The sequence below is a fragment of the Jatropha curcas genome, chromosome 4, assembly GCF_041381405.1.
Source record: "Jatropha curcas cultivar XTBG-Jc1 chromosome 4, XTBG_Jcur_1.0, whole genome shotgun sequence".
NCBI classification, from domain to species: Eukaryota; Viridiplantae; Streptophyta; class Magnoliopsida; order Malpighiales; family Euphorbiaceae; genus Jatropha; species Jatropha curcas.
The window spans coordinates 23,793,710-23,864,391 of NC_143154.1; the positions used below are offsets into that span (position 1 = coordinate 23,793,710).

General features: G+C 32.3%; 3 protein-coding genes across 6 annotated transcripts; 2 read left to right on the forward strand and 1 right to left on the reverse strand.

Moving 5' to 3' along the window:
• The first annotated feature begins 26,308 nt into the window (after positions 1-26,308).
• Positions 26,309-29,837, forward strand: EXPA13 (expansin A13). Its single transcript, XM_012219341.4, has 2 exons — positions 26,309-26,928; positions 29,271-29,837. Exons 1-2 carry the CDS (start codon positions 26,393-26,395, stop codon positions 29,578-29,580), a joined length of 846 nt encoding a protein of 281 aa, XP_012074731.1. The 5' UTR covers positions 26,309-26,392; the 3' UTR covers positions 29,581-29,837.
• A 2,717-nt stretch (positions 29,838-32,554) lies between these two features.
• On the reverse strand, positions 32,555-34,357 carry LOC105636152 (Pmr5/Cas1p GDSL/SGNH-like acyl-esterase family protein). The gene has a single exon (XM_012219342.4). The coding sequence runs from the start codon at positions 34,035-34,037 to the stop codon at positions 32,898-32,900; it is 1,140 nt and encodes a 379-aa protein (XP_012074732.1). The 5' UTR covers positions 34,038-34,357; the 3' UTR covers positions 32,555-32,897.
• A 12,151-nt stretch (positions 34,358-46,508) lies between these two features.
• Positions 46,509-57,964, forward strand: APG5 (autophagy protein Apg5 family). Of its 4 annotated transcripts, none has more exons than XM_012219343.4 (8): positions 46,509-46,853; positions 46,922-47,310; positions 47,405-47,471; positions 52,098-52,187; positions 52,575-52,662; positions 55,565-55,708; positions 56,926-57,057; positions 57,426-57,964. In XM_012219343.4, exons 2-8 carry the CDS (start codon positions 47,081-47,083, stop codon positions 57,758-57,760), a joined length of 1,086 nt encoding a protein of 361 aa, XP_012074733.1. In that variant the 5' UTR covers positions 46,509-46,853; positions 46,922-47,080; the 3' UTR covers positions 57,761-57,964. The 4 variants fall into 4 exon arrangements, with proteins under 4 accessions (XP_012074733.1, XP_020535782.1, XP_020535783.1 ...); XM_020680123.3 differs by having other exon boundaries at positions 46,941-47,310; XM_020680124.3 differs by having other exon boundaries at positions 46,947-47,310.
• The last annotated feature ends 12,718 nt before the right edge of the window (positions 57,965-70,682 follow it).

Sequence of the window (70,682 nt, forward strand, 5' to 3'; positions counted from 1 at the left end):
TGAATCCAATAGTTGGTATCTAAAGTTATTGAAATTTAATGATAAAAGAATGTTTCTTTACAGGTACAGAAATTTCTTATTCTCTGCTGTTAAGTTTATGCTATTCACTTGGGCCAAGTAAATCGGATTGAGTTTGGTTTTTATGATATGATAATAACAATAATAGTGCCTACTTTCAACTTTCTATTCTCTATTTGGCTTCATCTTCTTTTGCTTAATCTTTCTTTTTATTTTTGTTATTATTGATTTGTCTCCACTTTTAGAGTTTTCCTTTTTTGTTAGGGTTTATTTCTAAATAAAACTCTGGTATTTAATTTTCTTTGGGTGGAGATCTTGGATTTTGATTTGCAGGTGTAAATCTTCGATTAATAGAGAATATTAGTGTGACTCGTTCTTCCATGGATGCTATTGACGTATAGTGGTAGAAACTCATCTATATTCATATTTATTGTAAATTCTTGAAAAAAACAATCCAGTTACAGAAGAGTTACTATTTTGATATCCAAATCAATTAACAGATTAGTTGCTGCTATGAAAATTTATAGCTTTTGTCGAGATCAACTTCAAACGGAAAGATCTAATATTATATTTTTTAATTTTAGTTTCATTATTCGAAAATATATGAATTCTTCTATTTCGTTAAAGATTAGCGAACTTTATTCGCTACTAGTAATAAAGTTCTATGTTTACTCCATATGCTTATTTGTAATTCTTGATATTATTATTAATGAATTATATTTAAAAAAAGAAAAAGGTTGTAATTATAAATTCTAAAATATTGTTTGTCATGACCAATTAAAATACAAGATTAATCAATTTGATGATTTATGACTTAAGTTAGACATAAAAAGTTTCAAGTGTTTCGAGGGTCTCTCTCCTCCTTTTTTTCTCTCTAATCTATCTAACCCTATTTTTTATTTGGGCTGTGCTGTTAATCAGCAGTAGCCCCTACTTTTCATTTTTTCTTGTCGCACCTAATCTTTTATTTGTTTAATAAACTCAGATTTGCTTTCTTCTAACATATTTACCTTGTCTCCATATTTGGAGTTCTTTTCTCCCTTCTCCCATGAGGATTTAGTTCTTTCTTTATGAAGGTTTGTCACTAAAAGGTGTGATATGTAATTTATTTGGTTGGAGAATTTAGATCTTGATTTACCGATATATATCTTCGATTAATAGAGCCTGATAGTGTGGTCTATTCCTCTATTCAGTAATGGAGCCAAGATTTAAAGTTAGAGAACTAAAAGAAATTTCAAGCGTTAAGAGGAGCGAAATTGAAAAAATTTACTATTTGGCTGTGTAAAATAAAAAAAAATTTAATACTTTCTTGGTGTTTGTTTTTTTTAAATTTTGTTAGGGCGTAGGGGCCATCCTAGACCCCCTTAGCTCCCTTAATGCCTCCATTGATGCTATTAACGCATAGTGGCATGAATTATCCGTGTACGTCATATGCAACAAGTTTTTGAAAAAGCAATCCAAGTATAAAAGATCCGGAGGAATTATTTTATCGTCCAAATTAACTAAAGGGCCAATTACTATTATAAAAACTTATATCGGTCAAGGTCATCTTCAAGCAGAAAAATTCAATATTATTTCTTTTAATTTTAGTTTTATTATTCAAAATTCAAAAGAATATTGATAATTCTTTTGATTTGTTAAAGGATCAACGAACTCTCTATCAATTATGATAGTAAGTTCTATGTCTAATCTAACTGAGTATTGTAATATTTGATTTTATTATAAATGAATGGAAAATTTGTTATTACGTCCATGTATAAGTAGAAACACAACCAGTTTTTTTTTTTTTTTTTGACATTAAAATATTGCTCATATATTATTAAGAGAAGAAACGAGCAATACAAGCGGGAACAATATCCCAAGTTCGAAAACAAGCCCCACTAGGAACTGATTTAGCCAAAACATGAGCTATATCATTAGCTTGTCTTCTAATCCAAGCCAAAGTGACATTAGGCAATTGGACTAAGAGTAACTTACATTCAGAGATGACAACTCCAAACTCAGACAAGTCTTGGACAGAACTCCTCATAGCATAGTAAACTTGCAAGCAATTGGTCTCAACCTGAAACTGCAAACTAGAGTAGTCCGACAACAACCATGACAAAACATTTCTGAGCGCTTGAGCATCTGCTAATGCTGGAGAAGAAGAACCCTGTAATGATGACGCTGATGCTGATACAAATTCGCCATGACAGTTTGAAATTACGACACCAAAAGCTCCATGGCCAATAGAGGGGAGGAGAGCTGCATCAAAATTGATATTGAAGGTGCTAGTAGGTGGTGGGAGCCATTGATTACCCTGCTAAAACATCTATACCTGAATCAGACGACTTCAGTTGGGCTTTCTTCCAAGAGGCTAGCATGCTTCTAGCTCGAGTAATCACATGGTAAGGTCCTTCTGCTACTTGGTTCCATTTCAACTCATTACGGCTCAACCAAATACTCCAAAGTCCCATAATAAAACTCTCAAAGAACTCAATCTCCCACACCTTGTGTAAATGTTCCAACATCTGTAAGAAATTTGGAAAAATTCCAATATTCAGCTGAATACCAAAAAACTGTCAACAAAAACTTGCTCTTGGACACTCAACAAGAGCATGGACTAATGTTTCAGCAGCACCACAATAATCACATCCTGTATCAAGCTCCAATCCCCTTCTTTCCAAAGTTGCTTTAGCTGGCAGAATGTCTCTATAACACCTCCAAAGGAAATGCCTCACTTTCGGCGGAACTTTCAGTGACCAAAGGGTTTTCCAAAAACCCGACTGCCAAGCTTCTTCAATTTCCACATAATGAGATGCTATTATTTTATATCCAGATTTCACAGAATATATCCCCGAGTCTATCCAATGCAATATAAGGATGTCGTCCTGAACGGTTGTAGCTAAAGGAATAGAGGCAATAGCTTCAGCAAGTGAAGGGTTGAAAAGACCATTTATCAATGGCAAGTTCCAAGCACGATCTCCTTGTGCCAAAATAAGATCTGAAACCCTGATATGCTCAAAACCAGGAAGGATAGGCAAGTCAACCCGAAACTGATTATCCCTCAGTAGCCACGGTTCGTTCCAGACATTAATTGATTGGCCATCTCCAATGCGCCACCGAAAACCTGAACAAATAGCATCCTTAGCTGCACAAATTCCTCTCCATACAAAACTTAGATTGCTGCCAGTGCCTGCACCAAGAAAATCCCCACTTGGGAAATATTTGGATTTGAAAGAACTATAAAAGAGAGAATTTGTATTGTGTAACAGTCTCCAGCGGTGCTTTCCTAGCATGGCTAGATTGAAGCTTCGCAGATGTCTAAAACTCAAACCGCCTTCTTCCCTCGCTACGCACAACCTTTTCCAACTCAACCATCTCATCTTCCCTCCCCACCAATAAGAATTCATTAACCTCTGTAACTCCTCTAAAATAGATGTCGGTATAAGGAAATCACTCATATAGAATGAAGGAATGGCTTGTGCCACAGCCTTGATTAACACCTCTTTACCCGCTTTGGATAAAAGTTTCTGGTTCCAACCACTAACCAACTTCCTCACACGATCCTTCAAAAAAGAAAAAATACGCCTCTTGTCCCAACCAACTAATGAAGGTAGGCCAAGATGTTTTCCATGGTTCAAAGGAGCAATCACATCAAAAACCCCTTTAACAGCATCCTTATCCACTTTAGAAGTATTAGCGCTGAAAAAAATACCTGATTTTTGCCAATTAACTGCTTGACCCGAGGCTGCTTCATAAGTAACTAGAATATGTTTAATCTCCAGAGCTTGAATCTGTGATGCCTCAAAAAAGAACAAACTATCATCTGCAAACAACAAGTGAGATAACCGAGGAGCAGTTCTCGATACTCTACAGCCTTGGATACGACCTTCATTTTCAGATCTACTAAACAGCTTGGACAGGCCTTCAGCACAGAGTATAAATAAATAGGGAGATAATGGACATCCTTGTCTCAACCCCCTTTTTGGGATAATTGGGCCAACCTCATCACCATTCACTCCCACCTAGTATTTAACAGAGGAAACACACAACATGATCAAGTCAACCCAGCGCTGGCTAAAACCCAATCCTTGCATAACAGCCTGTAGATAGCACCAATTAACTCTATCATAGGCTTTAGAAATATCTACTTTCAGTGCGCAAGCTCCTTGTCGACCTTTCATTCTTGTTTGCATAGAGTGAATTAACTTGAAAGCAACTAACACATTATCTGAAAGAAATCGGCCCGAGACAAAAGCTGACTGAGATAAGGAAATAAGACGAGGTAGAATGATCTTCAGCCTGTTCGCCAATACCTTAGCAAAGACTTTGTAAACTACATTACAGAGTGAAATAGGTCGGAGGTCCTTCACTGCCTTTGGTTCCTCTACTTTCGGAATTAACACAATTAAGGTATCATTTAGATTATCCGGAAAAGCACCTGCATTGAACCAGTCTCGACAACCTTGAACAACATCATGACCCACAATATCCCAAAACCTCTGATAGAATCTAGGATTTAGTCCATCCATCCCTGGGCTTTTATCCACATGCATTTGTTGCACTGCCAATTTAACCTCATCCACTGAAATATCTCCAAGTAGCATAGTATTATCATTATCAGAAACCAAAGGAGAAAATAAGTCCACAACAGGACTTAAGTCGACATCTCCTACCTCGAAAAGATTAACAAAGTAATCCCTGACCATACCTATCAACAAATTACTGTCGTTTATCCACTCACCAGTAGCATCCTTCAGCCGAAAAATCTGTTGAGATTTCTTCCGTTTTTTAGCAGTTGCATGGAAGTACCTAGAGTTCATATCCCCAGATTGCAACCAAAGGGATTTCGCTTGTTGAGACCAGAAGACCTCTTCACGGTGCAGAACATCATCAAGCTTACGCTGTACAGTTTCAAACTGTTCAATATTCCCACTGAGCCGAAGGTTCTCGAGCTGCACAGTCAACTGCTTTGCATCCTGTCTAAATCGAAGCTTGAGTCTCCTACCCCAGCTTTGTAAACGGTCGCCACAAACCTTTATCTTCCCCGTTATATCAACACCATCATAACTAGTCCAACTCTCTCTAACCACAACATCCACATCAGATTCCTCTAGCCAGATATTTTCAAACTGAAAACGTTGATACCGTCGATTGTTGATTCTTGGAGAAGTACAAATTAAAAGAGGAGAGTGATCGGACTTACTTGAGACTAAATTCTCAACCCGATAATTAGGAAAGTGATTCTGCCAAAAGACATTTCCCAAAACTCTGTCCAATCTTTCCTCCACCCGATGTTGACCACAACCGTGAGCCCAAGTAAAAGGGTACCCCGACATGCCCAAATCAACCAGATCACAGTCAGCCACGGTGTCCGAGAAACCCTGTAATAAATATGGAGGATGAGGAAGACGCCCTTTCTTTTCTTCAGCGTACATTAGATCATTAAAATCTCCACAAATTAGCCAGGGGAGATTTTCCAACCGAGCTAAGGAGCGAAGAACATTCCATGAAGCTTGTCTACGGTGTCTTTCCGGCATACCATAAAATCCGGTGAGGCGCCAAATAAAACCTTCAGTTTCAACAATTTTCATATCAATAAAATTTGGAGAGTAACGTAGAACTTCTAAGTTAACAGGAGAATTCCACAAAATGGCTAAACCACCACTGCATCCCATGGCATCCACAGTAAAACAATAATCATAATGAAGTTTGCAGTGGAGCTGTTCTATTTTATTCAAAACAACTAAAGTTTCAGATAAAAAAAGAACAGTTGGCTTATGACATCGAATAAGTTCATTAAGTGCATTTACTGCCCGAGGGTTGCCAAGTCCTCAACAGTTCCAACAAAGAATATTCATGATGTTCGGTGGGCCTGGGTTTCAGGTCCCACCGGAATAAGGATAGCATCTGAATGAACTCCAAGAACATTTTCATCAAGAGAGTCATCCGCAACCTCCATATTCGTTGCTGCAGAGTCATGTAAAATAATCACATGGTCAACCCTGGCCCTTTTTTTTCCTTCTGCCACAAGCATCATTTCATGAAATGCATTTAGTAGTCCCTAACATTTATTTTCGTCGTATGGTTGAGTTTTTTCGTTCCAAATTATCCATTTTTGCCATTAGTTTAAAGCAAAAAGACTTAAATAACCTTATAATAAAAACGACAAAGACAAAGCTTAGGACAAAAAAAAAAAACTCAACCGTTCTCCCTCACTTCCCTCTCTCTCTCTCGCTTTCAACTGTCCTAGATGGAAGCAAAGGGATACCATGGGATAGCCCTGAGACACGAAAAAGCTTAACAAAACCACTTCGCTGCACTAGTTAGGTTGAATCAGTGGGCAAAGCATTGACGAAAAGCTATTTTGAAGGAAGGAAGCCCAAGTTTAAAGTAGAAAAGGCATGTTTCTAACAATAGGTGAACAACATATAAAGTAGGTGAATTTATTGAGCTTTTTCCATGATCTTGGCATGTTTGGTTCACAAATGGTTGATATTTTTCTCTTCAGTAGGCTGTAGTTGAAATGAAATAGAGTTAAGGTTTGTATAGTGGGAATGGAACCGAGTTTTTTCCATGTCTATTTTTTGTGTTTTTTTTTTTTGTTCAGAATGGATGTCCCTCCATACTATTATCTTCTTATCCATCTTGATGGTGCTATTAATATTGTTGTGAATGTTGACACTAACGAGTATTATTATTTGGACTTGGTGAATGATATCTATGAAATGTTTGACATTGATTCAACATTCATAGACATAAGTTTTGGAGAGGAGCTTTTAATAGAATTTGATAGGGGGTTGATGCACATGTTTGAGATGTTTAAGGAAACTAGTCAAGCTGAACTTTATGTTACAATAAATAATATGCAACCTATAGTAGTTGAAGCTCATGTTCCTCTTGATTCAAGTGAAGTGACTATAATTGAGTGTCCTAATAAAAGGGCCAGAGGTGTGAGTAATGAAGTCAATGAGAATGAAATTCAATCTAAATTTGTTGAGCCTAATGTAGTTGAATCTACTAATGAGCCTACTAATGAAGTTGGGGGAGCTATTTTTAGTGCTAATGGAGTTAGGGGTACTGATTTTGGTAGTAATGGAGTTGGGGATACTGAATTTGCAGCGCATGAGGTTAGGGGTAGTGAAATTGAAGGTAATGATGGTGGGGCTACTGAAATAGGGGGTTGTGATGTTAGGGGTACTGAAATAGGGGGTAATGAGGCTGGGGTACTGATTTTGGATTTTTTGGAATATTTTTTGGTAAATGGCACATGTAACTTCTTTTGTTCTTTTTTTTATATATTTTCTTATACTTCAATGAGGATGTCAATGTCATACAAATAGTGGTATTTAATAGTTGCTCGTACCTACCTATAAATCTCGCCATTATTGATTTACAGGTACTCTTAACAGTTTGATATAGATTACCAATATTAATGCAAAATATAAGTTCTTTTGGCAATTCTTTATTTCAACTAATTGTAACAGTTCATATTAGGCAACCTTGAATATTTGTCATTTCATTGCTCATCCAAAAAGTTACTTCACAATAGTTGCAAAGGCCAACACAACTAAAACTGCAAATCTAACAAAATGCCACAGTCATTCATTACATACCTAACTATCCATTAATATTCATTACAACATCACCCATCCACTGCGTTTACACCCCCATCAGCTACAACTTTTACTTAAATAGCAAACACAACAAAAAAAAAGCACAAAAATACTAAACATGTATATCACATTCAGCTGCTTCATATGCCTTACAACCCCATCCATCCCGTTCAATTTTCCCATAAGTCGCCTATTCTCATCCTTCATGGTGTAGACCTCCCTTTTAACTTCCAAAACATCTCTAACAAGGTTTCTATGAAGCAGAGCTTCAAAATCATTTACCCCTCTTGCTCTCAGATGGGAATCCACAACAATACCCCTAACGCGTACCTCAGAAGCTGCTTCAGTTAGCTTGCACTATCTCAAAAACGAACCGCACTCATTATTCACACAATCGTAATATAACATATTCTTATTCTTGCTAGTCTCTGAGATCCGAATGCTAGCCTTCCTCCCATATTTGCAAATTGTATTGACGAACCTGCCTTCCCAACCACTGTCTCCACCGCTCAAAGAAGTCATCTTCTTCCTTCAAACCCTAGCGTCTCTCTTCTTTACAAGATAGAGTGTAAATTTCAATTATAGGTAAAGCAAGTATATATAGCACGTGCATTTATATTGTTACAAAGTATGTGGAAGATACTTTGGTATTTTTTTTTTATTATCACTCCTCTGACTGGTCTTTTTGCTTTGAACTAATGGCAAAATGGGTAATTTAGGACAGAAGGACTCAACCATATGATGGAAATAAAAGTTAGGGACTACTAAATGCATTTCATGAAACAGAGGGATGGACTGGTTGTATTTCCAATTATACAAAGACGTAATAGTAATTTTACCTAAATGAATTATATTTCTCAAAAAAAATAAAAGATTTTTAATTAAAAATCTTAAAACATCCTTATCTATTACTAATTAAAATATTTTAATTAAAAATTATATATAATTTTTATTGAAAAATAAATAAATCATAATTATTTTATAACTCCCCTCACCTGGACTACAAATAAATCACCGGATTCATGGATATTCTATACAAGATACTACATATTGTGCTAAAAGTATTAAGTCCATAATTTTTTTTTGAAGAAATTAAGTCTATAATTAATAATAAAAAACTTTAATCATATCATTATTATTCTAGAAATGCACAATTTTAAACTTAATATCTTATAGAAGCTGTAAGAGTTTCCTCAAAATATCATTATTTCTAAACTAAATCACTACAAAAAAAAAAAAAGCGTTTTTGCGACCGATGTAAATCGGTCACAATCTTGCGATGATTGTGAGAGTGAATATCTTCCGACCGATTTGCGACCAAATGGCGACAGAATTTGCGACGGATACTAAATCCGTCGCTAATTGTGGTGCTAATAATTTCCGCCAGTTTGGTTTCCATTTTGCGACATGTTTAAGACGAATTTGTGACATATTTTGCTACGGATTTGCGACAATCTAATTGTCCATCGTAAAATTGCGCGCTGCAAATTCAGAGCCAAATTTACTTTTCTGTCTGCGAAGGATTAGAGACTGATTTGCGACTGACCATTTGCGACCGACTGATATGGTCGCAAATCGATTGCAATTTGCGCCACATTAAAATGACATCGCAGAATTAAAAATTGTGACCGATTTTTTAAATAATTTGCGACCGATTGGTCGGTTGCAAAAGTTAGGGCTTTATTACAAGAGCAGCCTCCTTCTTCTTTCTTCTCCTCCCCTGTTTGCAGCACCGTCCTAGCCATTTGCCGCCTCATTATCCGCTCTATTGCAGCACCGGTTGCCGGAGAAGCCCTTCTCCTCTTTGTTCGCAGTCGTCAGATCAGGTACAAGTTGTTCTTTTTTTTTTGGTTTTTTTTTTTTGGAATTTCATTTTTTTGGTTGTTCTTGTAGTTTCATACAAAAAATCAGTTGTTATTTAGTTGTTTTAGTTATTTTAGTTATTATTTTGTTGTAGTTGCATTGTGTGTTATTAAAATAAATGGCAAAAGGAAAAAAGAAAATCTGATATTGTGTAACTAAATAAACATAATTGTGTAACTAAAATAAATGACAAATAAACATAATTGTGTAACGAAAGCAAACCATAATATCAAATGTGAATGGTTTGATCCTACACCAAACGTTGGCATGAAGGTTCATCCTAAGTATAATCTTGTAGATATTAATCAAAGAAGAAAATATACAAAGTATGAACCTTTTGTGTTGGCAATGCAAGTTGCACAGGTGTACTATGTCCCATATCCATCGTTTGAACGAGATCGTTGTGATTGGATGGCAGTGTGTAAAATCTGATGGGAGCGGGTATAAAGCGGAAACAACCCTTATCGAAACCATATGAGGCAAACTAAAAACATTATCGAACAAATCAATAAACTGACCTCTTGAAGCGCAGAATCGCTCACCGGTCTTCTTTTCAGAGATCTTGGAGTCACCCACGATCTTCTGCAGTAATCCCTAACTATCTCTCTTTTGGAACTCTCTGAGTGGCAGAGAATAGAATAACGTGCGTCTCTTTATTCTTAGGGTTTTCCAATCTTATATTAAAAAAAAACATCTCTTCGATAGGAAGATATATTTTTTTTAATATAAAATAAATTAAATAAAAAATTATTTAATTAAAATAAAATCAATTATTTTAAAACTAAATAATTTATCTATTATTTAATACACCCTTAACTTTCCAAATAATTAGGGCACTACAGGGACCGCAGGAATAAAATAAATCAGGCTACTAATTATAATAAGAACCTATGTAGACCAACATATTCTCATTATAATTAATCATGAATTATTCCACTAAAAACTCATGACTGAACTCCTTATTTATTTTACAATTCCACAACATAATAAAATAATGTTCCCCACGTTAAGATTACAGATGCTGTCATTTAAATAACTTACTGACAATTTATTTAAATCACAATATAACTTTAAGATTGTCGCTCAACTTATTTCATGTGTCGGATTCAATATCCACCTGCAGGGTTTACACCATGAAACCTTATAAGCTTACTTAAAGTGCATCATCAATCTCTAAACCGAGACATGGATTCTATCATTAATTAATATTTCACAAACACAAAATATCTTTGCCCAATTCACCGAGAATATTATTCCAATAATGAAACTCACCCTTTAATGAATCAAAGCACAAGACAATCAATGTTTGCTCATATTAAAATAAATCAAGATTAAGAACAATAAACATTATTTCTAATGTTCTAGAGAATATGTTTAACAGTCAGTACTAAACATCCATTCTCTACTTGGTCCAATTAAATACATACAAAATGTACTAATCACAATTATTGTTCATATGCTAATAACATTTATTTAATGCAAATTTCCAATTAAATACAAAGAAATAATTGTCAATAGAAAATCATTCATAGCTATACTATTACATATGCATGGTTAATAGTATATCTCTATCAATCTCCCACTTAGACTCATAACCATGCATCTATAACTTTAACTCCCATTCCTTCTACATGACTGTCAAAAGTCTTTGCTGGTAAGCTTTTTGTAAAAGGATCTGCCAGGTTGTTTTCCGATGCAATCTTTGTCACTATCACATCTCCCCTTTGAACTATGTCTCGTATCAAATGATACTTCCTCTCAATGTGTTTTGCCCTTTTATGGCTTCGTGGCTCCTTCGAGTTTGCAACTGCCCCACTATTATCACAATAAAGTGTAATAGGCAATTGCACTGAAGAAACTACGCCTAGATCCATAAGGAAGTTCCTAAGCCATACAGCTTCCTTTGTAGCTTCAGAAGCTGCCACATATTCAGCTTCCATGGTGGAGTCAGCAACACAAGTTTGCTTAATACTCCTCCAACTTATGGCTCCACCTCCCAAGACAAAAACATTACCAGAGGTTGACTTCCGAGAGTCCTTATCAGTCTGAAAATCCAAATCTGTATACCCAATGGGTACAAGATCGTCCGATTGATAAACTAACATATAATCCCTAGTCCTTTTCAAGTACTTGATTATATGCTTGACTGCAGTCCAGTGTTCTCGCCCAGGATTAGATTGAAATCTGCTAACCATGCCAACAGCAAAACAGATATCAGGTCTGGTACACAACATTGCATACATAAGGCTTCCAACTGCAGAAGCATATGGAACTGCCTTCATGTTCTCTATCTCCTCAGGTGTCTTAGGACATTGGTCCTTAGATAGAGTGATTCCATGTCTAAAGGGAAGAAAACCCTTCTTGGAATCCTGCATGCTGAAACGAGCAAGAATGGTATCAATATAAAGTGCTTGAGATAAGCCAATCATCCTTTTCTTGCGATCTCGCATAAGCTTAATCCCAAGAATATGAGCAGCCTCTCCCAAATCCTTCATATCAAAACGTTGGGATAGCCAATCTTTGACAGAATTCAACATACCTACACAATTCCCTATAAGCAGAATATCATCCACATATAGTACCAGAAAAACAACCTTACTACCATTCCATTTCTTATACACACAAGACTCATCATGACACTGATCAAAGCCAAAACTTTTGATCGCCTGGTCAAAACAAGTATTCCATGACCTAGATGCTTGTTTAAGCCCATAAATGGACCTATTCAATTTGCAAAGCAAATTTTCTTGTCCATTGTTTATGAAACCTTCTGGTTGCTTCATATAGATGCATTCATCAAGACTTCCATTTAGGAAAGCTGTCTTGACATCCATTTGCCAAATCTCATAATCATAATGAGCTGCAATGGATAGAAGAGTTCTAATAGACTTTAGCATGACTACCGGCGAAAAAGTTTCCTCATAATCGATCCCTTCTTTCTGAGTAAACCCTTTCGCAACAAGCCTTGCCTTATAAGTTTGCACTTTACCGTCTATACCCCTCTTTTTCTTATAGATCCACTTACATCCGATGGGTTTAACCCCTTCAGGTGGTTCTACAAGTTCCCAGACTTGATTAGAGTACATGGACTCCATCTCAGATTTCATAGCTACAAGCCACTTATCAGCATCTTTATCTTGTAGTGCTTCATCGTAACAGACAGGTTCAATATTCACTTCTTCAGGGATTCTATCAAAAGCTTCTCCCAAAAGTGTATATCGAACCGGTGGTCGTCTAATTCTCCCACTACGACGAAGTACTACAGGTTCTGCAATCACACCTTCATTTTGCTGTGGCTGTAAAGCCGGCAAGTCCATGACTGGTGGGACTACATCTTGATCATGTTCTGGAACTTCAACATGTCTGTCATCACCAGGAGGCAATGAAATGTTAGAAGCCCCAACATTGTGCTCCTGTATATTTGGATCAACAGCTGCCACTTCAGTTTCTACATAACTCCCACTACTTTCAGGTGGTAGTGAAATGTTAGGTACTGAATATTCAGGCTGATGTTGATTTACTGATCGACTAACATTTCTTCCACTACGACTAGGCAATGGAATGTCAGCTCCAACCATTGATGGTTTAGGTTGTTGTTCTAATGGAAAGGTTCTAGTTGGTATATTTTCTCCTCTCAATTCATACAAGGCTAATTGACTTTTGGGAATATGGTTTTTAATATAGTCTTCCTCAAGATAATGTGCATTGGTGCTAACAATGACCGTTTTATCTTGAGAACTATAAAATAAACCACCTTTCGTTCCTCTAGGATATCCAATAAAGAAGCATAAGTCTGTTTTTGATTCCAACTTATCTGCTTTCCCTTTCAGCACATGGGCTGGACAACCCCACATCCGAACATGTCTTAGACTTGGCTTTCGCCCAGTCCACAGTTCTGTAGGAGTTTTAGGTACTGACTTAGATGGAACCAAATTCAGAATATATGCTGCCGTTTCTATGGCATACCCCCAAAACGAAATGGGCAAATCTGAATAACTCATCATTGATCTAACCATTTCCATAAGCATCCTATTTCTTCTTTCTGCTACACCATTCTGTTGTGGCATACCAGGTGCAGACAACTGTGAAGTAATTCCTTGTTCTGATAAATAAGTAATGAATTCCCTAGAGAGGTATTTGCCACCACGGTCAGACCGTAACGACTTGATATATTTTCCATGTCGTTTCTCCGTTTCTGCCTTGAACTCTTTGAATTTCTCAAAGCATTCAGACTTACAGCGCAACAGGTAAATGTATCCATATCTTGAGTAATCATCTGTGAAAATCACAAAATACTCAAAACCACCCCTAGCTTGGACACTCATTGGACCACACAAATCAGAATGAATTAATTCAAGTACATCATTAGTTCTATTACCCTTTATAGGAAAAGGCCTCTTAGTCATTTTACCTTCTAAACAAGATTCACAGGTTGGTAGTGCCTCCACTTTCAATGAACTCAATGGTCCATCCTTGACCAACCTAGAAATCCTATCTAAATTAATATGACCAAGCCTTAAATGCCACAAATAAGTATGACTAAATTCAATAGGACGTTTTCTTTTCAATGGAACAATGACATCAAAGTTATTAACTTCAGAATTAGGAATTTGCAATTCAGGTGAAACTTTGAGAATAAAAAGATCATCAATCATTGAGCCAGAACATATCATTTGTTTTCTAAATTTAATAACGACAGAATCATCATAAAATTCATTAAAACAAACCGAATATCCATTCTTGCTCAAACTAGAAACTGAAATTAAATTCCTTCTAATTGAAGGTACATATAAAACATCCTTCAAAAACAAAGTTCTATTATTCTCAAAATTCAAAGAAACATTTCCTATAGCTAGAACTGCAACTTCTGTGCCATCTCCCAGAAAAATGCTTACATCTCCTTTATTTAGCTGACGAGTTACCTGAAACCCCTGCAATGAATTGCAGACATGATTAGTGGCTCCAGAATCTACACACCATTGGAGTGTAGTCAACACCGCTAAACAAGTTTCAACTATCAGCATATAAAACAGAGACATACCTTGCTTTTTCTTGGCTAACCAGGTTGGACATTGTGACTTCCAGTGCCCAGGTTGCTTGCAGTGAAAACACTTACCCTTAGGCTTTTTCACAGCAACACTTGCACTAGTAGATGCACCACTTGTTTTAGGCTTAGTCTTGTGAGCATTTTTCTTCTTCTTACCCTTGTTCTGGGCAGAAGAAGAACCTCGCTCAACATTAAGCACAACAGGTGTAGCTCCTTGCTTAATGATAGTCTCAGCAGCCACCAGCTCATTCAACAACTTAGACAGAGTGAAATCCATCTTATTCATGTTATAGTTCAAACGAAACTGCTGAAAACTGGCTGGCAAAGTGTTCAAGATCATTTCTATCTGTGTAGCATTGTCAACCTCAGCACCAAGAACCTCCATGTCATTCAGAAGACTCATCATCTTCAAGACATGAGTTCTAACTGGAGTTCCCTCCTCCATTTTGGAAGTAAGAATCTCCCTCAGTGCATTTTGCCTTGCTGCACTAGTTTGATCTCCAAACATCTCCTTGAGATTTTCGAGCATGTCAAAAGTTGTGTCCATCTTCTGATGCTGATGTTGCAAAACATTTGACACAGAAGCCAAAATGTAACATCGCGCCATCTCATCAGCTTTAACCCATTTCTGGTAAGCTCTGGTGACCTCCTCAGAGGCACCCTCACCGGGTTTTTCAGGACAAACTTCAGTAAGCACAAACTTATACTCCTCAGCAGTAAGCAAAATGTCCAAATTCCTCTTCCAGTCAACATAGTTTGGACCCTCAAGTTTGTTTTGGGTTAAGATGTTTGCAAGGGGACTGAATGATGCCATTTCTATTTCATGCATTAAACAAAATAGCATATCAATAATAAACATTGAATAAATCAAATTGCAAATATACAACTTTGATATCACAATTCAAAAAAAATACACATTCACAACATTCATGAATAGCAACCTCGATGGGAGAATTCAACCAATCACATGTTTTGCATATTATAATTAGATAAGACCGGCACATACTACTCGATGGGAGATAACATGCCTCTTAAATTAACATTAATATGTGAGAAAATATTACATCTAATTCATGTCACTAATTAATTTACTCAGATGGAGAGTTAAATCAATACAGACAAATTAGACTAGCTCAGTAATTATATTAAAACATGACATCTTCCGATGGGGAAGAAATGCAAATAATTACAACTAGAAAGTAATAAAAAACCACTCACAAATTAATTCATATAATTAAAATAAATTAATTATAATCAAAATTGCAAAATAATATATTTTTAAGACAATTTTGCAAATAAAATTAACATTTTTGGTTGAAAATGTTAAAATTTAGTGTTCTGGTCTATTTATGCAAATAAATTAAAACATTCTGGGTTTATCTTGCAAAAACAGAAACATTCTGGGCCATTTCGCAAATTTCAGAACTTGTTTGGACTATTTTGCATAAAACAGAAACTATTGGGCCAAAATTGCAAAAATCGGAAACAGTCTAGGCAATTTTAATAATACCAGAAACAATCAGGGTCACTTTATAATTTAAAAAACTCCAGAGGGCCAAAACGGAATAACTAATACTTTCTGGGTCAAAATATAAAACAATTAAAGTTCAGGGGTTAAAATATAATAAACAGAAGATCCAGGGTCAAAAAATAAAAACTTAAAGATCAGGGGTCAAAATATAAAATTTAACAAATTGAGGGACCAGAAGGGAAATTTGGCAAGCAGCAGCTTCTTCTTCACGAAGAAGCCCTAACCGCCGCCCCTTTTTCCCTTCAACCTGTATTAACGCTGCTGGCCTTTTTTTTTTTCTTGCCCCTCTACTGATCTTCAAAACAAAAATAAAATTTTGTCTTTTCTTGCCCCTCTCCTGTTCATCGAAACAACACCCAAAATATATATATATATATATATATATATATATATATATATATATATATATATGCTTTTTTTTATATATATATTAATTGCCCATTAAAAACTACAGTTTCAAAAAAAATGTGTATCAGGTACTGCACTTTTGTGCTGCTGTCCTTCAAAAACTCTTGAAGCTCTCTTAACCATGTACCAATCAAACAATCAAAACAGATAATAGATACACGATTGAAACATGACAAAATAGCCACCATCATACAGTTTTGTATGGCTCTGATACCAATTGATGGGAGCGGGTATAAAGCGGAAACAACCCTTATCGAAACCATATGAGGCAAACTAAAAACATTATCGAACAAATCAATAAACTGACCTCTTGAAGCGCAGAATCGCTCACCGGTCTTCTTTTCAGAGATCTTGGAGTCACCCACGATCTTCTGCAGTAATCCCTAACTATCTCTCTTTTGGAACTCTCTGAGTGGCAGAGAATAGAATAACGTGCGTCTCTTTATTCTTAGGGTTTTCCAATCTTATATTAAAAAAAAACCTCTCTTCGATAGGAAGATATATATTTTTTAATATAAAATAAATTAAATAAAAAATTATTTAATTAAAATAAAATCAATTATTTTAAAACTAAATAATTTATCTATTATTTAATACACCCTTAACTTTCCAAATAATTAGGGCACTACAGGGACCGCAGGAATAAAATAAATCAGGCTACTAATTATAATAAGAACCTATGTAGACCAACATATTCTCATTATAATTAATCATGAATTATTTCACTAAAAACTCATGACTGAACTCCTTATTTATTTTACAATTCCACAACATAATAAAATAATGTTCCCCACGTTAAGATTACAGATGCTGTCATTTAAATAACTTACTAACAATTTATTTAAATCACAATATAACTTTAAGATTGTCGCTCAACTTATTTCATGTGTCGGATTCAATATCCACCTGCAGGGTTTACACCATGAAACCTTATAAGCTTACTTAAAGTGCATCATCAATCTCTAAACCGAGACATGGATTCTATCATTAATTAATATTTCACAAACACAAAATATCTTTGCCCAATTCACCGAGAATATTATTCCAATAATGAAACTCACCCTTTAATGAATCAAAGCACAAGACAATCAATGTTTGCTCATATTAAAATAAATCAAGATTAAGAACAATAAACATTATTTCTAATGTTCTAGAGAATATGTTTAACAGTCAGTACTAAACATCCATTCTCTACTTGGTCCAATTAAATACATACAAAATGTACTAATCACAATTATTGTTCATATGCTAATAACATTTATTTAATGCAAATTTCCAATTAAATACAAAGAAATAATTGTCAATAGAAAATCATTCATAGCTATACTATTACATATGCATGGTTAATAGTATATCTCTATCAAAATCAAGCCTAGATCAGTTGTTCATGCAGTTGAAACCAAACAATCTGCTTCACTCACAGTATCGGAGCCATTTCAAGAAGTTAAGGTTGATACGCAACCGATGCAAGTTGTTGAAGATTTAATGAATATATTGGATGATGAAAGCGAAACTTATGTTGAAATAGGAGCATCGAATGATGAAGAGGAAGAAGATCAAATCATCATGGGTACCTCAGAAGACGAACATCAAAAAGAGGAAGAAGAAGAAGAGGAGGAGGAAGCAGATGATGATGAAGACACTTAATACTTAGAACAATTTTAATGTTATAAATTGATAGATGTATATCTAATATTATTAATGAAGAATTTTAATGTTATTCACTTTCTTTATACATATTTACCACATGTTCTATAATTCATATAATTGTATGCATACATATGTAGGTTCTATTATCTGTAGTACAGATGGTTAGAGGCAGGGCGTTCGATTCAGACGCGTCCGGCAGTGGTTCGCGTGGAGGTCGTGGCCGAGGACGCATTACACGTGGACGAGGAGGGATTATCTCTCCTTCTTCTTAAGGTACATCTGGGGCTTCATCCTCTACTCAGCCTCCCGTGCCGCCATCACTTCCTTCTATTCCTTCCTCTTCTACCCCACTTCCTAGACCAGTAGAGTCTTCACCAGCTTCACAGTCACCTACTGCACCAGGTAATCATAAATGTCATTATTGTCATTTCAGTTATATATTAATTATTTATCTGTATTTATAGCATTTGCCACTTCTTTTGCAGCTTCATCAGAGCCACGTAACAGGCTCAGTTTGGTAGCGGGATAGTAAGTACTTAATTACTTTTTCCTCTGTACTTAGTTTTCGTCAGATTTTGATGCTTTCGTCTACTTATATTTCACTTGTGTTTTTTTTTCTCAGCATATATCCATCCTCTCAAGCATCAAAGCAAATTATGAGGATAATCAAGCTACACCTCGATAAAGATGGATACACATGAGATGCTGTACCATAAGAGGCGAGAGACTTTTATTGGGAAGAGTTTCAGGTACAATTTGGTTTAAGTTATATCTTCATTTAATGTTTACAATTAATCAAGCTACCTCTTCTTATTGAAATTTTATTTTTCATTTTTGCGGAAGCATTTCGTATGGGAAGAGGCAATTACGGCTATGCTAAAAGTGGCCTGGGAGAAATTATATGCTCTACGATATGCTGACTTCACCTATAGGATGTGAAAAAGCGGTAAGAAGCAGCAGTGCATGTCTCAAGAGATATGAGAGAGCTAGCAAAAGGCTTGGGAGGATCCTGCATTCAAGAGAAAGTGTGAGACATTTGCACAAAACAGGCGCAGTGAGACTGGCGGTGATGGAGCAGGACCTTCTCGACACACAGGCGGATCAATATCTGCTATAGAGACTTCTCGATTATTAGTGAGTTAACTAGTCACAGTTACAAAACTGATGTTTAATGAAATGACACTATATTAATATATCATGCATAAAAATTCATTACAGGCTGAAAAATATGGTCATGAGCCCACACCGATGGAGGTGTTTACATACACTCACACGAAGGGCCACAATGGAAATACGTTTGTCGACAGACGTGCGGTGGGCGTCAATATAAGTAACAATGAAGAATATTTACATTTACCTTCTAGTCGTTGCTTACGTGTACAAAGTTCAACATAATAAAGCGTGCAACTGCATTGATTAATTAATTTATTATTTTCAGGAGAACTATAGTACAGCTCGCGAGCATCTTGTTTCTTCTCAGGCTGAATCCGAATTTGAGTCAAGAATTGATGAGCTAGCACTTTATCTAGAGGTCGTAGGGGGCGAAAAGAAGAGGAAAGTATATGGCATCGGGTCTCAGGCATAACAGTTTTACTGCGGCTCAGCATCTAACGCTTCTGTAGCCAGGTCAGGACCACAGCCCGAGCACAGTGCCGAGGAGTTTACTACATTACGGGCTCGTGTTGATCAGCAGGAGAGACAACTTGCAGAGTTTAAACCGCATGTCATGCAGCTGTCCGGTCAACACGGTGCTGGTACTTCTTCCTCTGATCCTGCGCCTACTATAGATCGAAATGTTTTGACATTTCAGCAGCAGCCACTACCGTCGGATGATCCAAATACTGCAAACGATACCTTGGTCACTCCTGTCGACACTACAACACATCCAGCAGGTACTCCTCCCGGCGATTCGACATTGGATCGTGCAGATGACCAACCTCGTAGATTTGATTTTGGACCTTTTTAGCTTTTGTGGTTTTTTCAAATTTTGTACAGTACATTACATTAACAATTACATTTTTATATTGTTATTGAATTGCGTTGCTGATTTTCATAGGTGCAAAAAATTATGGTTTTATAATAGTATTAAATTTTTTTTTTTTGTAATTGTATATTTGCGACGGATTTGCAACCAAACTGCAATGAAATATATAACCGTTAAATTTAAAATTGTGACAGATCACCAACCAACATTTGCGACCACCTTTCATAATTGCGACAGACAATGTCTGCGACCAATTTGCGACAGCATTTCAAAAGGAAAACATGATCAACTTTTGCGACCGATCGGTATAATTTTGCTACCGAAATATCGGTTGCTAATTTGCGACCGATTCACTAAATCGGTCACAAAATATTTTGCGAGGAGCACTTTTGCAACAGATGGTTATCGATCGCTGATTGTGTTTAACGACCGATTTCTTACATTTTGCGAACGATTTGTCGATCACAAATTGGCGAATTTTTTATAGTGAATACTTCTATAAAGTTTTTAATCTTTAACCCCATATAACTGCATTCAAACAAACAACTCATATTTATCAAAAATAATTCAAAGTCTAATCAAATCCATATCTCATATATGAAATAAATTGCGTCCATATAAGATCTATTAAATATTTTCTAATAATTAAATTTGTGCAGCCCATAAATCTCTATTACGTATTCTATAGTACTAATACATGCCATATAAATACATTATATATATATTCTACGATTTCGATGCAAATCACAATCATTTTCTAGCTTAACTACTCTCTAAAACTTGTGTGTGAGAAAACTCAACACACTAAACTATAAGCTTAGCGGGTATACAAATTTCAAATAAAATTTATAGAAAGCCTAATAGCATGCACAATTTTTATCAAATATAAATCAACAGAGATCCGATTTATTGATAAAGTAAATCAATAAAAGTATGGTACTTAAATTTCCATATTTATTTACCAAGTCCATACATATAGTATCAATTACATTTAAGATCAAATCACCAAAAATCATGTATGTAAGTATAACTTCTTTAACATTCATGTACATAATCATCAATATATATTCCAACATTCTTGTGCAAGCCTTTTCATATGTTTATAAACTCGTGCTAATATTCACTTATATATTTCTGTAATTCACTACGTTAGTAACATCTAGGTAGAAGCAGAAATTCCCCTTATATTATTATGTATCTCGTCATAAAAAAAAGTAAGAACAAGTGTAGCAGATGCACGTAGGCATGGCCACGGTTCCGGAACCGAACCGAAAAGGTCCGGTTCCGGTTCCGGTTTGGAACCGTCCGGTTCCGGTTCCAATCCGGTTACAAAACCGACGGTTCCGATCGGTTTTTCGGCGAATCGCATAATTTTAAATTTTAAATTTTGAAGACCGGTTTAAAAAAAAATTATTTGAACATAAAAAATTAAAAAATGCACCTAAAAAATTAAAAAATACTTCAATTAAATTTATTTTTTTAAAGACTTGAACATAATTATTTTTAAAAAAAAAAATTCAACTGAATTTTTTTTTTTTTAAAGTTTGAACATAATTTAAAAAAAAATGGGCTTGAACTTTTTTTTTTTTAAAAAAAAATTAAGTTGCCTACGTATCCTCTTGGGTTTAGAGGAATCAAAGCCCATGTAGTTCTTACTTACCTTATACCAATTTCACCCTTTTTACCTTAATCGCTATTTGCACCACCGGTTGATGCTCCCGTTGAGGATCCATCGTATAAATCATATAAATCTTCATTTTCTTTTAGATTTTCTTGGGCTCTTAGTTCGGCCTTGGTCCAATCATCCAAGCATGATTGTGCTTCTAATGAATCGGGTGTCATACGAGATCTTGTTTCATCAAGTATGTTTCCTCCTTGACTAAAAGCTTGTTCAACCGCAACAGTGGAGACCAGAGCTGCTAAAAATTGTTTTGCAAGTAAAGAAAGAATTGGAAAAGTGTTTGCGTGACGACTCTACCAATCTAAAATTGGAAAATCAGTATCTGCATAATCATCACCAAACTCAAAAGAAGTTGTTAGATAATTATCAAATTCAGAAATAGAATTGGATTCCCTTGTTCTTTTTTGTCTTTGTAGTAAAACTTGTTGAGCAACACCAACACCACTTACCCTTTGTGTTGGAAATTGTTGAATATTAGATTGAGAAGAAGTAGAAGTAGAAGTAGATGAACTAGAAACTTGAACAAATTCATTATATAATTGCATAATATTTTGTTTAACTTCATGCATTACTACATTTATATTAATATTATCTTCTACATCAAGATTTAATACTTCATAATAAATAGTCAAATAATCACATAAAACATCCATTCTACATCTAGGATCAAATACAATAGCAACAAGATAAAGGGGTGGTATATTTTTAAAATAAGATAACCATTTTTTTTCATTGAAAAAATACAATCTTTTAATAAATCATCATTTTGAAATTCTTGGAGTGCAGTAACAATATTAATACACATAGGTAAAAATAAATGAGATGTGAGATAATAAACCCCACTAAATTTATAGGTAGCATCATTAAAAATTTTTAAAATATCTAAAATTTTTGCACAAATCTCCCAATTTTGTGGATATAAATTAATATCCTCAATATTATTAGTAACAAAAAAGCATAATAATTCTTTATAAGAAAAAGACTCGTTTAGTAATTCATATGTTGAATTCCAACGAGTTGGGACATCCCTTGGAAAACGTTTTGGTCTTTTATTATTTTCTTTACAAAATTTAGCCCAACTTTTCATCACTTGGGGATGTGTCCATAAATATGAAATAGCTTTTTTAATTGGAGAAATAAAAGATTCAAGAATTTTTAAACCATCTTGTACACATAAATTTAAAACATGGCATGCACATCTTATATGAAAAAATTTTCCACCAATATTTGGTTCACAAATTTTTTTAAGTTCAATAATTGATCTAGTATTTGCAGAAGCATTATCAAATGAAATTGAAAAATTTTTTTTTGTCAACTTATATTCATCTAAAATTGAAACAATTACTCTATAAATATTATTTGTAGTATGTTTATCATCAAAAACACGAAAACCAATAATTCTTTTTTGAATTTTCCAATCATCATCAATCCAATGATATGTAATACCAATATAAGAATGCATTTGCCAATGATCACTCCAAACATCACAACAAATTGAAACACGAATTTTCATTTGAGAAAATAAAAGCTCTAACTCTTTTTTTCCTTTATTATATAAAGAAAGAATAGTTCGTTTTATAGTATTTCTTGGTACTCTTTTAGCAGAAGGATTTAAAGCTTTTTGACAATAATTATTAAAACCTACTTTTTCACCAAAACTAAAAGATAAATGTTCCATAGAAATCATTTTTGCTAATTCTTCTTTTTGTATTTTTTCAGAATATTTAAATAAAGAAAGGTTAGAAGCGTACCCGAAAATTTGTGTTTGAGACCGATCAACTCTATTTTTGTTGGATGTTTTGTCTCCAAATGCTTCCAAAATGATCCATAGTCGCCCGCTTGTTTAAATTTATAAGATTTTCCACAATAATTGCAAATTACATCGTACATTTTCTCACCTTTGAATTTTTTCGTGAAATGAATGGCAAATATGTCGGAACTTTGTCTTGCTCTTGCAACAATTTGTGCTCGTTGCTCTTGCTCTTACTCTTCATCTTCTTGTAATTGCTCATTAAATTCAGATTCTTGAGTTGGAATATCCAAATTTTCATTTTGATAACCCTCAAAATTAAATTGGTCAGGAATCATATCATAGATGTCGTTTGTAGGGATAGATGATTCTCCAATCTTTCCCTTGCCCTTACCCGAATTTGAGTTTCCTCCACTTGCCATTATATGATAATAAGATATAATTTGGAAAATTGAGTAAAAAAAATTAGAGAGAATAATAACTTAACAAGAGAGATTGTAGAGTAGAGAAGAATAAATGAATAATATAGAGTAGAGTGTAGTATATTGTAGAGAGAGTAAGTAGAGAGAGTTGAGATTTTTTTGTAATGAATTTGTAAATAAAATGAGGTATTTATAATAAATTCAAAAATTCATTTTTCCAAAAATACCCTTAAAACTAGCCGTTATGTAACCATTTATGGCTGTTGGGAGGGGTAATTAAGAGATTTAACAACAAAATTTAAAAAAAAAAAAAAAAAACCAGGTCTGACAGTTTACAACGGCTCGAACCGCGAACCAACGGTTCTAACCGGCTGGAGAACCGGCGGTTCCAGTCCGGTTCCGACTGGTTCTCTGGAACTGCCGGTTCTGGTTCCTAATTTTCTGGAACCGGAATCGAACCGAAATTTTTCGGTTCTGATTCCGGTTCCGCCCGGTTTCGGTTCTCACCGGTTCCGGTTCCGGGCCGGTTCGAACCGACGGTTCCGGCTCCCGGAACCGTAATATGGCCATGTCTAGGTGCACGATCCTAAATAGAAGAACATAGTTGTGTAAAATTGAAATATTATTCCGGGAGCAGATGTCGCTAAATAGCCTTAAGAGATTATATATATATATATAGTACATTTTATTTAATTTAAGCACATGATAATATTATTTATCTTTACTACATGTTCAACCCAAATAAAATCTAGTAGGACCAAAAGCTGTATAAGGGGACTGTATAATAAGGCACCAAGTACCGAAAACTGGCTCAAAAGCCATATTGAACTCGAAAGCTATACTGGGCTTGAAACCCATATTGGTAGTGCGTCAAACACTAAGATATCTCAATATATCCCAAAATCTCATATGATCATAGTACTGTTAAACAGTATACTAGACATGCTATACTCTTATTCTATCCCGACTTCTATTAATCTTATAAAGGCCACATAATACTTTTAATAATTCATAGCGTCTTTTACATGTAGCATATACATGTAATCATATAGAATATACAAAACCATTTATACATGCTCTTTTATCACCATGAATTCCATTAACTATTATCGCAAACCAACAATGATGTAATTAACTTAATTTCACTTAAAGTATCAATTACCTTTCCATAATTATAGTAATTCACGTTAAATCATAATATATGCATTCATTATACTTGGCATATAAGGATTAATGAAGTGCCTTAAATTACTAAAATTTCATATTCTCATGGAAATCAATTTCTACTCATAATCATAATAAATCCTAATGAGCCACATTTCATATAATTCCTCAAGTTTGACATATAAAGATTTAAAGCAATTTATTATTTATTAAGAATAGACATGTAACTCTCTAAGGTCATAGCAATTTCATCAAGCTAAAACATATGAAACTTATAAAAGTACATATTTTCAATTTAACACATTTAAATTAACAAAACTCATTTATTCCTTTTTGAGTCATTTATTTTTCTTATTCATAACTTTAGCATATTTGTTATATTATGACTCACATATATGTACTTACATACACATGTTTTTAAGTTATATACATTCTCATAAAAGCATAGTCATGCATAATCCAATTTCACCTACTTTGTCACATTACCTTCAACTCATTATTGTGCATAATTATCCTCACAAAATACCAAGAAATGTCAAATTGACTTAGGTAATTTGTAAATAACCAAATTTGTCTTTTTAAGAAAAGACCCAATAAAAATCATGCTTTTCCAAACCATATTCTTTAATTAAAAAAAATATTAACTTTTTTCATAAACTATGACTTCCAAATTATTATAAATTTAATTTCAACTTTTAAAGCAAAAACTGGTTAATTACCAAAATTTCACATCTTACTACACTTTAAATTCCTTAATCATTGAAACAAAATTAAGTAAAAGACACAAAATCTCCATGTTTGGAAAATCCAAACATTGTTAGGCCAACTTAAGGCGTTTGCGCTCAATTTCCCATTTTTCTCATAATCAACATTCTATCAACTCCATTACTTGTATTAGTCTCCGTTCAATTAGGGTTAGGCCAACTTAGGTTAATTAGGGTTTTTAATTAATCAAAATTAAAACCCTAGTTAACAATTCCGTGAGTAGGATGCTTCTACACAAAATCTCATTATTAACTCTAGCCACAATAATCATTCTCCAAGGAGAGTAGAAGGAAAAAAAAGTCAAAACTAATCATCTTCTTTTCAATTTGCGTTCATCTTATTCACATCAACTAACGGTAAAAAAAAAAAAAAAAAAAAAAAATTTAAGAAAAAAACATAAATTTTTAAAAAGAAAGTCAGAAAAAGAAAACGCTTAAAACGTCACCGCTCAGAAACATCAGTATCCCCGCTCTCCTCATAGTCCCTAACAATCAAGTTATCGACAAAAGAAATGTCACCATCGCTACCGCCACCCGCACCGCCACCTCTAAACCGTATTCAGACTCTAGCACTACCTCTCTTCTCCTTTCTTTTCTTCACATTTTCACTACCAGTCACTTCTCACACCTCTTCCTCCACCTCCCCTCCTCGGCCGCACTCCACTTCTCTCTCCGAGTGGCGATCTGCACATGCAACCTATTACGCAGCCTCCGACCCGCGCGACTCTGTCGGCGGTGCGTGCGGTTACGGAGACTTGGGAAAATCAGGTTATGGATTGGCGACAGTGGGTCTGAGTGAGGCTATGTTCGAGCGCGGCCAGATCTGCGGCGCGTGTTTCGAGTTGCGGTGCGTGGAGGACTTACGGTGGTGCATCCCTGGTACTTCTGTCATTGTTACAGTTACTAATTTCTGTGCTCCAAATTATGGATTCACCGCTGATGGCGGAGGACACTGTAACCCTCCGAACAAACACTTCGTGCTTCCGATTGAGTCGTACGAGAAGATCGCTATCTGGAAAGCTGGTAACATGCCTGTACAGTACCGGAGGTAAATTCCTATTAAGCTTTTTAAATTTAAATTATCTTACTAATTAGTAATTAGTAATTACCATAACTAAGCTAAGAATTTAAAATGAACCGTGGGATCAGACGAAAGATTTGGATCCCACGGTTGAAAAATCTCTGACTGTGGACTGACTAAATACTTTGTTCTCTTTGTACGCCTGCTAACTTACGCCTGTGGCACGTGCGTGCCTCTGTTGTTTAACATGTTTTTCTTTGAATTTCTGTCTTAATGCAAAGCTTATTTTCATCTTTTGGTAAGTTAAAAAAAAAAAGTGGGAGACAGCCTTAAAGGGCTGTCCCAATCCTGCATCAAAAGAATGGGAAAAGAATATAATTTTGATTGTAATGGACTATGCAAGATAAGGACAAGGTCTTGCTTATAAAGAATATAATTACATCGCATTAGCTGTTCAGCTTTCGATTAGTTAAAATATTGTTATGTTATTTTCACTCCTAATAATTATTTATTTAGATTTTAAACCCTGAACACCATTTCTTAATTGGTAAGCTAGGCGGAGGCGCCTCTTCATGTCCAGAAGAGACCTGGGTCAAGTTAAAAGAATTTTCAAATGTTTTTCTTTCTTTTTTTTTTTTTTTAATTTAGAATATTTTTAGTTCAATTTAAATAATAAGTATTAAAGTAATCCAAAAGGATTTTGAAGTGTTTATAGAATATATATTTTCAGGAAGTTTTGAAAATATTTAATTTGTAAGGAAATAACCTTAATTTAGCATCCATAGGTGGTAGAAGTTATTTTCTGTCCATATAGTAAAAGGCTTGCCAAATCATCTGAACTTTTCGGTTAGTTGCAATTAATCCAATACAGTTTTGAGTTCATATTATAATACTTTAAAGTTAACCCTAACCCTATTTTACTTTAGGTGTGCAATTAGTTTTAATACTAAAGTTGCAAACCGTGGTTCCTATGTTACTAGGTCTGAGTTAGGATGAAATTGAAGAAGATTAGCATAATAAAAATGTTTAGGCCTATATTAAAATGTTTCTTTTGTTTTACGATCCTGTAGCTCTCAATTATTAGCATCTAATAATTTTTGGGTGGTCCAACACAAATCATTTTCAACATCATACTTCTTGAGTTGCTTTTATTGACGTAACTTGTAGAAGTAACCAAGGAGTCTAAAACCTAATTGCTAAGTTCACCTGTGAATAAACTTAGGGACCAAAAAAAGATAATGGATTCAATAAGATTGTAGCTCTTCTCCTATTTTTGGGATCACTGACTTGTGAACCATAATCATGTCTTTTTTATTACCCAAATAATGAAATTTGTTTTCGTTTTTTTCCCCTCAAATTCCCTTTTACCTTGAGCATATTGATTTTTTCAACTGGTTCAATTATATAGTCTCTGTTAAGCGTTACATGTGAATCTTGATTATTCTCCTGTAATTTTTTTTCTTGTCCTTGCTTATGACATAGTATAAAGCATTTTATGGACACTAGACTTCCACATATTTAGGGCCTTGATTGCTTTTCCATAGTATATTACTGTTTTTTGCAACTTGGGACATTCTATTTTAAGATTTCACGCAATAAGAAAAAAGAGAAGAAACCAATCCTTACGTTACATTTGCTAACTACTCTAGTTTGAGGAACACGTCATTTGCTAGGTCAAGACTTATACTTAACGTTTGTAGGTCTGGCACTTTCCACATACATCAATTGGTCTAAATCTAATGATTAGGAGAACTATTTATAGATAGATTTTTTATGTGTAACACGTGTGTACTCTTACATACGTGTCTGTGTGTGTTTTTGAGAGTATTCTGGCAGTTTCTTTCGTTCTGAGGTGATGTTTCATCAACCTTACTGCCTTTATGCTTTAAGGTCTCATTTGATATATTATTCCTGTTCTTAAATACTTGTCATAATTGAAAAAAAATTATGTCCAAAAAATTTATCACATTTGTAATTTCGAGACATAGTATTTTTTTCATGTTTACTCTTTGTATATAACTAACAATTATTGCTTCAATTTCTTGAAATTTGGTGTTTGGATATATTAAATTAAGGATAATATAGTCAATGTACTCAATAATTTGTTATAACTTAGATAAATTTAGTGATATTTCTAAGAAATGTGAAATTTCAAATTTGACAAGGACTCATAAGCGGAGGCAATAAATCTTGTTTAGAGTTTTTGTATTTATGTTTGGTGTGATGATTAATTCTGGTGAACCTTTGCTCAGATCAAAGGAAAAACAAAATCCAGTGAACGTAATTTTATAGAATTCAACAGAACTAAATCAAACTCTACAAATTCATTTACATCAAATAAGGGATATATATTTCATTTATTTGTACAGGATAAAATGCAGAAAGGAAGGAGGAATGCGATTTACTGTATCAGGATCTGGTAACTTCATTTCAGTGTTGATCAGCAATGTGGCAGGCGCTGGTGATGTAACTGCGGTGAAGATTAAAGGTTCAAGAACAGGTTGGCTTCAAATGGGTAGGAATTGGGGCCAGAATTGGCATATTAATGCTGATTTAAAGAATCAACCTCTCTCATTTGAGGTCACAAGTAGTGATGGCCTCACAATTACCTCTTACAATGTTGCTCCTAAAGATTGGAACTTTGGGCAAACTTTTGAAGGCAAGCAATTTGAGACTTAAGTGGGGTAGCTAGAAGATAAATATATAGACAAGAGAGCATTCTTTTTTCCTCTTTTTGGCCTCCTTAATTTTTATTGGCTTTTCAATTTACCATGGGACTTAAAAGGATTGTAGCTAGGATTGCAGAAGGAAAAAGATAAAAAGAAAAAAAAATGTATAAAGCAATGTTGTTGCAAGGTAAAACCAAATATGTAAAATGATCAAACCTTCTACTTGTTTGGGTATGAAGATGTGGAATGTCTCAACCTTTTATTGCATTTTTTCTTTTTGATTTTTTTAATTCATTGGGAAGTTGAATATGCTGGAAAAACATTGTGAGTTATCCAACAGAAAGAAACTTTTTTCTTAGCTCATCGAGAAAATTTTGTGGTTGAAAAAACTTCACAAACTTTGTTTACTCCCAACCTTAGTGGATCAATTTATACCATGCTTGTTTATGTCTAAACCTCTTTTTGACAATGGTTATATCACGTCAACTTGATTTTTGCAAGATTACCCCACTTACCAATTGATCTTCTTTTGTTGCAAAATTGAATCATATCATTAAAAACATTTCCAAACATGGAAATTGATCAAATTAAGTTACAATTTCTAAATACATTGGTAGTAATATTGGGAAACTAATATCAGAAACAAATGCTCATGAACATGTTAGAGTACAGACCGAGCCCCACAACAAAGAGGATTGTACCGTAGTACAAGCCAAGTCACGTAAAACCAGTTGGGAACTGAGAAGCTCCGATCATTGTCACAAATAATATACAACTATTGAAAACAAAAGCACTACTACTCCCAAGCTATGTTGGGAACGAGCAACAAACAATAATTTTTCCAGAGTTTCAACCACATGCAATAACCATTCACCAAAGGTTGCCAAGGTTCCAATACAGACCGGGAACCAAAACAAGAACCATAGTTTTCCAACTAGGAAATCAAAACTGAGTCAACCGGTGACTAGTTCTGGTTCTGACTGGTTCAGACTGATTTTGAAGGGCAAAAGTTCTTGTTATTTTTTAACTGTTTCCCAGCATCAACGGTTCCACTTTGATTCTGATACAGACCAATTTCAGTTCCAGTTCCAGGCTGAACTTTAGCCATATGTATTTACCCCAGTTTGGGAAATACTTGCCTATTTCTGTGTGTATATGGCTCAATTCTTTCAAATCTAACAATATTTGTTAGATTAGGTTTGTTATATTTTCAAATGAAAAAATGACTATAGAATTCATTATCAAACACTTGATCCAAGAGGTCAAGACTTGATACAAGAAACTACCCACTTGAAAATATAACAAAACATCTAGTAGCACATAATTTTGAGCGCATTAGTAAGAAGATTCTCAGACAAAATACTTTCAGATTCTCACAAATATCTTCACATGTTCAAAATAGTAATACACTTGCCTTGGAAATACTTAATACTACCTTCAATCACGTTGGTTGAACATTCAGGCATCCGGCATCCACAAACCTATACGTACCTTGCTATCTTCCAAACATGGAAGTAAATGCACACTGCCCTGCAAACTGAAACAATGCTATTGCATGCAACTTTGTTCTACTTCTAGAAAAAACCTACGGCGTGCAGTAAAGAGAATAATTAAAGAAACTGGAAACCCCAAACACAGATGCACTGAGAACTTTCTACTCCTTCAAAAAACCAATGGAGTTAGATCCACAGATCTTTCTCCCTCCCATTCATCTATTGATACCTTCTTATATCTGGTTAGGGCAAATTCACACTTATTTGAGGGCTTGAGGGTGATAGTCATTGATAGAGGATAAAGTAAGAACCTCTTTCATCAGGTCTCATATGTTTATCTAATTCCAACCCTAAATAGATGTTTTGCATTGCAGTTGACATTGTTTTTTCAACAAGCACCCTGTAAAGATTGCTACAAAAAGCAGTTTGTAGTTGCATTCTGGTTTATTTGGGTTATAACCAAATCAAGTCAAATCTATCTAGAAAAAAAAAAAATCCAAAAGGTATTTAATTATTTCTAAAATAAAATATTCAAGATGGTGTTTTTGTCAACAGCAGCTATAATTATCATGCAAAACAGACCCTTAGTGATATTATTATTACAAAGCCTCCTTCATTATTTGCAATCATGGAAGTTTTTGCTTCATCAAAACACAAGAAAACAACAAATATTAATGCTATTACCAAAAAATGTGTATAACTGCATATATTTTATAGTTGCAAAACAACCTCGAGATACTTGGAAAACTAGCACACATCACTAGGAAACCTATCCTTTTAAGCTTTAACAATAAAGCCAAATAGAACATCCCCCAAATTGGAAAATTTTAACGCATGAATTGTTGATTTAGCAAAGCAACAAGAAAAGGTACATTGAACAAGTATTTGGCCTTTCAATAACATATATAATCAACCGGAAAAGCTAGAATTATCACTAAATATAAATGCACCTCATGTGTTTCATGTGAAATATTTAGCAATTTAGTTGGTGAAGTGGTTCAAGTCAGCTCCTATACTGGAAAGTTCAAGGAGATGCATTCATAAACAATTATGGAAAGGTCCACTGTCACTATGACAAGTGACTAATGTGCAAAAATAAATGGCTCAATCAAATGTTGCAGCTAGAATTAGAGAAGACAATTGAACAAACGAGCATGCATAACAAGGACAATCATTCATTGTCTTTTAATGCTAGTGTAAAACATAAAAACATTAGTTACATATGAGAGTTGGAATACATCCTTGCAAACAGAAAGTAACTAATTTCTCCTTGTTCCAATTTTGAAATGATATTAACTTCACACCAGAATTGCAATATAATAGCATTTATGAATTAGCAGAAAGATTGTCCCCAAAACACATAAGTAAATAAACATAAGCAGGATAGCATAATAGTTAAAAAGGAACATATTTACAAGCATAGTTTTTAAATTTCGAAAAAAAATCTGCAAACCAATATCTATGAGAAACAACCAGAAAGCAAAAGAGAACTTCCATGAAAAGAATTTCATTGGATGCTTAGACTGCCAAAAGTACATCTATTTACTATTGGTACAAATCTTTGTTATTGATTTTTATCATTTAATACAAGTATTGTGAGTATTCAACATTCATTCATATGAAAATAAACAAGAAACAATGAATTTCAATATGTAGATACTGATACAAAAATTTACTCCTCAGTTAATGTGATGGCAAAAGGGAAAAACCTGGAAATATCAAAGTTGCAACATGACAAAACTTCGCATGTTGTGTGAGTCAAAAGCTCTAAGATGGTTTGATGTAACTTTCTTGTCTTCAAAATGATAGTCATGCAATCTAATAGAAGTCCAAACTACGTAGCTCCAAGTTTTTGATGAGATTCAATAAGCAAAGCATTTAGCAAAATATGAACAGCAGCTTCATAAACAGCTGCATCATAATGCATCCCATCAGCAGTGCACCGAGGGCCACAATTCCAACTCATTGATTGTATGTCCAGTAATAAAAGTGGCCCACCATAACTACGCAAGAGCCTACTATTCCGCAGCTCTCTGTCGTAAGCATGCCACATTTCATCACTCATCTTCTCCCTCTTTTCCTCTGAATTTAACATGCCATTAATCAACATTGGCATGCCAAGCCAAAACAAATGTGGCGATCTAACAGATACAGAACCAGTAACAGGGCCATCTGTGCCCAACTCCGGCGAAAATGGTAACAGAGACACCACAGAACTCCTCAGCAATTCCAAATCAATGCCATAATCAGAAGCATTATTAACATGCAGCATATGCCATAATCCTGCTCCCATTACCAAAACATCAGGATAACTTCTATTCTGCTTAAGACTGGTCATAAAATCTGTTAAATTAACCACATAAGGAGCCCAAATAAAATCCAACTTCATACCAATTTCTTCTATAACAATCTCATAATCACTATGCCTTTTAAACAAATCACCTTCAATGGATTCCATTCGTTTTGAATCTAAAATCAAATTCAACAAAGATTGAACAATTAACCTAGCTTGTGAATCCCCAGCTACCACAACCCAAGACCCATTAAGCAAATCTGAAGTATCAAACCTGTCCAGTCTTTGAAACTCACAAGCCTTGACTTTTCCTGTTTTAGCCCAATCCCAAATCTTATCATAACTCATAGAATCATTTTCACTATCATTATTACTATATTGAACAAGACTATTGCTTTTAGTATCAGCATGGCTACGTTTAACATCCCAAACAACTTCATTAACCAAATTAATACAAGAATCCTCACGATTATCAAATACAACAACAGATTGAACGGAAGTAACAAAATCAGAAATGGAAGGGAAATAAGGAGTTAAATGAACGCCTACCGCAAGAGTAATAAAAAGGGCACCACTAAAAAAAAGCATCTTGTTCCTGCTCAAATGCCAGCCAGCCATACCCATAGGTACAAAAAGAACAACACAAGCAGCCAATACACCCAATTGAACACCTCCTAACATTATATTATTCCTCTTTTCGCTTTCCTGAATAAAAATTCCAGATAAACAATACCACAATCTCACATCATGGCAAGATCTTGTCTTGTGGGTTATTGAATTGAATTGAATTGAATTGAAGTTGGGGTTAAAGGGTCAAGAAATGAAGGGTTGGTTTGGTAAGGAGATTGTGAATTAAGGGACTATTATTTCGTACAGGATTGATGGGAATGGAACAACAAACGAATTCACAATCTCTATCAATCTCGACTTCTCTTTTTTTGGGTATTTTTGTTTTGACGTTTTTCAACATGGGTTTTTTATTTGTTTTTGTTTTTGATATTTATATAATTTTTTAAAAAATTTTGGATTCAAGGAAGGTGGTGTAGCGATCTTTTTATCCGGTTCGGTTGGGACGGTGATTAGATTTATTGCTCTTTATTTGTTACATTCCACTCCACACGTGCGGACAGTTTCGAACTCACGGGATAAGACGGGATAGGATAGGGAAGAAATTTATTTTATTTTATCTTTAATAATTTAACCGTACCTCTATCTCATAATCTATTTAACACATTTGAAATTTCACATTTTTTTTTAAAATTATTAAATTTATTTAAAGTATAATAAATTATTGAATAAATTGACTATATTACCATCAATTTAATTTTAATTTTCTAAAAAAATCATTAAATTGAAGTAATAATTATCGGTCATATATAAAAAACAACTATGAAAAAAAATATTTATTATTCCTTGAAAGATATGTATTTTGAAACAAACTATTTTCTGAAACGCGACAAGTATTATAGAACGGATAGTGATATTTACTTGCTTGATGGATACTTAAAATTTCAATATATATTGCTGGGAAATTACATAATTTGCTTCGAAGCATGACAATTTTTGAGTTTAATTTAATAAGATATTGTTTGTATTTAATGAAAAAAAATTTCATTTTTTGAAGAAACAAATTATTGGTAACAGTTGTTGATTGAGCACCTTGAAAATTTCATTAATATTATTAAATTATATTTTAATTTAATTTATATATTTTTAAAATTTGTAATATTATAAATATATGTTATTTTCATTACTTTTTAAATTTAAAATTGATCGATGTACATGTTCAAGCATTCACCCGATATACTCTATCTATCTCATTAATTTAACTTGCTTGGATATCATTTTTTTTTTTAACCTTTAGATTCTAATTTAGCTTGAACCATAGTTATTGATTTTATAGGACAAACTTAAATGCATCTTTTAAAGTTCAAACTCGGTCAATCTGTCGCTAACACAATATATAGGGAAAAAACCACTTTCCATAATGAAATTAACACATACCTACTTCGATGTAGGGCTGGCCACGGTTTCAGAACTGGAGCCAAACCGACTGATGGTTCTAGTTATGGTTTTAAAATCGACGGTTTCAGCCAGTTCTCCAATCGATTTTCTGGCAAATCGTATAATTATAAAATAAAAAATTAGAAAATATTTTTCATTGAAAATTTAAAATTTACATATTTATGAAATAATTTTAAAAAAAAAACTTCAAGAAAAAAAATTTAAAAAAAGCTTGAACTTTTTTTTTAAAAAAAAAAAGGGCTTGAACTTTGAAGATATTATTTGACAATAATTTAGACAATAATAAATGAGAGAGGATAGAGAGATTGAAGAGTAGAAAGTAGCAGAGAGAAATAATTTTGTGTATGAATAAATGAAAATAATGGAAATTTATAGCAAATGTAAAAAATCAACTTTCTTCAAATACCCTTAAAATTAACCGTTATATAACTGTTATAATGGTTAATTTGGAGATTTCACAAATAAATTTTGAAAAAGTAAAAAACATTCTGTTGGAATTCCCGGTTTGAATCGGTGGAACCGCCAGGTCTAACCGGTTAGAAAAATCACTGGTTTTGTCCGGTTCCGGCCGGTTTTTAGAATCGATGGTTCACGGTTCTGGTTTCCACCAGTTCTGAACCGACAGTTCCGGTTCTGAAAATTGGAAAATGGTCATGCCTACTTCTATGTTCAAAAACTAATCCACACCCCCTTAAATTTTCATTTTGTCACATAATGGCCTCCCTTCATCCAAAATTACCATAATTTTTTGTCACTGGCAAAGGAGATGACCATATTGACCATTGATGATAAAATCCTTCTTCACAATTAATAACTTCGCCTTCATCTCTCTTTCTTCTGAAATCCAAACCCTATTTTTTTCCTTTTCTTTCTCATGAAAGATATTAAAAACCACAAATTTTTTGTATCACTCACTTTTCCGATCCATTATTTTCCTTTTTTTTTTCCAAGTATCAATGGCTTAACTCTTTTGTGAAGAGTGAAAAATACTATCAAGTAATTAGTTTTTTCGTAGTATCATATTTTCCGGTCACTGTTTCTGAAATGTTCTCATATTGTCTAGTTAGTTTTTATCTCTTTGTAAAGAATCTTCGAATCTACTCAAAATGCTTAAGTAAAAATCTTTACTACCATGGTGTTGTTTAAGTGATTTTAACGATCTTCTTCATTCATCTATGAAAATCGATCGAGTTCTCCAACTACAATAGTTAACAGAGAATCTTTGGGATACTGTTGAGGAATTCAATTTATTGACTTGAGAATGATGACACCCTTTTATATGGAAGAGGAGCATAGGAACTAGTGACTGGATGGTGGAGAGATTGAATTGTGTATTAGTTAATAGCTACAACTAACTGGATGGATTTTTTACTGGGCTCATGTTGTGAATATATTAGTTTTCATCTTTAATTATGTTGTATTTCTAATGCTACTGTGATGGAGAGGATATTAGTTTGTGTGGAAGCTCTCATGGCTTGGGACAGTGATTTTGTTAGGTCTACGAAGACAGATATAGTAAGATATAAAAACCAACTTCAATACTTTTATTATGAACATGATAATCTTTTTAAATCACATTTAAGGAGGTTAGAAAACAGCATAAGGCATCTCTGGAGGAACTAGAACTTACTAAAAATAAAGGACAAAGCAGTTTTGGCTGAGAGACGAAGACTCTAACTCTAAATACTTTTATGCATAAGTGCCGATTCAACGAAAAAGGAAATCACTTTACGTGACTTAAAGATGAAAATGGTTTAGGATTATTGGAGACCATTATTTCATACATTCATAACGTTTTTTGCTCTTATGGAAGTGACACTGATAATATTCTATGCTATGTGGATGAGTTGTAATCGAGGAATAGAATCAAAGTCTTATGACAAGTTCACTTCTACAAAGATTAAATGTGCAGTATTCTTAATGAAATCTGATAAGTCGCTTGGTCTAGAAGGGACAAATTTCACATTTTTTCAGAATTTCTGGAATGAGATCAGCCAGAATATTACGAATGCTTGCTTAAATTATCTTAATAATGGTAGTACCCTCTTGCACTAAGCAACGCCCATATAGTCTTGATTCCAAAAAATGACCTAAAGAACATGATTGAGTTTTGATCTATTTTTCTTTATATTGTATTATACAAGATGATTTCCAAAGTTCTCGCAAATCATCTGATAGGGGTATTGTCTTCAATTATTTCTCCAATGGTTTTTTTTTCTCAGGATGCTTGATTTTTGATACTATTATGATGGTGCATGAGGTTGTACATCTGTGCATCAAAGATTAGGCATTTGTTGTAAGGTGGCTCTTTAAATTGACATGTCTAAGGCTTATGATTGGATTGAATGATTGCATCTCAAAGGGATTCTGGGGTGGAGCATATAAATTTTCATAATTGATGGATTAATTTAATTCTGATGTGTCTCCATTCGATTAAATATTATATTCTTCAAGGAGGAATGGAGCTTGGTTCAATTGTGTTAACTAGGGATTTAAGGTAAGGTTGTCCTCTTTCCTTATATTTATTCATAATTTATTCTAAAGGCTTATCAAAATAGCCTCCTTGTAACACCCGCCGCCCGATCCCGAAAGACCCGACGGTGGATGCCACATTCGGTGCCAGAGGCACCATCCTAACCTACATATAAATCATGCAATCATATTATGAATTAGAAGTGACTTAGTATTCATAAGTTTAGCAAGTAATAATATTTTGTTTTGAAAATGATTTGGGAGAGTCCTACAAAAAAACTACAAGAGTTTCCCCTAAAAATAGAAGTTGCCAAACATATGAATACAAAGCACTCCCAATTCCAAACTCCAAACCCCATCAAACTCCAATAACAACACAATAGCACTTCTATCATTTCATATCCTCAATAACATTTTAATATTCACCAATTAAATAGATGCATTTAAACATATCAACTTCTAATATTCTAACCATTAAATAAGTTCCAAGTTTATCTCCCAATATATACACCAAAATAATTTACAACAATATGCTTAAGTTATAAATTAACTAATACAGTCTCCAAAATGTAATACTTATACATGCCATAATTCTTAGTTACAAAAAAAAAAAAAAAAAAATACTAAGTAGCTACCAAAATATCTCTTCAGCTCTGATGCTACTCTTCAGGTCTTTAAGCAGCAAGCACAATCTCCAACCTGCACGTGATAAACTCATCGCGCTGAGTATAAAACTCAGTGGTGCTCATAAAACACAACAAACCAATGTTGTGATGACAACATACTTAAAAAAAATCATTTATAGACATAAAATCATTAAATTTGAACATGTATTACATATGTACACCAACACATCATGCTTTAAAAATTCATTTGATATCATAAATACGTTATGGTAAACTAAGAGTTATTAACATAATGTGATCTCATTTATTTCACTTCCTTAAAAATATTGTGTAAGGGCTCACATACACTTAGGAGAAAAAGAAACAGATAAGTTTTCATAGCTTATTCATAATGGCCTTAGGTCGCTAACCTTTTCATAACATATAGAGCGCGTCCGCCCTAACATAAGACACCCACGTGCCTAGCATATGATCATAACTTCTTATCATAATGACATCAAATGCCGAGCATGCTCATCATACATAATAAAATCAAATCATGCATCAAATCCACACCAAGTATATTAGAGCCCAAAAACATTTCTCATAAAATTCATTTTCTTTAGTCTTCTCATAATAAAAACTTAATTTAAACTTAAGTAATTCATAAAAATTCTCATACTTAAACAAAATGACTTAACATAGAAAATTTCCAGCATAAAAATAACATTGACCTTTGCTGTGTTTTTAAAACATAACTTGAGTTATGGGTCTCCAACTCCACAAAACTCTCTAATTTTCCTCCATAAAAAATAATTGCTCAAATTTCCTTACTTAATATAACACCATAATTCACTATTCACTAATTATCTAAATTCTCCAAAAATATTCCTTACTTACTTTCTACCCATAAAAACCATGCATACATGCTCCAAAAATGTTAAATAAAATATAAAACATAAATAGTAATTTTTCCGGACCAAAAATAATACCAACTTCCGGACCGTTGGTACTATTCACAGACCGGTAAACTACTATTGAAACATAGGAAAAATGGGGGGTTACACTCCTGCTCGACAAGACCCTGCACTAATATTGAAATATTTATTTAAGATATTTATTTTATAGTTATAACTATGGTTTTTCTTTTTCACATGTGTATGATTTTTATTTTTCACATGTGTTTACTTTGGTGTATGTGTATAATATCATGGAAAGGTTGGCAGATCATTAGAGTAGTCAAATATGCCATCCAACACTATAAAAAGAGAAGTAATAAGACCATCTACATCTAGAACAACAAAGCAACAAAAAGAGGATATCACATTATGTCACACCTTACCCTACTGTAAGACATGGCATGTCGCCCGTAATATAATTAATAAGCACTTAATTCTTATAAATGCTTACTAAGTATACTACAAGGGACTTAATCATTTTGATTCCTTCATTTTTATATCTTGTAGCAAAATAATTTAGTTATTAAATGTATAACTTCTTTTGGTTTGTTCACCTGTTAGAAAGAAATGTCTGTAATTTACTAGATATTAATCTCAATATATATTTTCTTAAACATAGTATTAACATATTATTAAAAACATAAAATGGTCCATAACCCATAAGCCCATGGATGATTTAATTACATACTGGAATCATTTTCAAACATTAGATACATAATAGAAATTAATTATTTTAAATTCATACAATCATAATTTATATGTATCTGCTCAAATATACATAGAGGTTCTGTTAATATTTAATACATCATACATATTCCAAATAGAGTCAAATATACAATAGCTACTTCAGTAGCATACTATCTACATTAAATAAAAATAATCCTCTCCTGGTTCTTTTTTCTTTCCTTTTCCTGCGATAGTACAAAAGCAACTATCGCTAAGCATATGGCTTAGTGGTGTACTAACAAAAACAATAAGGAATGGCAATTCATAAATCCACCATGGTAAAGAAAATAAGAAACAAAACAAATCAATATCATTTCAATTCATAATATAGTCTTTACAGCTTTTATAGAGTCAATTCTGAGGGCCATCAGTGTCTAATGTGCACATCTAGACCTGCTATCTACAACCTCAATCTGTGATATGATTTCAACAGAAGAGGGAGCAATCTACAACCTCAATCTGTAATATGATTTCAACAGAAGAGGGAGCAATCTACAACCTGAACATAGAGGGAGAATTTCATATCAATCATATATCATCTAATGATGATATCCATGTTCAATCGATCGTAATATCAACTTCAACAAATGAAATGATATTCGGTGTAATAACCATATCTATATCAGCTGTAAGACTTTTAAATCATTCCATTTATGTAATAATATCAAAATCACAATGGACAACATTTCATTTAACAACCACTGCTAAAAACATTCAATCACGGCCACCCCTCATAATACAGGTATCAATTGGCCAACATCCTCCTCTTTCAAAATATAAGAATCATAAAATTCATTTACATATGTCATTAGGTCGTATGCTTTCAAAATAATCTTTTTCCTCTTTAAAAACTTATGAATATATGTCATAAAGCAAATCCATTGAAAATATGTTGCAAAATCAATTTCATTTTGTTTAGATAAAAGTAGAAAAGGAATAATATACACTAACCTGATATAGAAAGCTCCCCTAGCCTTTGTCCTCTAACAACCACCCTCTCCTCAACTCCCTTTCTCTCAGAAGCTATAACATGCGATTAATACTCATTAACTTCCTACTACATAATGTACACGCGTGCACGTCTATAGGAATGCAAATTAAGCATTAGAATGTAGTATCATGCTTTTTCTTTCATTTTCACTATACTTGTCCAGGTGTCATATGATCTTAGTTGAAGCATGAAACACTTCATATCCAATACTTAACCACATCCTAGACACATAATAATAATAATGAAAACAATAGAAGTCAATAGCATGCTAAATTCTTTCAATGTTTATGAAATGCAGAATTTCAGCATTTGAGTAGCTTGCATTCCATTCACTATATCTTGAATTCCTCATATTCAATTGCCCTGAAATTTTGACAGCATGTTCCCAACATCTTAGGGTACTGCCCTGTAAAATTTCATAATTTTTTAAGCTCTTTTTCATTTTCAAATGACATAATTATAAAATCTGCATTTCAGTTTTTCTCATGCTGAGCAGCCTTATTGATTTAATTATAACTCCATTTCCTTTGATCCAATGGCCTTGCCCTTTTAACGTGACCTACCCAACATCTCAGGCTATCTCCATATAAAATTTCATGAATTTTAAAATTCATTTGCTTAGTCAAATAGGTCAATTACAGAAGCTGAATTTCAGGCAGCCCAACTGTAACAAGTTCAACAATGATATATTTGCTTAAGCATTCTCAACTCACTTCCAGCACAAATTCATGCAATCCAACTCTTCTATTACTTAAATAACATGATAATAGAAGATATAGCAGAATCCCTAGTTCATGGAATATCAAAAACAAACTCAAAATCATCCATCTTGGTGAATTATGCAACTTAGACTTGAATTCATGCATAACTACTTTCAATTATCTTAAATCACCTTAAAATTACTTCTAATCACTTCATCTTCACCAAAATCAGAATACACAAGCAAGCACCTTACTTCAAAGTTCATGGAATTCAAAAATTAATCCATAGAAAAGAAGGAGGAAGTGAAGATAACTAACATTTTCTTAAGAAATACTTGAAAATTCTTTGATTTTCACCTCCTTTTTGCTTGGTTTTGAATCAAAACCCTCCTCCTCTCTTCTTGAACGGCTTGGCCTGCAACAAATGGTGAAAGTGTCGTGGTTCTCTCCACTTCTTCATAAAAATTATATAATAAACTTTATTAAAAATTCCTTCCATGTCCTTTAAATGAAAATTGCACTATAATCCTCCCTTTTGTTTTCCCTTCATCCTTTGGCACTCTAATCTTTTTAATCACTTTACTTTAGTCCTATTAGGTATAAACCAAGTGTATTTAATATTCTAAACCCCACTTAGTAAAAATCATACTGAAATTACCGTTTTTCAGGCTTTTCGGGTAAAATCGTGCTTTACCGAGAAATCATTCCTCTTTAACTCATTTTTGATTTCCTTTAAGATTTCAAATTGATTTGTAAAGATCAATTAATTTTTCATTTAATTAATATTAACATCCTCACTATATAGTGTTTCCCATTATTCTAAGTTTTCCTTTTATTCGGATAACCGAATTCATCGAAAAAGCTATAATAGAAAGAACTACAAAATTGAGGATATTACACATTATGCATTTTCTATTATATATAATTTTCTTTTAACACTTAGCTAACAACAATATATAAACCCTTGTTGATATATAAATATGGTTCCAAGTTAGAGAAGGATATGGTGTGAGATTTTTCTCCGAGAGTATATCATTAATCTCTAAAATATCCAAGACATATGAACATAATAATGTAACATCCAAGGATCTTGATGTACATGTCCTGATTACATTATATATAAATGTCAATTTCTTTCTTTAACTATGTCATTGATCTTTAAAATATCCAAGACACTTGCACAATGATTAATAGCATAATTGTTATTCAAGCAAAACACAAGCTTTAGTAATTTAAGCACAAGAGAAATTCTATCATTTTGCACAAATGGCCAAAATATTCTTCAATAGAAAGTGAGCAAATTGTCACATTGTTACATTCCATTCTAGGTAGACATCTAATATTAATTAAGACTTATATGTATATCTTCAATTGAACAGCCCAATAAATCAAACACATAAACACAATGACTGCACATACTTACTTCAACAAATTATTTTTATTTTATTCTTTCCATTTGCTTTTTCAATTTTCCTTTAGATGTTATTCGCCTTTTCCTCTTCTTTGCCATCTTCTCAGCTTTCTTTAGCCTTATTTCCAACTCCGTAAATTGGCTTTAAGCCCATCAATCCTTTTAAACGTCAAATACACAATCTATATACTCCTAGGTGAGAGCTCATTATAAATCCATGTAAAAAACTTGCCATCTTTAAGCTCCTATTCCTATACAAAAAACCATAAAATATTTTTTTCTCATCCCAATCCAAACCTCATATTTCTTTTAATCATTAAAACAAGTATGAATAAAATGAGTTTTGAGGATAATTTCACTTTTATACTCTAATATGAGGATCAATAAAAACGTCTTCCTAGATTTTTCCAAGATGTCAAGATATGGACATATAGGTTGTGGCTACATCTCACACTATCGCTATTGGTTGAGTTAATAGACCCCTTGCTCACTTTAATTCTAGATTTCTTATTTATTGTAATTTGAGAGAAAATCCTAGTTATACAACAAATTGCCTCACCCAAAATTTATGCTCTAAACACAAATGTAAAAATTTGAAAGATATATATAAAGAGAAGGAAAGAGGGATGAGAATAACGAAATTCGAAGAGAGAGAATAGAGAAAGAGTAAGAATAGTCGGGAAGAAGATAAAGAGGGAGAGGGAAGTGGAAGAAAGGAGTTGTGGCATCCAAATGAGATTTTGCAAGCTTTGGACTAAGTTAACCCGGTTGTGTTTTTGATCCACATTTATAATATTCTATTCCAAATCCTAAGTCACATTTGAGAATAGGGTGACAATCTATCTACTAATATATATAAAGTGTGAATATAGAGGGAAACATTGAGATTGAAAAAAATAATCTTATTAAATTTATAGATTGAGGAAAATATCTAATTTTATTGCTTAAAAATAAATGTAATTTAATTTGATATCTAATTTTATTGCTTAAAAAATAAATGTAATTCAATTTGAGTGATTATATTAGTTTACTATTTAAATCTAAATTCTATTGATCAAAGAATAAAATAAAAACTATTAAAAGAGAATAAAAAAGCTTTAATAATTTACAAAATAATAATAAATTTAATAAAGTGAGAAATTTAATATATAATACTTAATTGAGGAGTTTTATACTAATTAAAATTTCAAATCGTTATGGGCAATGCTGCTACGGAAGAAATATTATAGAAGAGATCAAATGAATTTTAAAACTACTGATTCTTGTACCTGGAAAAGAATTTGTCGAATTCAAACAACAGCTAATACCTTAATTTCTATTGAGGATGATGGCCCCCGTTGGATTGCAAACGACAGGGAGAACTTCAGTCTAAAATTAGCATATGATTTTGTGAGACTAAAGAAATCAGCCACTCTCTCTTACCGTTCGATCTGGGATCCAAATATTCCTACTAAAATCTCAATCTTCACATGGAAAGTCTTGCAAAAGGCTGTACCTCTTCCATCTCGATTACAAAAAATGGGAATTCAGCTTGCTTCTTATTGTCCATTTTGTTGTTCAGCAGAGGGTTCATTTAATCATATTTTTTTTAGCTGTTCGACAATCTCCCTGATTTGGAAATTCTTTCGTGATTCAATCTGCACTAAACCGTTAGCAGCAAATTCCCTTCGGCAGGAACTAATCTCATGGTGGATTCTTTATGCTCCTAAATCATCACCAGGTATAATAATGAGATTTATCTCCCAAATTATTCTCTACTCAATTTGGTCAGCATACTGCTGTCTCACATGGGGCGAAGGAGGTGGTTTTCATATTCCCCAATTGCTGGAACAAATTCGTACCACGATCTATAAATGGGGAGTAGCTCACTCTGAATCCAAATTTGCCAAACCCATTTCTTTATTTGAAGATTACCTTCCTGAATTCTTCGGCAATAAATTGAAAATTAAGCTGGTATCTTGGGTAAAACCACAAGCTGGATTTTACAAGCTCAACGTTGATGCTTCATACTCTTCTTCTTCTTCCGCAGGAGGAGCCATAATTCGAGATCATTTAGGTAGCCTCATTGCCGCATACTGCTTCCCAATTCATGCCAGAGACTCTACAGACGCTGAACTAAATTCCTTATTTTTCAGTCTCAAATGGTGTCAAAGCTTAAACACCTTTCCCCTTATTATAGAGAGTGACTCAAAAACTACCATCGACTTCATCACTTCCTCAACTTCAGCTAGAACGCCTCGGTTTGTCATTCAGATCAAGAATTTAGTCTCGGGATTCAATGTCTCTTTCTGCCACATCTATCGTGAGGGGAATCAAGCAGCTAATTTCTTGGCTCGTTTCAGCAGATTGTACTCAATTAATTGTATTTTTACTACATTTGCTTCTTTGCCTCAATTACTTAAAGGCATTGTTAATTCTGACATTTTGGATTCTCCATATATAAGATATAAATAAGGTTTTCCCAAAAAAAAAAATTTCAAATTATGCTCTATTATAGAAGTTTTGTCATATTTTATTTGGAAATTATTAATTCTATTATATAAGTTTTATCCTATCTTAATTAATAATTATATATTGTATTTACCACTAAATATATATTACTTTATTTATGCAAGTTTTTTAAATTTCGTTATTAAGAATTTTTTTCACTTTCATCGTCAAGGGTTTCATTATTAAGAATATGTTGAACACTCATCGCTCAACTTATTATTATCGATCATTAAAGTTAATTTTAATTTTAATTTAATATCAACATTATATTATGTATCAAAAATGTTATTTGTTATCAATTATAATTGAATTTTAAAATTCTAATGTTATTTGTTATTAATTATAATTGAACTTTCAAATTCTTTATTTATGCATATAAAATATTATAATGTCTTAACTATAATCATTATTTTATATATTCAATTTTTAACTTATGACTACTCATATAAGTTGGTTTAACTTTATTTTTATTATAATCTATTTATTTTCTGTAAAAATTATTATTATTATTTTTATTAATTGAATTTATTTTTTCATTCTATATTAAAAAAAATTAAATTTTGTAAAATCTTGTGAACTTGTTTATTTTAAATTTATATTCAAATTTTATAAAAAAGAACATGTATATAAAATAAGAAAAGAATATGAATATAAAAGAAAATGACACTATAGTAAATAAAATATTTTATCTTAATTATTAATTATTATTCTTTTTTATTATAAATAAAATAATAAAAATTTATAACCAATATGTCCAACTAATTTTGTTAAACGGTAGCGGTACAAAGTTTAAATTAGGTGATTTGAGAGCATTTTTTTGAATGCTTAATGTGTTTTTGTAAGGCAATCTTGTCTTGTTGATTACTCTCTTGTATTGTTCTTTCGTCTGTGGCCACGTCAAACAATCTATATTTAAAATCGAGATTGGATTTGGAGAGATCGATTTGTCTATTGTTTGAGGAAACAAGTTTTCGAAGTTAATCTGAGTGGTTTTGGTGCGGCTCTGACGGTGGCTGCGCCTCTAGTGGTGGTGGTTGGGGTTTTTTCGTAGAGCAGGCGGTGGGTTTGCAGACCAATACCACGAAGCAGTTTTTGGTCTTATTATCAGTTCTTCCAGGTAATCTTTAGCTATTAAAGTTCATCTGCAATTAAAAATTTAATTTTAATTTTCATGCACTTTCTCAGGAGTCAAACAAATTCTTAGGTTCAGATTTCAATAATCTTCAATTCTTGTCTGGCCACCGTTACTTCTCCAACCTCCGGCCGATCCTTCACCATTTTTCTTGGCTTGATATGTATATAGTCTTAAAGCAACCAAGAAATCGGGAGTAGGAAGGAAGAGAAATGGATGCTGAGGCGCAAAAGTACGTCTGGGAAGGTGCAATACCGCTACAGGTTCATCTCCACGAATCTGAAGTAACGACTCTTCCTCCTCCGCCTCCCGCTCATATCTTAGCTCCAAGAGTTGGTTACTTGCCTTTGCTTATTTCTCTTATAAAGCCTCACTTCGCTTCGTCTTTGCCTCCTGGTGTCGATACCGTCTGGTTTGACTATAATGGCTTGCCTCTTAAGTGGTAAGTTGTTTTCTCATTCTTTCCTTTTTACTTTATGTATTTTTTTTTTTTCGACTTTCGGTTTAGATCTGTATTAGTAAGTGTTTGGTTGCAGGTATATACCAACTGGAGTTCTTTTTGATCTTCTTTGTGCTGAACCAGAAAGGCCTTGGAATTTGACGGTATGTTGTTTGTGCGGTTAAGGTAGTTTTTCTAGATACTGAATTTCAATGATTGTTGGAAAGTAGTTTAATAGATAAACAGGTTGTTGCAATACTTGAATATTGTAAAATGTGCTATATTTTTCTTGTCCTTATGCCTGCATGTTTAGGTAGTGATCTTTTACCTCTGTGGTATGCTTTATAGGCATGTGCTTTTGAATCTGAATCTGTGGAGGGAATAAAATTATTGGCAGTATTCTGCCAGGTAACATATTGTGTAGACATCATAAGAATGTTGCAAGTCCTTGAAGTTTTCAATGAGTGAAGAAAGGTTGGATTAGGAAAATATAAGAAATTTCTGCATTTGCTGGCCACCGGAAGTAGAAATATATGACAATTTTAGGCATAGCATGAGGTCATATTCGCTAATTACAGGACGCTGTATTTTACTTCTCATTCAGCCCTGATTTCCTTTAATTTTCTGGGTTGTTTTGGGATGAAAGGTAGTGAATTAGAGAGCTTGCTCAAAGGGCATATATATTAGAAATAACAACATGCGTATTCACTGCTTAGAGACATTACATATGTTTCTTGAATTGTTTCGTTAAACAGAAGATAGAGGATCAAGATTGAAAACTCAAATTGGAACATAGTGAACTTATTAATATAACTACCTGCTGGGTGGCTGTTCAGTGTTTGCCATTCTCTTGATTTTCTGGGTGGCTCGTTGAATATCTCACATATATTATAGGGAAACCTTTTTTTTAGCCCTTTGAGGACTTGGTGAGGAAAGCTTGCAAAAACTCGAGGTTTTAGGAGATTAGGGCTAGAGTTTGTCCAAAAATTAGGGCTTGAATATCAGTTGGCAGATCTGAATTTCTTTAGATAATAATGATAAAAAAAGTAAATGAAAAATAAACTACTAGCATCACACTAATAGGATCTAGGACTCACTCCTATCAAGAAAGAATGACATTTTATAGGGTTGGAATTGCATCCTACAACTCAAGGATACAAGCAGTATCTGCTGTAATTTTATAGACTGACAACTTAATTGAAAAGCATTACAATCATGTGTAGACCAAAATTACTGCTAAACCTTTACGTACTAGGGCTTTAAAACTAGCCCTCGTTCTTCAACGATTTGGACTCCCAATAATAAACTAAAAAGAAATAGAATTATCCTAAACTAAATCTAAAATGATAAAATACATGTAAATATTTCCGGTCCTTAAAGTTATTCTCTAGCTACTTATTTATTAAAATAAACATACAAGTAGAACTCTAAAAGGACCGAAATATACTATTAAGTAGATCCTAGATAAATCTAAACCATAAATGTATTCTGCAGCCTTTGAATTTGAATTTTTTTGATTTCCTTGTCTGCATCATTCTCCCCTGGTTAGTTGAAACTCTGACCTCAAGTTTTAAACTACCAAAGTGTTATTGTTAAAATAAAGAATGTATTGATTTGAATCTTAAGTACCATAACCCAATTTTAAATTCATCCCATATTGACTTCTTGGTTTTTTGCAGCCCACAGAGAATACTTGAATGCTTCCTTGAAACTTGTTTCCAAGATTAGTTGGAATATAAAAATTAATCTTTTGAACATTGGTAAGAAGCAATACATACCCAGCATCCCGATTATTTCGAACGATGTAGCTAGATAACTTTGTCCCTTCTACTTTCTTTGTTTCATCTTGGACCCAGCCCATCTTTTCATCTGCACAAGCACTTTGAAGAGTTAAATTGCTTGAATGTTTTCATTGAATTCCTTGTATTGATGCTCAGTCTCCTCTTAGGGAAACATTTCCAGGTTCTTGTTATGAAAATTTTGTTAATGTGTCTTGTTCGATTGCCTATTTATAGTTTCAAGTTGGTAACTTTGCTTTTCTAAGCTACCAACTCTAGTTTTCTTCTTCCCATTTTTTGTTCTACAATTTCCCTAATAGTGCTTTTGTCTACCAATTGTTTACACTCAAGTTTGATCTTCATTTTTCCAAAGGAAATTATGTGTGTTCTTAACAACATCAACCTTTTGAATTAACTCTTCAAAATACTGAGTTGCTTTTTCTGGTCCTTCATGTTTAACTTCTGGTTGACGCAAATCTAGGAATTTTGTTTGCTTAATTTTGAGATGGCAGGTCTAACCTCTTTAATACCTTCTCTAGCTATCGATTTTGTGCCAAGGCTCGTCTTGATGTTGTCTTTGTGATTCTGCCTTTAGTATCTGCTCTTCAGGTCTTTACGGTTGCTGTTTTAGCTTTTCCAACTGCTCCATGGTCTTTCCAGCAATTTTTTCTAAATTTTCTGCACATCAAATGTCATGATTTGCTTTCTGTAATGCATTTTTTGGCTGCTTCCTGAGCTGATCCTCCATTTGTGTTTGTATGTCTGCCTGCAGATTAAGCTTTCTTGGCACTTGTAGTTGTTTAGGTGTTTCTGGCTGTAATGAACGCTAGGTTGGCTGTTTTGTTGTCTTACTTCTTGTTTCCAATATTCTTATAAGTTTCAGCATTATTCTACAAAGTTTGTAGCCTATTCAACCTTTGCGTTGCTGGTTTTTCTGCATGCAATATGCTGCATGGGTTGAATTACGTTTCTCTTATCCTGATTCTCAAATCCCAATGTTGATAAATAGCCTATGAAATTATGGCATCTTCAAGGTCAAGTATTCTCATGATTGATAGTTGCTCTTGAAATGGTGATCTCAACCTGCCTTGAATCGTTAAACAGTGAGCCTTTTTCTTCTTTAATTCGACACTTGTTAGCTCATTCAGTTTTCTAGCATAGTCAATATCAGATTGACCACCTTGTTGCAAAGTACACATCTCAATTAAAAAGATTTTGCTCCTCAAAAAAACTTCTCAATGAAAGGTGTCTCCAACTTTTGCCATTGCCCACTCCAACACTGAAGGGTCTTTCATGTTTTCAGAACATAATGGCAAAACCACGAGCTTTGATACCAAAGTGATGCATGATAACTTGGAAAACTTGAAATTTTAGGAGATCAGAGATACAGTGTATAAAAATCAAGAATTAGGGATTGACTATCTGTGTGGCAGATCTGAATTCTTTAGAAAATACAGGAAATGTTAAGCAAATGAAAGGATCAGACCTTTTAGTTAGAATTGCATCGCACAACTCAAAGCTAAAATCAGAATCTGCTGTAATTGTATTGGCTGAAAAGTTAATTTAAAGCACATATAGATCCAAACTACTGATAAACCTTTACTTAATAGGACATCAAACTCGTCCTCAGCCTCCGAAGATTTGGATGCCCAGAAATAAACTGAAAAAGGAATACCGCTATGCTAAATGAGCAAGAACTCTAAAATAACAAAAAAATAAAAATAAATATTCCTCAATAAACGGGGAAAAACTTCCAGCAATCATAAAATTACAGAATTAACTCTTGGACTTAAACTTTTTAATAGCCACTTATTTATAAAAATAGACAAATAGACTCTAAAAGGACTAGAAATATCCTATAATATCTAAAATAAATACTAGATAAAATCTGTACTAGAAATATCCTATAAATCTAAAATAAATACTAGATAAAATCTGTACTCCATACTGTAATTTCTAAAGTTCTTGAGCCTTTGAATATGCATTTTCTTGATTTCCTTGTTCATATCTCATGGTTAATTTTGGATTGATAGCTGTTAATTGGCAGGGTATTTTTTTGTCTCAGTGTACGGAATTTCTGGGTTTTGTTGATTCTAGCTTTTATGTTAATTTACTCTTCTTTGACTTTGCTCCTTCACTAACTGCAAATGTTTATATTTCTTTAAATAGGAAGCCATTGGATATGAAACAAATGTAAACCATTTCATTCTTTAGACCGTAAAGTGGCTTCTATAAGCTAACATCGATGGTCATCATAATTTATATTCTATCAAAATCCCTTTCTTTCGGTGGATACTCGAATGCCTTGAGATTTGAGAAGTGTAGTGATAGTGTGCATTTGGAGGCACCTATTCTTATACAGAAGCATATTTTCTTTTTCTTATTTAATTTAGTATTAAGTTTCTTTTAATTTTCTTTATTTAATTGTTGGTTTCTTTTGTTATTTATTGTTTAGGTTACTTGTTACTAAGTATCTTTATTTATATTAGGATATATGTTACTTCTTCTACTTGGAAGAAATAGGTTCGTAACAGACAAACTACTTACCTTATCTTTTACTTCTAGTGTTTTATAATGAAAGTTTTTAATTGTTTTAGTCCAACCGCAATCAATGCCATTTATTTCTAATTGTTGAGATATTATTGTCTTAACTCTTTTAGCTGCTTCATATTCACTTAGTGGACCGATCCCTCACTTCTATTAAAACAGTTTGGCAAAAAACAATATCAAACCACCAGAAGCCCCGGCGGTCAATTGTTTGTGAAATATTGACCATGTTAATAAGGATCTTTGGAAACTTGATTAAATAAATATCAATGATCCGCTGATATACTAATTTCTTTCTTTTCTCTCTGTCGCCCTCTCGTTTTTCACAATCAACAGCTAGAGATGGCATCTTGATTTTCATAGCAGTATATTTGTTTAGTGATGGAGATCATTGGCCATTTCTTTCATTTCATTATGCAATAACTTTTCAACTTAGTGGTCAATTTTATTATTTTTATTTCTCAGGTTCACTTTAGAGGGTATCCCAGCAATTTGTTGATTCCTTGTGAAGGTGAAGACTCAGTAAAGTGGAGCTTTATTAATTCATTGAAGGAGGTTAGTTCGTGTTTTCATGTTTCTCTACTTTAACTTAATGAATTGTATAGAATTTTATTGAACACTGATCCCACCATGCAAGTTGCAATGGTTAAATATGCATAAATAAGAATTATATATTTGAGATCCATAGTTTGAACTTTTAGAAAGTATTCTTGAGTATGGAATCTACAAAGCATTAATGTCTGGGAAAAAAAAAAAAAAAGATAAATCTGAAACTGAAAGAGATGTAGCTAACTTGTATACCAATCTTATTGCATTCTTGGTTGGTTCACTTCTGTATTTTCTTTTGTTGACTTATCAATTGGTGTCGTTTTCAATAGAATTGTATTGGAAAAGCATATGTTGTTTAATTGATTCCTTAAACTTATTCAACTGTGCTTACAGGCAGATTATATAATTAATGGAAATTGCAAGAATGTTATGAACATGTCTCAATCTGATCAGGTGGAGCTCTGGCGCTCTGTAATAAATGGTATGTGAGCCTCATTGATTAGGATAATACAAATCATTTGCGTTTTATGATTTCATATTTCTGGTTTGAATTGATACACGTACAAATTTCAATATAGATAATTGACTAAGATAATTGTTTAGAGCATGACTGATAAAAGTGTACCATTTGATGACCAATGAGAAAGATCATTTCTTGATTTGTCTATATTGTCAATTAATGTCCAACTAGTTGAAGTTGGCTGTACGGATCCATTTCTTTCATTCCACCCAATTAGGAATTTATCTTCAGAAAAATCTAGTATCTCTAAGTCCTTATCTTTACTTATTTCCACATCTGTTTAGGTTTGTCTATCCCTTGTTACCTCCCACTGCTTCAATCCATCAATCATTTGAAATTAAATTAGTTTTTGGTTTTAGTTAGAGATTATATTTAACGTGTGCAAACGAGGTTATATCTTGCTAACCAACTGTATTTTGTGATCTCACAATCTATGGTTATATCTTGCATGACAAACTCCCTCTAAAAGATATGGAGGATAAAGACTTGCAAAGAATGAATATAAGATTCTCGGGAACTTCCTAGAATCCATTGAATTATCAAAATAACAATCCGTCAAGAAAATTGAAGAATAGTGTCATTTCTCATAATTCATGAATTGAAGAAACAAGTTAAAAGTTGTCTTAACCCTATTTTATATTGGGATTATTCTAAATTTAGTATTTGAACTTATACTTATTTTTCTATTTCAGAGTCTAAACTTTATTTTTTCATCAATTAAGTGTCTGAACTAATAAAATTTTCACAGTAAAGTGCATTTGGCCAGAATTTCTTGCCTGAAAATCAAAATGAACTATTTTACTCCAGTCTTTCACGTCATTCATTTCTCAAATAACTACCTTTCTCTCTTATTTGTTTTTTTCCTATCATTTTTGTTGAATTTGTTGTGAAACAGAAAGAAAGTTATAAGTAATTTTTGAATTTGTTTCTTCTGAAAGGGGAGATAGAAAACAATAGAAAGTTAAAAGAAATGCAAAAAAGGTGGATGTTTATGTTCGATGTAATTTATTGAGTAAAATTGGGATAAAATTGTCTTAGTTTCCCAATAAAATACTCTGCACAAACGCACTTAATTGATAAAAAGTTAAGTTTATATACTAAAAGAAAAATTGGCAAAGTTCAGATACCAATTATATCATCCATTTTTTTTTTTTTTTAATTTCAGCTATGGTACCTTCTAAAACTTGCCCATAAATATGATGAAGGTCTCCATGTAACAAGAACTTTAAGTTGCCAAAATTGAAATTACAACATAAGCAATCAAACTCATTATAGCCATGACTGCTTTGTGTTCAATTATGATGATTGATTCTGCTGTAATTTGCCAAGTTAAATGGTTTTAGCATAATTTATATTGGGTCAGATAATGTATGTGGATATCTGTTTTTAAGTTGGCAATTAGATAAATGCTTTAGCTTTCATTCATCAACAATCATTGCGGAATTCGGGTGGCATTTCTAGCGAAGGATTTGAAAATGAAGATGGAAGAATTTCCTTTGAAAGAATTTCGTTAAATTTTATACTTTTTGTTGTATGGGAATTTCATGTGGCTGCTATACTCATCTTGTTTGTATGGCTTGTAGGATTTTGATACTTGTCTTGTTCATATGTTGCAAGACCTTCAAAATCTATGAAGCTATATAATTCTAACCCTGAATGTTTAGATGAGATTAGTGCTATTTTGTGCTTGTAGTTAGAATTGCTACTCTAATTTGTGCAGATTAAGTGGTTTTGTTTCTAAAAGCGTGGAATTTTTTTTCTTTGCTAATGCGGTATGGTTATTTCATGTGGCTGCTATACTCGTTTTGTTTGTATGGCCTGTAGGATTTTGATACTTGTCTTGTTCATATGTTGCAAGACCTTCGGAAATCTATGAAGCAATACAATTCTAACCCTGAATGTTTAGATGAGATTAGTGTCATTTTGTGCTTGTAGTTAGAATTGCTATTCTAATTTGTGCAGACTAAGGGGTTTTTGGAACATTTTTCTTTGCTAATGTTCAGGAATACTTCCGTATTGGTTGGTTTCGTACTGTAAAGGGGTTTTCCTTTGGTTGAATGTTCTTTATTAGCAAATAACGTGGTGAGAAACATGCATAGATGATGAAAATGTTGGAAAAGTAAGAAGCAGGAGGGGAAAAAAAAACATGCAGGTTGTTGGGCAATTTCCCATATCCATCGGTCACCTGCAAACTGTTAGGGAATAAGGTTACAAACACTTATTTAGAATAGAGTTTTCTTCTGTATGTTAGAAATAGGAGAAACCTAAAGTTACAGAAATGTCCTCTATACTTGTCCGAAATACTAGGCCTACTAGTTATTGTCAATGTTGTTATCTAGTTGTGTGTGCATTTAATGATTTGCATTGCACAATGACATCTGCTAGAACATTTTGGTTTTGTTGTCTTCAATTCCTTTTTATCCTTCCCCTTGCCAGCTAATTTGTCATCTTAATTTGGATATTGAATTGATAAAATTTCACAATGTTGAGATTTGAAAAATCCTTGATTTAGTGAAATTCAGTTCCTGTATTTGAAATTTCAATTTGACCAATTTCCAAGGCAGTTATTAGATATTTAAGTTTGCAAATATTTGTATGAAGGAGCTTGGCATATCTCCATGTGTTGATTCATTAAAAGGACTTAAAACTTGTGAAAAAATCTTTTGGGTGTAAATCTTGTGACAGGCATCGACTTCAGTAACTTTAAAAGTTAGAATAGGAATTTTAATTTGTTTTTTATCCCCACCATTTTATGTGGTTTCTACTCGTTCTTTTGTAGAAGTTGTGGTCTTGCTATTTCAAGTAGTTTGCCGAAGTGGTCAAGTTCTTCATGTTCCTAATTGACATCTGATTTTTGTGGCAGGTAATTTGGAAGCCTACTTACGCGCATCATCAAAGCTTAAACTTGGAATGGTTGAAGATGAATTTACATTGAAAATGGATTCTTTATCACCAAAATCTCAAAAAACCATGGTCGAAGCTGATACGGCTGGGCAAATGAAGATAGGTTAGCAGAATTATACTAAATTAAGCAGTTTTAACAGTCTTGCAATTTAAGTTGAACAAGTCAAGGGTTTGTGAATGGACCCTTTGGATTGGCATGTTTATTTACTTGTGTCAAAAGACTGAGAAAATAAGAATGTCATTGCACATGTCAGAAAGTTGTATGGCTAAGATGAAGTACTTTGCTTACTCAACATGATGAAATGATGTTGACCATATAAATGCTGGTAAGTACTCGCTGATGGATATTAGCGGGCATAGAACTTAATGAGAAAAAATATCTTTGAATCTGAAGAAATTTTCCTTACCTAACTAAAAGATACAAAGTGATGGGAAAAATTATCTTTTTATGAAATTTACATTGTCAACCAAGTTAGAGGAAGTTATGATCACTACTGAGACAAAATTTCTTGGTGCATAATTGTGCTCGTGGATTACATAATGCATAATTTGATATTTAATACCTTAAATTATGAACTGAAGAAACAGCTTTTGTAGACCAACCCTAGCATGACTTGCATGCCTGATTTTGAACTTCATTTTACTTCAAACTCTGATATGTTTGGGTTATAGCCACCAATATAGAAGATAGATTTTTTACTTATAATTTTCAATTTTTTATTGGTATGGACACAACAGAACCCACCTGTTATGATCATCTGTGATTGAGCTACAGGTCTAGGATTTGGAACTACGTGGATGGGACTTAGGCGTTCATGTTTAGATGTTTCTCTTCCTGTTTCACCTATGTTTACAATAGAAAAATTAAGAGCTCATTATAGAGAGAACCCTTTAATATCTGGGTTTCGGACCTCAACCTTGGAGCAAACACTGCTTAATTCTCTCATTAACACTTGACCTTTTGAGCAACTCAATAAAAAGGTGAACACCGGATGACTACCCAATACATTAAAGAGACATACTTGACAGCTATGTTCTAATAAAGAAACTGAATTCCATATTCTTATCTATACAGGGGAAAAAGGAAAGAATAACAAAATAAAATACTGGAATGTCTATATTGAAAGTATGAGATTGCAAATTTTCAATATATGAGCTTTATTGGGTGCTCCAATATGGGTTAGCTTTTGGGTTGTGGTTTCTGCAAGGTTCATATAAATATGATGGTTGGTTTTATTTATATATATTTTAATTTTATATGCTTTAGGATCAATTTCTAGTTTCTCATCTTTTATCTAACGTTTGTTGGATATTTTTCAGGTAAAATTCCAGTTCGATTGTACATTTGGAGTGTTACTGGGGATTTTCAATACTTAGAAGATATTCCTAAAATTGATAGTTGGGACAAAATTTCTTATATAAATCGACCTGTTGAGATTCGAAGAGAAGAAGGTAATCTATTCGTTCAAGTTATTTGCAAATATAATGCTCTGCATTAGTCACCTTAAAATTTTATATTTTTTTATTTGCATCATTGTACCATAAAAAGAGCATTAACAATAATTTATGATGGTTGAATGATTATTCTTTGCACCAACTTTCCATATGATGCTGTGTGTTGAATCCATGCAAACATGCTTATGTTTAACAGTGGAAAAAATTACAGAACTTGTAATTGTAATTGCAATTTTGTGATAAGATGTGATAGATCTGAGAACATATAATTTGCGGTTGTTTGCATTCTTAAAGTGTATTATCCGGTTGTTCTCATAATAATTATGTCTCATGTCTCATGCTTTGCTTATATTCTTGTACTGCAGGTAAATACTTCACTCTACACGATGCACTGAAAACTCTAATTCCAGAATTTCTGGTTGGTAAGTCCGTGATTGATAATGTGTCATTTGGAGTTGAAGACGAAGATGAACAGAAAGTATCGTCAAAAGAGGTTAGCAGCAACAAACTTTCATGTCCATCTGCGGAGCCTTCTTGTGAATCTGGTACTGCTGAAATTAAGCTAGTACGCATTCAAGGTATTGAACCGAAACTGGAGATACCATTCTCATGGATAGCGAACAACTTGAAAAATCCTGAGCACTTTCTTCATATTTGTGTATGTGTTAAATCTTCACATATAAATTCTTTTGACAGGTAGCACAATCTTTCATTCTTTATCATTTTTTGCCCTTGCAATTAGGGCAGGCTAGAATCTTTGTGGGCAATTTCAAAGAATGCATTCGTTGTATAGAGAATCGTGCAGAATAGGTACAAAGATATATAATTATTTAAATATTCACATTTAACCTTTACCTGTGATGATAACTTTAGGAATGGAAAATTATTACATTTTTTTTTTAAATCTTTTTGTTTCTAATGTTTGCAATCTCAAAAATTATTTACTTCTTTACATATACATATGTACACTTAAATTTGTATTGCCAAATTGTAGAACGTAGGAAGCTGATTTAGGAAAAGTGCCAAATTGTAGAACATGTGACTGATGTGTCTTATGGAAGAGAAGGGTGTGCGACTGAATGAATGTCTGTTTATAGATGTTGAATTTAAAAAATCTCTTTCCAATGTATTAATTTCAGATCCTTTTCGCACCATTTTTCTTCTTTTTGTTTTTTTGGTCCACAATTTAATATACAATCAAATTACCAGAGAGTAATAAATGTCCACATTATTTAAGAGCATTTGTAATGTTACTGTGGATTGTTTTTATTTAATTTCCACATCAGAAAAATGGAAAGTTTTTTTTTTAAAAATGTCCTTCAATGCTAATTTCTATCTTGTATGTGAAGTTGAGGTGTAAAAAAAATAAATAGACATTGTTTACTACATCTTTTAAGGTCTCTTAAACAATGTGGATATTTGTTGTTTTAGTTTGATTGGTTGTATATTAAATTGTGGACTAAAAAAGAAAGAAAAAGAAGGATAGAGAATCTTTAAAAGTAGTGCATTTGAAAGAAATTTTTAAAATTTAATATCTATAGATAGATATTTAGTTACGTTACTATTAAAAGACACTTTAAAAATAAATCCTGTAGATAATATTTTTTTTTTTTTAACAGGTCAATTTGATATGCTAAATAGACATTAACATTAGATAGTTTTTTTTTTTTTTTAAATCTTTCTACGGTAATAAAATAAGAGCAGTACACGTTGTAGTAGATTGTATCGTATGCCACATTGGACAGTTGTGCAAATTTATGCCTCTGCCTTTCCGTTTTGTTGACCAAGTTAGATGATTGTGGTAGGTGATATTTGGATCATAAACGAGTAATATATGACGTCATCATCATTGACGAAAGAAACAACGAAACCGAAAAAGAAAAAGGTCTTCAAAACTCTTTGCCCGTCAATTAAGACTGTATTACGTTGACTATTGGACATCTTACCTTTTCTTATTATTATTATAAAAAGAATATCTGGATATTTTTCTTTGTTTTATTAAATTAATTATTTTGAGAAAAAAGTATTACATTTTTTTTATTAGAATCTAGTGCATTCTTATATTTATATATAACTAAGAAATTTAACATTTTCAGCTTATTGAAAAAAAAAAAAAGGAACATTATAAACTTATGTTATGAAATAATGAATATCTTATATCGACTAGAAGTTTGTATTTCTAATTATTGCGAATTCTACCTTCTTAATTTATGCAAAATTTTATTAGGATTTCATTTATATAACTATATACATATGCGACTTTCCATCAATAATAAAAATACTTTTATATTCTCTCTCATAATTTGCTCTCTATTTTTTCTTTTTAATTTTATATTATTTAATAACACGTTATCAGTACGATTTCATTGTATTGCTCCTATTACGTTCCATCACTTAGTTGATCAAATCGCTTTGAGTGGATGACTTATGATTTAAGATTTACACATGTAAGTTTATTGAAGTTTTAAAAGGTAATTCTTTATTTGTATAAGTTTCAAAATCATATTATTGATTAATTAAAAATAAAAACGATACGAAAAAGTATATTAACTTTTACGCCAAATCTGTTGCTTGGCAATTGTTGTTATACTTGCTGTAACTCGCCAAAAGTTGACATAACTGCAATTATTAATATATTAATGATTTATTTTTATTAAGAAGAATGAGATTTGTTCTGCTAAATTTTTTACGTTGGTTTAGTTATTTAATCAAATATAGTTAAAGTACTTAATTATAATTAATTATATATTTATACTTGAATATTATATGAATTACGGTAGTCATTGTGTGGATTATATTTTTAATTCATAAATTATGTAATCACTTGTCAGTTTGTCAATTATTTATATTATAAGTGCTTTTATCACGTGCGATGATTTTCAAATTCCCAAGCGAAAAATTAAACACTTTTATGATAGCGGATATAACAGGTGGGTATGAGAAAAATCATTATGGTATTTTATTCATATTTTTTCGATATTTCAATTATCTTGATATGTTGAATGCAGATTTAACTATATTATGTTGTATTTTAATTTGTTGACCATTATTCAACAGTTCAGTTCTAATTTTATAACTAAATTCTTTATTTCATATATTTATTTTATTTTATTTTTTACAAAATACTTTTTATTATGTCAAATTTTATACTAATAGCTCTTAATATTATGAGCAAAAATTATTCGTCATTGACACTAGATCTTTAAATATATTTGGATACTATGAATTTGAGAGATCAAGATTCTAATCAATCAATGAATGCACTTATCAATCAATGAATGTCTTTATCGCCAAAGCTGATGAAACTGTAAGTTATTATAATTTTTACGATATTAGAATTATTGTTTTATTATCATTATATATTGGCATATATATTATCTATATGGATTATTTTAGGGTCGTGATATTGCCAGAGCCATTATTGTTAAAGCCAGAGCATAAATTTTTGACAAAATTGTCCTTCCCTTACGCAAACTATCTTATCCCTTTCTTCTGCGTCTATTTCAATTTAGCTTTCCATGGATAATAGACCTCAGCATGAATATGGCATTACACTCAAAATCACCAAAGACTAACAATATTTCCAAAATTCTGTCCTTTCCTTTGCATCTATTTCAATTTAGTGGTGGCTCCTCTTCGCATTTTTTCAAGATTTGTTACTTCTTCGTTTATTCTATGAAGACTCTCTTTCTCAATTCTTGTTCGTATCTTTGCTTTGCTTATCCTTGTATATTCTTTTATTGCTTGTTCAAAGGCAGCAACAAAATTGGGGTCAATAAGAGTACTAGAATTCAAATTCGTTCACCACAAAGACGAGATGTCAATCTCTCCCTGTTGTTATATAAAAGAATTGGACACTATACCCAACTGATTTTTTTGGTGCCTGAATGATGGATCGACATTTTCTTTGTTTCCACCGTCATCAATAACCATTTCTTCTTCTTAATTTTCAAGATCTCTCATAGCTTTGCAACATCAATAACATCAGGTCTTTGATCTACCAAAATCTTTTCTTGATGTGCTTCTTTGGGTATGAATGAACATGAGTCTGGGCTTCTCTGTTTTGTGTTCGAAGGAAATTGAGAATTGATGAAGAACTAGCCAGGAGAGAGAGGAAAATCTAACGCTATAAAAATTAATAATGAATCACGTTGTTAGCATTTAAATAAAATAAAGTGGCGAAAAGGACAAGGAATTACCAAAACCTTTACTTCTAAGAAGCAAAATGAAGTAATTGCTTGGCTTGGCATATGGTACCGTGCAATTGAAAGCAGTGACAGAATCAATGCTCAAAGTCTTGCGTTCCATGAAGGAATGGGACAGCTTATGGAGACAAAGGACAATTTTGTCAAAATAAAAAATTTGTGCTCTGCGTTAACAAATAACAATAATAGCTCTGGCAATAACGCCACCCTTATTTTATTGTTGTTATCTATCGACATATATTATCCATATGATATCAATGTTGAGAATTGTTCATTTATTTTTAAATATAATTAAGATATTATCGTTATTATGATTGGAGCCCATATTAGCTCTTGATCTATAATTGTCAATGATATTTATGTCTCAAATATGCTCCTGAAGTAGAAATATTGAGAGAGAAGATTTTAAGAAATATTTTTTGGATTTTTCATATCCTTTATATCATTGAGCAAAATAATCAATGAAGATCATGAGCCTGCCCAACTGAATTTTGCAACATTCCCTGAAGTGAATGGAATAACATATAATACTGGGTATGAACATAATGAAGTTCACCCAACTAGATCTGATGCATTCCCTGAAGTAAATGCAATAATATATGATATTGGGCGTGGATGTAAATAATGACAAAGATATATTGATTATTGAGGAAACAATAAGATCATAGTTGAAGAAATGATCTTAGCAATTATGGTGGCCACATAATTAAGTATAAATTTTATCACCAAAAGTGGTAAAAATAATGTGGCATGTATTTGATTATGTACTTATTGTACATCACAATATGGAAAAACAAATTTGGCTTTGGTAGTAAAGAATATTTAAAAGCTCCGAAAGAGCAAGTATTACTACATAGAAGAATGGATTTTATGCATAATGTATCATTCCAAAGATATTCATCAAAATGGATATTATATAGAGATAATGATTGAAATAAATATGATTGTAAACCGAAAGTTTATAAATCTAAGTATTTTATTATTTGGCGGATCGGTTGGATCATCCCAATTAATAATGATGTGAAAAGGAAAGTTTAATACTTATATGGATATTTATTAAAGAACCAGAAGTTTCTTCAACTATAATAAATTTTTCATATTTAGTTTGTTCTTAAAGCAAATTAATTTTTGAGCGATCATCAAGAGTTCAAATTGAACTGCTTGTATTTTCTAGAGTATGTAAAGGAAAATTATTGATCAATTTATTTGTTATGGATGTATCCAAAAGATAGTTACATGATTATTATTAACTTGCAACCTGAAGTTTGCAAAGATTATTATCAATATGCAATCAGAAGTTTGCATGATTATTTGTGCAAATAATTTGATTAAGAATATACTTTCCAGATTATGTTATTAAGCTTGAGAATGATGGTGAATTTATACGTCAGGCCTTTAATGAATATGACATGTGTTAATTGAAATAATTATAAGACAACCCGTTGTTTCTTTTATTTATGCTCAAAATGATTTAGTACAATCATTTGTCAAATAATTGCAATTAATTGCAAGGATTATTATGAGAACGAAGCTCCCTATTTTTTAGAGGGACATGCTATTAAATTTAATAGTTTTTATTCGCAACAAGCCAAATAAGTTATTATAAGTTCTCCATTTTATAATTGGTTTTGGATCAGGAACCAAATATTACCCATCGAGGAATTTTAAATGTGCATCATATGTTCTAATTGCTCCAACAATGCACTAAAATGGGTCCTCAAAAGAGGTTGGAAAATATGTCAGGTATGAATTTACATTTATCTATCTAGAACCTTCAAAAATAAGAAAGTTATTTATAGTCAAATTTGCTAATTGCTATGGATCCCGATATTAGGGGAGAAAATAAATAGCTAGAAGAATAAATTAGTTGGAAAAGAATTATTGTTATTATGTATTGATCCTCATATAAGGCAGTGTAAATTTAAAAGTTTAAAAGATAATTCATTTGCAAAATATTGCAAATTAGTTGCCAAATATATTTATTGATCCAAAGGAAATAATTAAATCTCACATACTAGCTATAAATTGCTCCTATTATAATTAAAGTCCCTGAAGGATAAACTGTCTATGTTAATGTATCTATGGCATGCCTTAAGCATGGTAGATTGGTTTCAAAGATGAAAGAAAAGGAGCAAATATATAAGATCGTCAAGTTCTAGAAAGGTAAAATCTAGAAGAGATCTTAGACATGACTAATAAGTTTTTCGAAGAAACTCAGGTACCTGAAATGAATGAAAATTATGAGATCTCTATAAATTATATTATGTTAGGACAAGATTGAACCAATATAAAGAAATATCGATAATATTTTTATGATATAGCGTTGAATCTTTTTGAAAGATTATGAGCATCTTGAGAACTGTCTATTGAGAATATAGACATAAAATTGATTTGGCCAAAATAGAACGACGCGTGTGGCGTTTAATTTACTTGGAAAGTAAATTTTGAAATTTTTATATGGGTATCAAGAGATGTCAAGCCAATAAAATACAAATATATATTTGTGCAAAATTGAAATAGGGTCATGAGATATAAAGCAAACTTATTGTACATATTTTTTTCCGCAAAGAACTAGCATTGATTATGAGGATAAATATCCTCATGTGGTGGATACAATTATAATTTAATATTTGATTAGTCCGACAATTTATGAAAATTCTAAATGCATCTAATGAATTAATGACTGCCTATTTATATGCTAACTTGATGTAGATATTTATATGAAAATCCCTGAAGGATTTTAATTGCTTGAAGTATAAAGCTAAATTCTCGAAAAATTTATTCAATCAAATTATTTAAAACTCTATATATAGATTATTGAATAATGATATCTATGAAATACTGAAAAAATTCTTGAAGCAAGCAAATCAAAACCCCGAGAAATATATTCAAGATTTCTATATGGATTAAAGAAATCTCAATACATATGATATAATTGCCTTAATGATATTTATGGCTAAAAAAAATATTATATTATATTATTTTATGATTATATTTTTTTATAATATTTTATTATTGAAAGTATACTTTTGATATTTACTTTATGTACTATCATGAGTGAGGTGATCTCTTGATTGGTGAATATTTATTGAAAGGATATTGTTAATGATATTGTTATATGTTCATGAATTTTTATAGAGATATTTGATTATGAATTTATTAGTATTTGGTTTATGAATATTGTTGGAACTCCTAAAGAGCTTCCAAAGATTATAAATTTCTTAAAGGAAGAATTTGAGATGAATGACATTGGAGATATAGAGTTTTGTCTTGGCTTGAAAATCAAGCATTTCATAAATGGAATTTTGTCTATGAATCTGCATATATGACTAAGTTATTCAAATGATTTTATGTGGATAGTAGTGAGGTCAGTTGATGAGAAAATTACCATTTTTCGCTTTGAGAAAATTATGAAGAATTCTTGATCCTTAAGTACCATATTTTAGTGCAATAAAAATGCTAATGTACCTTACTACTCATACTTGACTTGATTTTCATAAATTTTATTTGCAAGATATAGTTCTCCTTGAACATAAAGAAATTGAATAAAGTTAAATATGTATTTTGATATTTCTATGGCATTATGTATATGAGTTATATTATAACTAACATGAGGGGTAGTAAATACACACTGTATTTTTTTTCCTTTAAACCAAGATTTTTTCCCACTGGATTTTCCTGGTAAAGGTTTTTAATGAGGCAATATTTCAATGCACATTGAAGAAAAGAATAATGTACTCTTTTTCCTTCACTAAAATTTTTTCTCCCACAAGATTTTTTCTTATTAAGGTTTTAACGAGACATATTCTTTGAAGAATGAACATCTAATGGGGAGTGTTATGAAATAAGTGAATGTCCTATATAGGCTATAAGTCTGTATTCTTAATTATTACGAACTTTACCTTCCTGATTTGTGCAAAAGTCTATTAAGGTTCCATTTATGTAATTACATATATGCGGCTTCTCATCAATAATACGAATAATCTCGTATTTTCTCCCATATTTTGCTTTGTATTCATTCTCTTTCTTCTCCCTAGTTTTATATTATTTTATAACAATTCCTATATTATGTCAAAATTTACTATTTTGCCTCTCTATTTTTTTTAAAATACATTATTTTGTACCCATATATTAGTTCTGTTCAACTATTTTGTCATTCCGCCGATATTTTCATTTTTTGTTGTTAAATTTAAAAGAAAAGACTAAGATTCTATTTTCTCTCTTCCTTTCTCTTTTTGTTGTTTCTCTCTCATTAATAAAATGCATGATAGTCAGGTGTGCATAGAGTTTTATTATTCATTTTTTCATAGCATTGTTTTTTTTTTTTTTTGAATTTATTTATTTTTGGTAGAAAACGCAAATTTAGGAGGAATTTAAAGGTATTTATATCTTTTCACATGGCATGTAACAGAAAAAGTTGAATCTTTTGATGAAAGAATAATACTGGACTATAGTGCAACAGATGATTGGGACAGAGTAATATATTTTAAAAAATAGAGGACGAAAATAATTAATTTTGATATAACATGAGAACATGATTATAGTTTTTCCTTAAGAAAATTAAAATTATTATCAAACATTAAGAAATAAAAATATAAGTTTTTTACATGTTAAAATTATTAAAAGTGTCATGTCATTTGAATTAGATGCTAATCCCTTATTTTATCTCAATTCAAAATGCATATATATACTTAATTGAGTTAATTTGGGGGCTTTTACTGCTATATAGAATTTGTGATTTCTGTATCAGTAGAGAAGTTATAATCATTTTATACGTGTTAAGGAAACCTATTACAATAGATTTCTTTAACCAATTAATTTTTAAATTTAATTTCTCAATTTTATTTTTATTTTCCACATAGCTATATATATATTATCATTCTCTATTTCGTCTTTGTTCCTTTTCTAAATTTTCCTAGCTTTTGATATTTCAAAAGGAGAGAGTTAAATATCAATCAAAGAACAAGGCACCTAAAAATGAAGTAAACTGAATCCTCTTCTTGGCCATCTTCTTGACTGATGAAGGCTATTTATCAATTTCATATGGTGTTATGGTATGTTGTTTTTATTTTTAAGTTAGTTTTTAATTCATGGGGAATAGAAATGATTATCACTTTGCAATTTTTATGAAGATTGCGGTCTTTTACAGTTTGTAATATGAGTTTTTGGTTTTGAAATATGGTTTTTAGTTCTGCTAAGAATTTTTTTCCCAATTCATGGCTAATAGGAGCTTATTGTACAAATTTTCATATGAACTTCTAATTTTGTGTTGGGATTTCTTGGTTATATTCATACTTAATTATATAGCTGATAGTTAAGCTAAGAAGGCTCTTAAAATTTTTTTTCTGTTGTAGTTTTTATTCCCAGCTATGTTATCTGCAGAATTACTTATCTGTGTAGCTTTTTTTAGTGTTGATGCATAATTTCAAACTTCCGATAAAAAACAGTATTCCTGCGTGTGTACTATTGCATTCTAAACAATAACTCATGATAGAGTTTTTGTGTGAATAAAGTTTTGAAGAGTTGATGAAGAGATAAAAAAGATACGAAATAAATTTTTTTATTAACATGTTTGGCCGATTAGATTACAAGTTATTACTTATAATATAATCTAATGGTCCTATCACGATCCACGGCCAATCCTAGGATCTGGATAGGCTTAAAACCACAAAAGCCTGTAGTAAGCCAAAAATATACCAAACAAATTTCTTGTTCAATAGAAACAGCCTCAAGCCCAATATCATCAACATACAAATATCATAAGTCTTTGACTCGCTTGGCCCATGGTATCAATATTCAATAATAAATCAATTTTCAATGTTCTCTAGACTTGTATCAATATATTACATAATAGAAACTTTAATAAGTCATCCATCAATGATTTCTAAATTTACTTTACACGATTATTGTAATTGCGAAACAATCTAGGAACTCAAAAATTTTAGAATGTTTATCAGGGTATCTTCTAGGCCTCCAAAGATAGAGACAATAAGTTATTGGAGGACCTGTAACCTGAAAAAAATATTAAGGGAATGATGATCGCCTAAACTCAGTGAGTAAGGTTAGATAATCATCTCACCTCGCACAATCACACAAATGCATATATAAGTCAATCTAGTCATCCAACTAGTCATATGATCATGCAGTTGATCACATTAATGGCATAGCAACAACAATCACAAATATTAGCACCTTCACATAATCATATCAAGTGGAGATTGGTCAATAGCGTAACCAAAACCCCCGACGAGTCATCCTCACACATGGTCTGCCCCCTCATCACGTGTGCACTAGGGAGCCGATTGCCTTACATGGTCGACCGGTCCAATCTCAATTGACCAACGCTCTCAATTTTTTTATATTTTCTTTTCTTTTCCATACCAATAGGAGGTCAACCTGTGATTTTCCATATTATCAATATCATATTCATTAGATGCACATGGGACGCCGATCTCCCCATACATGGCTGATAAGATCATAGACCGTCCTGACAAATCCAACAATGACCCACTTCATTCCAATTCTAAACAAACAAAGCATACATGTAGCACACCACAACTAATCAAACAACATTCAATAGCAACAGAGTGCAGCACAAATAGTAAGTTATGAAGTAATGCATGAATAACATTTAGCCGTGCATGCATAAATGCAAAATGTAGGTGGATGATGTGAATTTTCTAACATTATTCACCAGTAATAGTTTCCATGAATTCCTAATTCAAGCCTTCATCTACTATCGGTTATTAAAATGATTTCATGTCCCCTATAAAGAATTGTATAAAAGGAAATTTTAAGCAATAATTTCTAAACATTGAACCTTTAATGTTAAGTTTCTAATTTACTCTAATTAGCATGATTTATTCGAACTACTTTAATCATTTAACTTATTTTAACCATTATAACTTGTTATATTTATTTTGTTTTTATTCTAATTATTCTACTAAAAGTCCAGCAGCATCTATTGGTTGCGAACTCTAATAAATTATTGTGTGAATAGACTATATTACTCTTAATTTGTCTAAATTATAATAAATTATTGAAGAAGTAAATCAATCACTATTAGTTACACCATTTGTCTGAAAATATAAGTCATTTTTGGGTGCTTATTTTGTCTCAAAATATAATTCATTTTGAGTATTTTAAGGAGTAATAAATTATGTATTTCCAATGTTACCCTTATTTACATTAGATACATAAATACTTTCATAAGTAACTATTGGTTTTGAGATAAATGATAATTTAGTAAATATACCATTGATTTTATTATAATCTAGGAGAATTAATTGTTTTCTTAATTATTATGCAAAAACCTTAAATGATTGTTTCGATGAAGGTTATTTGATAAGTTTGGAGAGTAAAGTGAGGTAGAGAGTGGTTATTTAGTCTTCTGGGAAGAGAGTTTGAGTGAGAGTATGGCTTTTTGAAAGTTATTTAATGGATTAAAAACCCGACTAAACACCTAATTTTAAAAACCGGAATTGGAGTGTAAACATGGTTAAAAATTTTAATTTTCAAAATTATCAATAATTATATTTATAAATCTTTCATGACAAGAGTATTTTCGCAATATTTATATTTAACAGTACCTTCTTCTACCATCAAACCAAACAAAATAATGTTATTAAACATTCATTTAACATATCTTCCCTATAAACACAAAAAAGTCCTTTACCGTACTTTTCCCCTATTATACTTTAATATATCTTACTTTAATGATCCCTCCCTCCCGTCATCCAAATAAAGCATAATCGACTTATATTTTAAAATAAAAAAATATATATACAAAGGGTAAAAATAAAAAAAATAATTTATTATTTATGAAATTCACAAATGTAACAAGTATTTGAGAACATAATACTTTCTCAAATGTGACAAGTATATAGAGACAGCCAGCATAAAAATTTATGGGTCCAATTTTTGAAAAAAATTCAAAGGTTAATTTATTATGGATACATTTTGTTGCTGAAAAGAAATCATGTGTAAAAATACTCGGGAATATAAAATTTTCATATTTAATTGACATATAAACCTTATATTCTTAAAAAAAAAAATAGATTTCTACATTTATGGATATAGAAGTTTTCATATGAATGAAAAATATTGGATTAATTCCGAAGCAAAATTGGTCCGATATTATTCAGTTTCAATCAGAATCAACTGATTTTTGAGTAGAAATAGTCGGTTTTTGACCATTCAAATTGAAAATTTTAAAAACAAATAAGACGGCTTGAAATCATCTTCCTCTTTTTTTTTTTTTTTTTTTTTTTTTTAGTCTAACGACATGAACTTTTTTTTATGGCTTCTTCACCCTTCTCTCCTTCTTTCTAGTGTATAAGAACTTGATTTTTTTTTTTTTGACCCTCGTTTTCTTTTTCTTTTTATACAATTCCTTCTATTTCTCCTAAGCAAATATATTTAATTTCTCTTTGCCAACTTTCCTTCTATTCACTCTCATTCTTCTAATTATGTTTTTCTTGCCTTAAAGTTCTTTATATCTTCTATTTGTTTCTTTTAATAGCTTCTTTTTAGTTTTTCCTCTCTTTTTTCATCTTCCCAATAACTTATGCAAGCCTCTCTTTCAAAAACAAAAATCATACCTCTATTTCAAATTTCAAGTTAATAATTCTTTTTTTTTTTAGTATTAAAAAGAGATTCGAATCTGCATCTATTGACATGTTATATATACTTACCACCAGGATATAATGTGTAAGGAAACGAAAATTTTAGTCTAATTCTAATAATCCTTAATTACTGCATTTATCTATTTCTTATACAATTAGTATACATTATTTTCTTATTTTTGTAATTCGTTCTTGTCTTGTAATTTTAATTTTTCGATTATAGGACTCTTAAAATGATGTATGTAAAGCATGAAAAATTAATCAATACAGGCACGGCTTCTGAAATTCTTCTATAAACTGTATATATATATATATCAGTATATGATAAAATTTTCTATCAAACTAGGCAAGAAATTTTTTTAACTGAAAATAAAGATAAATAATTATTTAAGAGGCACGTTTTGTGATTAACATGGAAGAGCAATGAAATTTGAAAAAAAAAAGCATATTTTGATAGAAGCTCTCACATTTCTTTTATGATACTACACATTCAAACATCATTTTTTATTTGCAAGTGAATAGAAGATAATTCAAGTGAAGTCCAAATCCACCTGAAGAAAAATTAAAATTAAAATGTTACCTATGAGTTTAGTAAATTTTTATATTCCTTTATAAATCTATTGGTTGCGAACTCTAATTTACTTGATAGGTAAAAAACTCAAGGAGCAAAACAGAGAAAGTTAATATTTATAAGCCCTTCATCTCTTTTAATAATAATAAAAAAAATGAATGAATCATCTCAACCTCAACTTCATAATTGTTGACTTATTAATATATAATTTAATAGTAAATA

What these genes read in the sequence shown, in the direction of transcription:
- LOC105636152 (XM_012219342.4), bottom strand. Translation starts at nt 34,037, where the DNA reads ATGTTAGGAGGTGTTCAATTGGGTGTATTGGCTGCTTGTGTTGTTCTT.
- EXPA13 (XM_012219341.4), top strand. Translation starts at nt 26,393, where the DNA reads ATGTCACCATCGCTACCGCCACCCGCACCGCCACCTCTAAACCGTATT. An exon ending in ATGCCTGTACAGTACCGGAG is followed by an intron (nt 26,929 to 29,270) that starts GTAAATTCCTAT and finishes TTATTTGTACAG; the next exon opens with GATAAAATGCAGAAAGGAAG.
- APG5 (XM_012219343.4), top strand. Translation starts at nt 47,081, where the DNA reads ATGGATGCTGAGGCGCAAAAGTACGTCTGGGAAGGTGCAATACCGCTA. An exon ending in GGCTGGGCAAATGAAGATAG is followed by an intron (nt 55,709 to 56,925) that starts GTTAGCAGAATT and finishes GATATTTTTCAG; the next exon opens with GTAAAATTCCAGTTCGATTG. An exon ending in TGAGATTCGAAGAGAAGAAG is followed by an intron (nt 57,058 to 57,425) that starts GTAATCTATTCG and finishes CTTGTACTGCAG; the next exon opens with GTAAATACTTCACTCTACAC.